The sequence below is a fragment of the Hesperophylax consimilis genome, chromosome 4, assembly GCF_061612785.1.
Source record: "Hesperophylax consimilis isolate HC1 chromosome 4, BYU_Hcon_1.0, whole genome shotgun sequence".
NCBI lineage: Eukaryota > Metazoa > Arthropoda > Insecta > Trichoptera > Limnephilidae > Hesperophylax > Hesperophylax consimilis.
In genome coordinates, this window is record NC_142839.1 from 5,538,426 (window position 1) to 5,594,336 (window position 55,911).

The 55,911-nt window shown below is 35.6% G+C and overlaps 5 protein-coding genes across 7 annotated transcripts; 1 reads left to right on the top strand and 4 right to left on the bottom strand.

Annotated features, from left to right (window-relative positions):
• The first annotated feature begins 12,600 nt into the window (after positions 1–12,600).
• On the top strand, positions 12,601–27,529 carry LOC149424094 (uncharacterized). Of its 2 annotated transcripts, none has more exons than XM_089631161.1 (9): positions 12,601–12,928; positions 13,142–13,610; positions 14,010–14,176; positions 15,232–15,413; positions 16,563–16,713; positions 21,330–21,469; positions 24,933–25,062; positions 25,998–26,184; positions 26,484–27,529. In XM_089631161.1, exons 1-9 carry the CDS (start codon positions 12,847–12,849, stop codon positions 26,785–26,787), a joined length of 1,812 nt encoding a protein of 603 aa, XP_089487287.1. In that variant the 5' UTR covers positions 12,601–12,846; the 3' UTR covers positions 26,788–27,529. The 2 variants fall into 2 exon arrangements, with proteins under 2 accessions (XP_089487287.1, XP_089487288.1); XM_089631162.1 differs by having other exon boundaries at positions 21,345–21,469.
• Positions 27,530–31,994: 4,465 nt separating this feature from the next.
• On the bottom strand, positions 31,995–35,902 carry LOC149424095 (uncharacterized). The gene is made up of 3 exons (XM_089651263.1): positions 35,768–35,902; positions 35,023–35,226; positions 31,995–34,467 (listed from the first exon to the last, which is right to left on the bottom strand). The coding sequence occupies exons 1-3, from the start codon at positions 35,877–35,879 to the stop codon at positions 34,223–34,225; spliced, it is 561 nt and encodes a 186-aa protein (XP_089507389.1). The 5' UTR covers positions 35,880–35,902; the 3' UTR covers positions 31,995–34,222.
• A 249-nt stretch (positions 35,903–36,151) lies between these two features.
• LOC149424096 (uncharacterized) lies at positions 36,152–36,618 on the bottom strand. The gene has a single exon (XM_089651266.1). It carries the CDS (start codon positions 36,470–36,472, stop codon positions 36,164–36,166), a length of 309 nt encoding a protein of 102 aa, XP_089507392.1. The 5' UTR covers positions 36,473–36,618; the 3' UTR covers positions 36,152–36,163.
• LOC149424097 (uncharacterized) lies at positions 36,482–39,742 on the bottom strand. Of its 2 annotated transcripts, XM_089651264.1 has the most exons (4): positions 39,564–39,742; positions 39,389–39,477; positions 38,991–39,094; positions 36,482–36,813 (listed from the first exon to the last, which is right to left on the bottom strand). In XM_089651264.1, exons 2-4 carry the CDS (start codon positions 39,468–39,470, stop codon positions 36,616–36,618), a joined length of 384 nt encoding a protein of 127 aa, XP_089507390.1. In that variant the 5' UTR covers positions 39,471–39,477; positions 39,564–39,742; the 3' UTR covers positions 36,482–36,615. The 2 variants fall into 2 exon arrangements, with proteins under 2 accessions (XP_089507390.1, XP_089507391.1); XM_089651265.1 differs by lacking the exon at positions 38,991–39,094 and having other exon boundaries at positions 39,564–39,577.
• Positions 39,743–47,097: 7,355 nt separating this feature from the next.
• On the bottom strand, positions 47,098–55,474 carry LOC149424098 (uncharacterized). The gene is made up of 6 exons (XM_089631164.1): positions 55,190–55,474; positions 54,333–54,900; positions 53,607–53,920; positions 51,949–52,105; positions 50,323–50,559; positions 47,098–49,613 (listed from the first exon to the last, which is right to left on the bottom strand). The coding sequence occupies exons 1-6, from the start codon at positions 55,349–55,351 to the stop codon at positions 49,393–49,395; spliced, it is 1,659 nt and encodes a 552-aa protein (XP_089487290.1). The 5' UTR covers positions 55,352–55,474; the 3' UTR covers positions 47,098–49,392.
• Between the last annotated feature and the right edge of the window lie 437 nt (positions 55,475–55,911).

The following is a 55,911-nucleotide window of genomic DNA, read 5'->3' on the forward strand; positions in this document are numbered from 1 at the left end:
CTATAAGAAGGTATACGCTCCGAAGGTAGGATAATAGGCATACTTTTATAGAAGTATACCCACTATCATGCTGTCTCTTTAGTATATTTAGACAATTGTTGCCCATTATTCCCTATCACTATACCAGCTCTCCATAAGCATTCTGGCGTCCAGCCTTGTTTGCGTCCAGTCACTTTTCTTTATACAGTATCTCATCATCATTCTCCCTCGTCCTATTCGGGTCGTGGCACATCGCTTTGATAAAGCTTCTCTAGGCTGTCAGGTCCATAGCTTCTAGAGTTGCTCTCCCCAGCTTTGTTTAAAATGTGAATACCGCAAAATAATCCCAACTATTCCCTACTAACCGGCGCATGGCATCTCCAATGAGGTATTGGAGATGCCATAGTCTCACTGGCTCATGTTTTGAGGCTGAAGGTTGTAGTGAGAGAAAGCAGAGGGAGAAGAAGAAGGTGGAAAAGTACCTGGCTATTCAGATCTGGTAGCCAAACACAACTAAAGCCATTTCAAGCAGCATTTCAATTATAAATTATGATTTTTCACCCTGGTGATACTGAGAATGTCTGCCACTCTGGAACATTCCGCTAGTATTCTATATTAATTATTTTACTTAATTAAATGAAATAACACAATTTTTTAAGTTTACTTGCACCCGCCGGGATTCGAACCCATGACCTCCGGATTCGTAGTCGAGGACCTTACCCCTCGACTGAAGCGTTGACAGAGCTGACCAAGTGAACATCTTTCCTCTGTATTCAACACCTGTAATGCGAGTGTTACAGTTTTGTTGATCCTTATCAGTTTTTACCCATACAAAGTCGACAGTTATTTTAATTCTTCATAGCCCATATCATCTGTGGGTGACCTCTGAATCTTAAACTTGATCTGCTGGTAATGCTGCGTGCCCAGCATAGTCCCCCCGACTCTGTGGAGATCATGGAAGGTTCGCGAGCCACCCTTGTCTTCCTGCCAATACTCTCATTAGTGATTATTCCGAATTATCAAGAACTGGAGTAAAAACCAAAACACTATGTTACACACTTCGCAGCCGGTATATTTGGCGATGTTCGATCCTTTATTATTTTTAAACTTTATTTGGGAAACAAACAGTTTTATACACATATTTTATATAATATTACATGTTTACTGGTTTACGTAAACCAGTTGAGTTTCCGCATAAAATACATTTTTTAAACAAAAACAAAACAAAAAATTAAACAAATACAAACATTTCCGGGTTACGAATAACCTGACAATATTTGAAAATCTCCTACTACCACCACAGTAAGCGGAAATTTTTTCTTGTGTTGTGATGGAGGACTTAGCCAGCCGAGGAATTGAACACACTACGCCTAAATAAAAAGATTATTTTGATAAAAAAATATGAAAATGTCAAATTTCATCTGCCTAGTTTCCGCTCGATCGAACATCGGTAAGTGGGTTCATTTCCGCTTCCAAGATTTACATAACACAAATATTATTCTCAAAATGTCTCATCTGTTTTCAATAAATATTTATGCCTCTGAGCGTCTACAATGTTACATTATTATCTGCATTTTTTAAACAATTTTAAATCTATTTGATGAACGTCGATTTGTCAACACTGAAATTAAAAATGATTAAATACTAACAATTAACCTACTCATGAGAAAAAATACAAACATACACAATATTACAGATAATTACGTAAGTTGAGTAATTGATAATTAATTATAATAAAATTGATAATTACAATCGAGTCCCGTTGGCGTCATGTTTTTTATATCAGGAGATTTTTTCAATGTGGATGAGTGTTTCAGGCGAACAATTATTGCTTATAAAAATAATTACGTAAGTAATATGTAATATTATTATAGAGCCAGTAGTTCATTCGGGAGTTTCAAAAGGTTGAAAGTCGTTTATAACTTCTATATATAACAATGGAATTAACTAATTAAGGCGATGCACTACGTCGTGTAATATGTTAAATCGAGCAGCTATCAATAACACCCCTTACGTAGATGGCGATAAGGTTTAAATTCCCGTTTAACACCATCCGCCTGTCTTGATTTATGCAAGAAAAATACATGGCCAAAAAGTGCCTTTTATTTTATTTTGTGGATTTTCGGATAAATATTTAATTTTGTTACGATCATTTTATAAATAACTTAATTTACCACATTATACAATAAAATCATAACCGAAAACGGGTTCTTAAGTAGGAGATTTTGAACTTTAAAGCCGTCTTCATAGGCCTATAATTTTTTTCTGGGCTTATAAAAAGACTCAATTATTTCAAAGGCCAGGATGTATTCTACTCGCAGTATTTAATTAAAGCATCTGAAAATTTTCTAGGCGACCACATTTTCAAACCAAAAACACATGATTTCGCATTACTACGTAGTGCATCGCCATACTTAAGGTCCGTATAAAAGTGGACAGAAAAAAACACATATCATGTCATGAAATGAAAACATGAACGTGATTAAAATGTCAATCAGGTAACAAAATATACGTTTATCATACTTATTCGAAAGAAATGTGGGTTAGCTAAACACAAAATATGACTTGTTGAGAGGATTTCTATATTTATGATTATTTTTCTTTATCCCTACATACCTTTTACTTTGATTGTAGAAACAGTTTGGTCTATTATTTTGGCCTGAAATCCAAATTTATAGGTTTTTAATGAAAATAGTCGCGTAGCAGTTCCTCGTAATGCGGTAATATTTTCGGCAAATAAATCATATCAATGTGGTAAAATCAGCACATCTAATAATTTCCTACAAATTCGGAATGCAGCAGTTAATACGTATTATTTAATTATTGAAGACAATATTAGCGATTCCTAACGAAAATCTGAAACAGAAAAATCAGAAAAAGATTAAATATTACAATTTGAGGTTTTACTCACCAAGTTATTCCAAAATATAAATATTCATCCTAGACTTGCAGAAAAAAAGTCATGAGATGTCGCACATTAAATTAAAAATACGATATGTTTATCTAAAGACACTATCTAGATTGCATTTAGTTCGGGTTGAATCTTGCGATCATATATATAAATATGGTTGCCAATAAAAATGTGCGGTGAGAAAAATGAAGACAATGTTGGTAGTTCTTATTCGAAGTATGATACAATTAAATATGACCGAAGAAGATAGGGTCCCATTAGCTCAGTTGGTAGAGTGGTGCCACGGCAAGACAAGGGTCCTGGGTTCGAGTCCTAGATGTGACCGTATCTTTTTCTGATTTTTCTGTTTCAGATTTTTGTTTAGGAATCGCTAATATTGTCTTCAATAATTAAATATTACAATTTTAGGTTTTACTCACTAAGTTATTCCGAAAAATAAAAAGTTAATATGTACTTCACAATAAAACATTTCCAGTATGTAGATGCAATTTACTTTATTTCAAAGTTTTCCTCGTGTCCTTAGCCTGATTTGTCTATCGTCTTATTTATTAGGTGGCTAATAAAATAGTAGTAGGTATTATGTTAATATGTTAAGTTACGCTTCAATATACCGAAGATAATTATACATAGGTATGCGTACTTTAGCAGATAGTGAAGACCGCGAAAGCCTCAAGAACAATAGATACGTCTACGCGTAGACGTAGCGGTCGGATCCTAGGCAGAGTCAGAACAAGGGTTAGGCATCTTAAATATGATAATGTGAATACTCTTCTCTAACCATGACCTAAAACTAAACTGAACTAGACTAAAAAACCTGAACCTAAACAATTCTGCCGAGGAATGAATGAGGTGGGCACCGCATTTGCGCTAGAGGTGAATAAAATAACGTGTTATAATTTTTTTGTAGTGTATAACGTCATTATTAAACGGTTTCTCGTAACCGTTTATGTTGGGAAAGCGGAACGCTTTCGGTTTTTTGAAAAAGAAACCGAAACGCCCAACTCTATTCACATCACCGATTCTTTAAGCACAGAATAAGGAAAAAGAAGTGCATGTTGTTATGTTTTTCTTTGTTCTGAAAGGTGGTTATGAAGACGCGTACTTCAAATACTCTGGACAGATATAGTAACTAGTTTAGAAGTTCTTTGTCGTTCGTTCCATATTTGTTTTGTTATTACGAGCAGCGCCATTTGCTAGATTACCGAATTGAAAATCCGAGGAGAGATAGATTCAGCACAGACGTCGACGCGACTGGTATGGGGGCAAAGCCGTTGGGTTGTTCCGGAATTGTCTGGTAATAGCCAACCTCCTGTAGGAGGAGAGAGGACCAGAAGAAGAAAACAAATTAACATTTTTGTGTAATCCTTAGAATTCCTAAGAATATATAATATCCCAGATTGTGGTGTGGGGAGGAAAGCCAAAAAAGACGTTTTCTGACGGCAAAGCAATCGAAAGGAGTAAATTATTTTCTGGACAATCATTATATTCTTACAGCTTATAGTTTTCGGCTGAACCAACTGAGCTACTGAGAAAAAAATGTGGTGATTACCAGACGATTCTAAAATCGTAATATTCAATCATTGTATACGGAGAAAAATATAAAATTATTGGTAATCTCGCTATAAACGGGACTGCAGGACGTTTCTTGATAAACTTTTAGTAAAGTCCTAAAAATATATCGAAACACGTGTTCATGCATCTGCATTAGTCTTGATAGTATATAATAACGAAAAGCAAAAATATTAGAATTTTTATGAACACGTGTTGCTAATTTATTAAAAATCTCCTCAAAATATCTTAATATTTAAGCATTTCGTCATTGTACATTATCAAGGCAAATGTAGGCAAATACGTGAACACGTGTTCCTATATGTTAGGAATTTACTAAAAGTTTATCAGGAAACGGCTTGCAATCCCGTCTTTAACCGGATTACCAATAATTTGAAGAAATTCTTAATAAATTAGCATTACTCATTTTCTCCGTGTAGTTAAAGAATATATTATAGGTACTTAAATAATCCATCACAGAATCATATTGAATAGATCAATTGAAGAGAAATTTATTAAAAAATAATAATAATAGGATGATTAATTTGTGTTGCGCTGTTTTCGCAAACAACCACCTCAAGAGCATTACACATTACTACATAACTGGATGCACACGTAAATTCAGAAGATGCTAATTTATTGTGGACCTGTTTTCGAATGTAAGACCTGGGCGCTAAAATACCTTGTCCCGGATCAACGTATAGTCACGCAGAGACACCTACCCACCTCTATGCATGTTGATTATTCACAAGCTAGACCTCATTTCATACGGCCATCAAATAGATACCACAATCTGTACAATGCAATGGCTCACGTCACTTGATCACTAGTACCGGCAGCGTCAGGGGCGGTCATCCCGCAAGGACGAACTGGGACTAGGAACTGGGCGGATAGGCCTCGACAACCATCGTCACAAATGTCAAGGACGAGTAGGTACCTACCTAAATTAAACAAATACCTACCTAACCAACGAATTAAGCTATTAGCAGAATATTATACCTGAATACAGATTGACACACTTATCTATACAGGGTGTATCGGCACGTACCCGACAAACTTTAACCAGCTATTCCTTAGCACATTTGGAGTAAAAAATGTTATGGGCACTTTGCTGTCCGGTAACATTTTTTTTAATAAAAAATTTACTATTCATATTTTCATCACATGTCACCAATGTTTTATCCTTTGTCAAAGTTTGAAAACCCGTCAGTCTGGCAATATTTTGTTCGAGTTTCGTTGAATAATGTACGTACGTACCTACGTTGGCGCGCTTTTACAATCACAACGAAATGGCACAGCACCATTCGTCTCATTTTTAACTATTATTATTTAGTGTGTACGAAAGAGCGAGGACACTTTTTGACGCACTTGCTAATAACAGCTGTTGAACGCGAGAAACAAGGCAAATGACAGTGACGGAGTGTGGATTTTTTATTTATTTTTTGTTTTTAATGGAAAAAAAAATGTAACCGGACATCAAAGCGCCCATAACATGGTTAAAGTTTGTCGGGTACTTGCCGATACATCCTGTATTCAAAAAGAGTCTTATAAATATGATAATATAAATATTTTTTATTAGCTCCACACAGGAGGCACTGAGGAAAATAATTTCTTTCGGGCATGTCATCTATAGGGATGCTGTGTGGAGGGTCTTTTTAAGGAAATGAAGGAGAGGAAGTTCTCGGAAGGAAATAGGGAATCTGACGATGGGTAGAGAGAGTCCGGCTGGAGAGAACAAAAGGTCACCCTCAACCAGTCTCTCTCGATCTGACCCGCCACGCTCTAGACCAAGACCTAGACAAACCTCCCCCCATGAACCCGGGAACCCCTGCTAAGTCACCAAACTTAGTAGACCATTTGGGGTGACCTATGGCAGGTGTGTTAGTTATTAAATAAATGGTTCCCGGGGTGGCGGTACCCATACCCGTCTCCCGAATTGAAATAAATATGTCAATCTGTACATATTTATGTTCAGATTTTAGTTTTCTTTTTTTTTAAACTCAGGCTAATTTGTTCGGTTTTCGGAACAGTTCATACGTTCTCATATAAATCGTTGTCTCCCTTAGAAATACGAACTAAACGGTGTCAGAAAGAGAACACCAAGTTAAACAATTAAAACACAGGATATAACCAAAGAATAATTAAAATGTACACTTCCATGAAGCCAAAGGTTCCGACCGAAAATGTTATGAAATTTTGTGAAATTTTTAAAATTATTTTTATATAAAACAACAAAAAAGTGAGGTGGCAATAGTGTTTATTATTAGGGTGAGCCATTGTTAAAACATTTTAAAGTTGATTGTTAAAAATTACATGTTTATTTATAAAAGCATTTAGGATACGTTAAAAAATATCCAATTTTTTGGATTATATTGACAGGTCGAAATACACACAAATTCTCCAACTTTCTGACTGTTATATTTAAAAAAATATAACAGTCAATATGCCAGAGGCCTGAAGGGTTAGGAGCGCAACAGATTCCACTACCCACAGATATTGGAAGTATAGAAGAATAACAATGAAGGGGGTGGGGTGGGGTTATATTTTCGGTGACCGGATAAATCATCACAATGATAATTCATCACATCTTTAAAAAGTTATATAAAGTCATGAAAAGTGATGAAACAAAAACTTCATCAACTGGATTAAGTAGGTTAGGTTAGGTTAGGTTTAAATTTTTTTTCATCGTTTCTAATGACTATATCACTTTTTAAAAGTGTGTTGAATTGTCACTGTGTTGAGTTATCATGGAACCATATTTTCAACTTATCGTTGATTCTTATTCAGACCATCATTCTTAGTAGAATTCCTAAATTTTAAAATAATGGGTATCATAGTTCCTAGGGAAAGGGCTTTCAAAGCCCCTACAATTGGTGGTTTTCTAAATTATGTTTTTTTTTCGATTATTATATTAATCCTTCTTCGTACCATCATTCTTAGAAGGAATCAACAAAAGTATTCGGTTGGTGCCATAGGGCCTGAGAAGACGGCTTTCAAAGTTCGAACCCAAGTCTTGCATTTGTGCCCATAAATTTGGTGTTGTTTCCACAAATGCGGTTTTTTATGAACTTTATCATTGATTCTTCGTAGGACCGTCATTCTTAGTGGGAATCTGAAATTTTAATCTCGTAGGCGCGCCATAGAGCCTGAGAAAACGGTTTTTCAAAGTTAGAACCCAAATTTCACATTTGTGCGCGCAAGAATGCTGATTTCTCCACAGACACCGCTTGTTACGGATTTTATCAATGATTCTTCCTCGGACCATCATTCTTAGTAGGATTCCGAAAATTTGATCTGGTTGGTGCCATACATCGTGATAAAACGGCTTTCAAAGTTCGAACCCATTTCTCGCATTTGTGCCCGTAACAGTGAAGATTTTTCCACAGATGCCGTTTTTAACAGATTTTATATTTTATTTTTTGATTCTTCTTCAGACTAGCTTTCTTCAAAATTCGAACCCAAGTTTTGCATTTGTGACCGTAGATTTTGCGGTGTTTCCACAAATGCCCATTTCATTTATGCTCGTAAGAATCATGATCATTCAGCAGATGCTGTTATTAACAGATTGTATCATTGATTCTTCTTCAGACCATCATTCTTAGTATGAATCCGATATTTTGAACTCGTAGGTGCCATAGAGCCTGTGATAACGTATTTCAAAGTTCGAGCCCAAGTTTTGCATTTGTGCTCTTAAAAATGATGATTTTTCCACAGATGCATTGTTTACGGATTTTATCATTGATTCTTCTTCAGACGTTCATTCTTAGTAGGAATCCCAAGTTTTAAAATAATGGATAGCATAGATCCTGGGGAAAGGGCTTTCAAAATTCGAACCCAGGTCTTGCATTTGTGGGCGTAATAATGATGATTTTTCAACAGAATATATGCCTTTTTTACGGATTTTATTTTTGATTCTTCTTCAGAATTTCATTCTTAGTTAGAATCCAAAATTTGAATCGAGTGGTGCCATAGAGCTTGATAAACGGGTTTTCAAAGTTCGAACCATGCCTTGCATTGTTTTTGGCTTTCGCCCTTCAAGAGTGTTCTAGACCATAATTTCAAATTATGAAGACAGGGAAGGTGAATTTATATATTATTTTTTTATAAATTGACAAATTTCAAAAGTGTATAGAAGATTAGAGTCGAATTCAGACTTAGAAGAGATAAGATGTTGAATGGAGGAGAGGAAATGTTAGATAAGGCTTGATACAAGGGAGGATAATTGTTTAGAGAGGGACAGCCAAAAAATATGTGATCTAAAGTTCCCACTTAAGGTACTCGTACAACCTGGGGAGTCAACCACGTGAATTTTAAAAATGTGAGAAAGAACGAAACACTGCACAATCCTCATTCGAATAAGTGAGGAAATTTATTTTTTGGAGAAATTGCGGAATTATTGAAACCAAGGTTTTGATGGGATAGTCTTTTGGATTGAGGTGTATCAGGCTCCCTTGTATTGAATACCAATGTGCCAATACTCTGACCAAACACTGCGGGATCTATCTTTGACGATGGAAAAATGTGAGATAGTGGAATGTGAATTACGAGGGTAACAATAGGGTTGGATGCTCCTTGTTTTGCCAAGGAATCCGCAATATCATTAACCACGATGCCAACATGTCCAAGAATCCAAATCAGAGTTAAGGTTTTACCAGAGTTTTGAATGGAGGCTATTAGCACTCGAATAAGGCATACAAAGTGATGGTCGGATGAAGAAGAGGACAGGATTTGGAGAGAACTGAGAGAATCAGAGAAAACTGAGAGAATCAGAGAGAACAAGGGAATGTTAAATTATTTTTGATTATATTTATTTATTAGCGTTATAAACAGTCTTTATACATGCATATATGACAGTTATAAGAGTATTTATGTCATTGACCAATAAAAATAACGACAAAACAAACCATAACAAAAAAGAGATTGAGATGATTGAGAGATTGAGAGATTCAATTATTACAATGCTCTCACTTCCTTATTTTATTTGAAGTTAGAACAACAGATTCACAGTCCGAAACTTCTGAATTTTCACCATCTGGGGTTCAGGGGGGGATCTGGGGGCTTTGCAGAGGGTCCAGGAAGGAATTTATGGTATTTATTGTTATTAAGTTTAATTTGTAGAACTCCATTTTATTTTTTTATTTTTTATATATACAATAATATTATTATTGGGTTTATAAAAACAGTTTATTTTTAAACAAGTTCTGCTGTGTAATTATTATTACTCGTAATTATTCGGTACTCGTAATTATTCGGGATCGCTGGCCACGGCTAATACGAAATATTTTTTAAATAAAACCTTTTGATTTACCTTATTTACTATAAAAGGAAACTGACTGCATTTGGGAATTTTTTTATTTTAGCATTTTAATTTTTAATTATGTAAAATGAAAATTCGCTTTCGTTGTATGGGATGACAGCCAGAATAATTTCTGTTGATGGCATTATCTTATGTTGGTTTTCCTGATACTATATGAGTGGCAAGAATTTTTTACTTTATGCAAATACTAGGTAGGTACTATTTTTGACGAAATAAAAAAATAAAATAAAGGTCTTTAGGCATGTTTTATAAATAAATATTTTTTAGATAGGTAAGGTTATTATAGATTATGTTAGGTTAGATTAGGTTATGTTAGGTTAACTTAGGTTATTACAGGTTAGGTAAGGTTAGATTAGGTTAGGTTAAATACATATTTGAATTTCACCTTTGTTTTGAAAAATAAAAATTTTCCCATTTCCCGACATTAGATCGCGGTGAAAGTCGGCGGATAGACTCAGATAGTTGTCTGTGACAATGTATTCTATCATCTTTTGGTGGCAATCACGCACACACACCAACACATATAATACGTAATTCTATGCGTATGTCGGTCTTATCCAATCGGGATTTGGATTGGTTAAAAAGAAATTAAAAGAACATACTAAAATAACAACAAATTTCTGTTCAAACTGTGTTTTTCTATTGAATTTCGTTTGTTTGGTAAGGAACTTGTATGCTTTATTTTTTTACTGAACCAAATTGCCGTTCTAAGATTCAATTTTCATCATTGTTATTACGATAAGCTTTATTTATTAATTTGGCCACAACAATCATCGAAAGATGAAAAAGAATTTGCCATTTTCAAGTATTCAATTCAAAATAATTATACATACGCGATCTTGAAAAGTATATATAGATTACATAGCATTTCTTTGGTCACATGCTACTGGTAATCTGGATATTCTGGATTGATGGGTTTTCCATTTTCCGGTAAAGAACAACTGCTCTAGTCCCTAATCAGTGCTCTAGCAAAAGTAATGATGGCGTTGGTAATGGTACCCATAAATAAACCAATGTTACCATTACAATTTCACAGTATCTTCCGTTACTATTTCTCGTAACGGGATCACACCCTTATAAATTAAGATTTATGACTCCATTAATGCTACCTCGATCAGTAAGTACATGAAACTTAATACTAAGGCTGGGTATGTATCATAATGATGATATTGTATTCAGAGTTCGAGGAAAATCGTCTATACACAAAGACAAGCACACGTGAGGTAAATATTTAATATCTGTAATTTTGAATTAAACCATTTTCTAATGCTAATAATTCTTTATCGTCGGTACTTACTTACTGCCTACTTAAATTTTAAAAAGGAATATAAAATCAAATATTCATAGAGCAGGCGTGGTTTCCATGGCCAATCCATTTACAAAATAATGTACCTACAAATTGACACACTTATCCATGGAATCGGGGGCGTCACTAGTGTGGATTTTGTAGATACCAAAAAATATAGATTAAAAAATTTAAAAAAAACATCCCGTAAAAACAAATTTTATTAGATATGATTTAACATTTTCACAGCCAATTAATTCTTTTGGGCTTGAAAACGGCTAAAAGTATTATAATCATTTATTTTTGGGTATTATGCAGTGTTACGCTACCTCCTTCTTTATCCAACACACATCTGCCCTGATGATGGACACTATAATGCTGTCCGAAACGTTGGCTACAGAAAGAGTTAGCGCAACACGGCATAATACCTTAAAAATAAATGATTATAAAAGTTTTTTACTAAAGTATTTTATAAAAATAAATCTAGTTTAAGAACTTAAAGTTTTCTTTGGTTTGACTGACGATTGAACCTTAACAACTCTATCAACCGATCGAGTAGGACCGACATTTATTTCGTATATTAACTGCCGTAATTTCATTCGATTTCTGAGAAATGCGTTTATGTCAGCGTGTGTGTACGTGATTGCCACCAAAAGTTGATAGAATGCATTGACATCGACAATGAGTCTATCGGCCGAGTTTCAGCTCTATTGGATCTCGGGAAATGGGTGAATTTTCGCTTCCAAGATTTGCATTCATTCATTACTGAAAACGACAGTGAAATTCAAATAGATCTATTTAAAAAGAGTTTTTTTATTAATTCAAACAAAAATTCAAATTCAAAGCGAAACCGGTCGATGTGAAAAATAATAAAAACTCGTGGTTAAAAACATGGTGTTTGATTTAATTAAAAATATAATGACTAACCACAAATAATTGCTTCCTACGGAAAAAATAAATAAAAATAGTTCGTTAAGAATGTTTCTCAGATCATATTTTGTGTTTATACTTTAAGTCTATCGCGAGACAGATTGATACAATACGAATTACATTATATATCTCGAACCATGGTATCAATAACTTTCCACATTCGTAAATTTCGACCATTCAATAAATAATCTCAGAATTTCAATTCAGAGTGATTTAAATGTAAACTAAACGTGTCTATCAGGCGGTATTGCATTGTTTTTTATCTGAAAGCAAAACTCTAGTGATATCTCAAGGCGGTTTTCTCAACGCGTCCGAGGTTATGCTTGTTGTTGGGTAAATGTTTCCTTTGTTTCTCTTGGCCCTTTATTCTAGTAAATTTACAGTTCATTAAGCAAACATTTCTCTTTTAAAACGTCGTTAAAGTTGTTGTAATATTATTACATTATCTGAAAATAGCACTCAAATTCCTACTTCTTTCTTTTTTCACACATCATAATTTAAAAATAAAATTTGTTCCGCCAAATTTATCGGTGCTGCCATCGGAAAATTTTCTTCACAGTATCGTGTGGGTAGGCGCGGATGTTGTTTACTCGGAGTTGACTGCCCTAAAATCAATGAAGAATATAGCTGTCAAAGCTATGTATTTGTGTTGTATTGTCAAAATTTTATAAAAACAAAGTGGACGGTATTTCGACAATCGATGATCAAGTAGTGTTGTATTATTCAAATGCGTATTAAAAAATATGCATCGTTTAGCAATAATCTAAACATTCATATCCAAGGTTTCTTAAGTTTTTAAGGTGATATTGTTATTGTCCCCCTGATATTTGCACAATGAACTCATTGTGTATTCTGATGTGATATCAAACTTTTCGGATGGATGTGTCTTTAAACGAAAAGTTATATCAGGCAGTTAGCCGCAGAGATATAATTTGTGTCAACAAACTTTTATCCAAGGGTGAGTTCCAAATTCAAAAAACTTTTGACATTTTTATTTCATTGTATATTTACAAACTACCTTGATATTAGCGAAGTGTCAAATTTTTTTGTTAATGATTTTTTATCGACTTTACAAGCAATCCGATGGATTACCCCATTGATTAGATATTATTTATATTATTAGATATTATTTCTTTGTATGTCATGTATTTTGTTATTGTTTTGTTATCAGGGGCTAGTGCAAATGTGACAAGTGCTTCGGGGAAAACGGCTTTGGGCGCTGCCGCTCACCACGGAGATGTAGAAATCCTCAAACTGCTTCTGGATAATGATTACTCTCCGTCCACTGATCAAATGAAATGGAATAATAGTCCGGCGGGGATGCCGTCCGGCCGCCCGACCCCGCATCAGGGATATGTTTACCACCAGGGGGGTCAGGAATACCCTGGTGTGATGACGTCTCCCGTGCAGGATCCTGGGTACATGTATCCATTTGGCATTGACTACTCACAACAGAACCAAGGCTACTACGTGTTCATCCACGAGGATAACTCTCCCGGCCTGTCCCCCGAGGGCGGGTGGGTCCCGGGGGGTGGGGAAGGGCTGGAGTGGGACGAGGAAGTGGGTGGTGGGGAGGGAGGCGGGGATGCAGAGGAGCATGTTCCCTCCACAGAGGATGACACCTGGGCCGCCCTCTACAAGTAAGTACCACACCTTATTTCTAAAGGCATTCATAGTTCTACATTAAATATATTCCAAACACCTGTTATTTCTGATAAATAACCTCGTCAACAGGACTGTGAGGTCCTGCTGCTGAAATCCCCGTTTTGACCTCTTTTTGAGTCATTTATGGGAAATGGGGAGAGGTTATAACGGAGCTCTCAGCGGTACTCCTATACTTTGTGTTCCAGCATCATTTAGCATCTAACAAAGAAAAATCATTCAACAAGTTGAAGATTTCATTTACACTTTCTCATAAAAAGATCTATTGTTACTTATGTTTAATATTTAAAAACATTGTTTAAAATCTGCTGTCATTTTCACAATCCACGCAGCCGAGAATTTGATTGTTCCTATAATGTGTCGTGTGTTTCCGTCAGATGGTATGCCCAGATGCTGGAGCAGACGGAGGGGCTCCTGGTCCCTGATACGAGCCTGCGAGGGGGTCCCTGGGTGAGGGACTCCCCCGACGCCTGCCAGAGGAGCGCCGCGCATTACGCAGCGGAGCAGGGGCACGTTGGGGCCCTCCGACTACTACTGCAAGCTGGTATAAACATAATATTTTATTTTCTTAAAGCTAAATAAGTGTCCTTCTCAAGGAATTTAAATAAATATAGAAATATGACATAAACAAACACAATAATACCATTGTGAGGTCAATGACGCTTCCAGAATGGCGGCGCACTTGTTCACACATAAAATAAATATATTGCAAGTCAAAACAACACAGTATAAAAGTATTAGGATATATTATTTTCTTTTCGAGCGAATAAAATATATTTTAGGAGCATTTTAAGGTAAAAAATCCCAAGAAAAGAAAGCATGTTTTGACATTGCCGATAGGCAAGGCTGGCGTTCAACAGTTAGAAATTTTACCTTGCCTAAAGGTAAAGTTGGCGCACAATCGACAATAAGTCTAGTCGATTGTTTTATTAGTGTAAATCTATTGTATAGTAATGTAATCAAATCTGCTAATGAATCCGTTTCATAATAATGTAGTTTGTAATGTATTTGTACGTTTTCACACTGATTTATGTGGTTTTTAAATGGGTTGCTTATTTTACATTCGACATACATTTAAGTAAGCAATCACCGCTGAATCAAAAATACTAATTTCGGTTGTCTGTACTTCCCGCGTAACTTTGGTTAAATGAACTCAATTTTGCTTTGATTTAAGTGTTATTTTCAAAATTGAAACTGACTGTATGAAGAATTCAGACAAGCGGTAAAGTACCTACCCTTGACATAATATTCTTAACAGAAAATTCTTTTAACTGTCATTTTCATAATTGGAAATGATTTTTCAAGAATTAAGATTATCCCGCGACTGTTCACGGGTCTGTGCTAGTTGATTATAAAAAGTATATTAAATTCAATATTTTGTAATGAAAATTCATATCAATACATTTTATCCACTGCGGGGTTAATCAAACCCAAAATCTAAAAATCAATTGTGCAAACCATCAATCAATGTGGCTGTCAATTGATGGCCGTGTTCGTAGTATTCCATATTGGAGCTTTGTTTGTACTGCCAGTATCAACTTGCTCACTTGAATTGAAATATCACATATAAATATTTGTCGCTATTATTATTATTATCAGGTTGCAAGGTGGACGGTGTGGACAGCACGGGGCTAACTCCTCTGCACCTGGCCGTGTCGCGTGGGCACCTGGGGGCCGCGCGGGCGTTGCTGAGCGGGGGTGCTGACCCTGGGCGGAGAGCCCTGCCGCTGCACCCCTCTACCCCGCTGCATATCGCTGCCGCAGGGGGGCATCTTCAAATTGTGAGTATAAAATAATAAATTAATTTTCATTCATAATGATAGATTTTAAAAACGATCTAAACCACACATTCCGAAACAGTTCCAAATGGCTAAGACATCATTATGATGTAGAAAACGCCACTGACTGGCACCGAAGTTGCCCGGAATAACATATTTGGGATTAGAAACAACATTATGGCGACAAATCAAAAATGGCACAATCATTACGGAAAATTTATTCGTCAATATAAAAATAAAATAAAACACATTCATAATTATAATTTTTTTCGAGAAAAAAATAAACGGGATAATACTAAGGAGGTAAAAAAGTGGAACCAATTTCTTTGCTCCATGTCTCATCTAAATATAATACATCAATGGGGATTTACGGGATCAAATTTGAATTCTCGATAAATTAGTTCCAATTTAGAAAATGGCAACTACAGTAATTTTATTAATAGGTACGTACTTTATCACTTCCTTTACTCTATCACAAATTCCCCAAACAAACGCTTCCAATTCTGAAAATGATGATGCTTAAATTCGAAGCAAATCAAAGAGTTCCCTGAACTGGAGTTACAGACAGATCATAACCGAAATTAGTATTTTCAATATATTAACAATTTGAAAATGCTAAACAAATACTTGTGAGAAACTGAATGGACGAATGGTGGTGATGAAAATGAGAAAACCTTATAAATTATGTTCTGTCCAACGGTGAAAAAATTCTCACAGCTGAAATAACTGAGCTCGGCCACTGGTGACTAAAATAAATGTCATTTCTTTTCTTCTTCTCAGTACTGACTCTTCTACACCTGCCATTTACCCTATTTACCTATAGTGTCTATTGCCTATAAATACATCCCATACTGTGGGATATTAGCAAGGCCAGCCCCGAGTCAAACTGCACCTTACCCTAGTAAAAACCTCAAGGGCGCTATATTAGGTGTTAGATATTATCAGCGCCTTGGCTCTTTGGCTTCTTGGCTTCTTGGCTTCTTGGCTTCTTGGCACCTCGTCAAATCGGCGCCCTGAGCGGACTGCTTAATTGCACCCGCACAGGGCCGGCCTTGGATATTCTGAGGACAGAAGTTCCAATGTGACCAAAATATTTTAACATTATCCTTCTATTATTAAAAATATTAACATCATTGGACTATGTATTTCCAGATAGAGCTTCTGATCTCAGCTGGCGCTCCCCTGGAGTTGCGAGACAGCGCGGAGAGGACGGCACTCCAAACAGCCTCGGAGTACGCACAAACGGACGCTGTCAAACTTCTCGTTCAAGTGGGTGCCAACATAAACGTCGAAGATATCAATGGTAGGTTAATAATCAGCTATCTTTTATCTGTCCCCATGAAGGTTATCGCGCACATATCAGCTCGGAATCAGATCAGCATCACCTTGCCGTCAACCAGCCTTCAATGCAACGCAGGCATCACTGGAGCGGTTTAGTTGGGCGACAGTGTGAAGGCGAGGTGATGCCATTACGGAGCCGATTAGTGTACCTTGCAGTGCGAACTTTCATACAAAGAATACTGAAGGCTTGAGGTGAGGCATGCCGGGGTTATATGTGTCCGATAACTTTACTACGTAAAAATTTATTTTACTTACTGAATTCAGTTAAATAAAATTTGAATCTTATATTCGTATAAAATAAGCTAAAGAATCAATTTTTTGAATAATTCAATATTCTTATTAAAATTTCTTAAAGAACTCTTTAAAAATCCATCTCTGTGAATAAAATGGGAATACTACAATTTGAAGGCACTGGGCACTATAACGTAAAATAAAGTTTTCAGAATAGAAATTTTGAGATTTTTTTTCCAATTATGTATTTAAATAAGTTTTAGTTGTAAAATGTATATTGGACAGCATTAGAATCCATGACATTACAAATTATAGACATGTTGTAGAGATCTCAAAAGTGGCAGGCCAAAGTTATGGTTAATATCATACTCTCGATTATTTCAATATACGTAATATCAAACTGTCTCGCGTTTTTTTTATAATTATTTTTTTTTTTAATAAATAGTTAATACATATCAAAAAACAAGTCCTGCTAAGCCAATTGAATTGGCTTGTCAACAGGTGCTTAAATTTTATTTACATATAGATTTTAGAAGTTATAATTTACATGTTATATCTACAGATTCAACATTTTTTCATACAATTTTTCATACATATTAAAGTAAATATTTTTTCTAATAGCCAATTTTTCACCATATATTTAACCTTATTCATAGACCCACATTGCTTTATAGTGTCAGGTAATAAATTAAATATCTTTGGTATGTTGTATTCAAACGTTCTCTGTCCGTACTTATTATTAAATTTCGGAACTATTAACCCGTCATTGAATAATAACAATAATAATAACGTGAATCTAGTGCTGTATTTATGTTCTAATTTCTCTTTATGCTGCGGGGTAAATATATGCTGAATTATTATTTTTTGCCATAGTATAGCCTTAACAGGTAAAATTTTGGCACTCTGAAACAGCAACGGTGTATTATGTCTCTTTTTGAAAATATTAGGGACGACTAGTAATTTTACAATTGCGTTTTGTACAACTTGGACTTGTTTCAGATTGGTTATAGTAGTATTTCCCCATATCTTATAATAGATTCTGCCATTGACATATAAATTATTTAAAGTGTTTCAACTGATAGGAAAAAATTTAATGTGTACATTCTGCCAGCAATTGATCTGAGTCTTGTACAGGTTTTTTTTTAATGTGTTTGTCCCGTTTGAAAAAGCAATCTACTGTAACACCAAGATAGACATAACCCTTTAAGGACGCTCCAACACGAGCGTGCATATTCAATGAAAAAATTCCCGCGCTTCGCCTAATCAACTTTTCGGAACGAAGACGACGGCAAACGATAGTGCACAAAATTAGCTACCCACTAATTTAGATTGTTCCCGTCATCGGCCGGCCAGTTGATATAAGTGAGGCGACCAGGATGGCAGTGTTTTTCTCCGATGAGAGCAGTAGACGTAAGTGATGTTATTTTGTACATTTTTTAATTGATACATCATGCAATTGTTATTAGTTTGTTGTTTTAATGCCGGTGGTTGTATTTTACAAGTATTTACATTGAAAACTTGAGATTTTTTAAATAGAATCACACTTTTTGGATCAGGAGTCACGATCGTGACGGTTAGGCCTAACGTTACTTTAGGCAGTTTTTGTTATTGACTAATACTTCGTTGATTTGATCACTATTATTCACATTTTTTGCAGAGATGGAGCTGAATAGTGATTTAGTACTGCAACTGATAGGAGATGGTAACAATTCAGAAGTGGATGGCATGGATGACGATGAAGAATTACCTCCCCAAATGCCATATGACCATGTTGATGAAGAAGCTCCACCAATACCGACCCCATCTCAACTTCCACGCAGGATTGTAGGCCAAAGAAGCGCCGGCCCGGTTAGAAGAAGACTTTGGAGACGGGTGCCATTTAACCAAAAAGGACACAGCTACCCGCAGCGTGACGACCCAGGAGTAATTCGAGAACCAAATAAATATTTTGAAGACTACTTTGACGACCAGTTTTTCGAACACTCTGCCATGTGTACCAATAACTATTACATGCGCCACACTGGCCGTATTTTAAATACGAATGTCGTGGAGTTAAAGAAGCTCATAGGAATTCATTTTATCATGGGATACATCCCATACCCGCGGATGTACATGTACTGGCGAGAAGGAATGCGATTGGGCTTAGTTGCGGACGTAATGGCCAGAGACCGATTCAAGACTCTGCGTACAGCGTTACACGTTGTTGACAGTGATACACCTCCACCAGGGAATAACAACACACTTTGGAAGGTACAACCTGTACTAAACCAGGTTAAAAAAGCATGTGATAGACTGGAAAGGCAGCCGGGATTTTATTCTATAGATGAGCAAATGATCCCTTTTAGTGGTGTATGCCCGCGTGGGCTGCGACAAGTTATCAAAACTAAGCCACGACCCCAAGGTCTAAAAGCTTTCGTGGCTACAACTCACGATGGGCTCATGATTGATTTTGAAGTCTATCGAGGTGCTAGCACTCCGATTGGAGACAGATCATTAGGAGTTGGGGCATCGATAATATTGCATCTTTCGAAAAGCATTCCAAGAGGAAGTTGCATTTATTTTGACCGCTACTTCTCGTCCATACCATTACTTGAAAAACTGAACGCTATGGGACTGCACGGCACAGGTACGCTAATGATGAATCGAATACCTGAGCGGAAAAGCATAGATTTTAAACAAGATCGTCATATGCAGCGCGGTGAATCTCAGCAGTTCGTGAGCGACGATGTGGTAGTTGTCAAATGGATAGACAGCAAATCTGTACTAGTTTCTTCAAATTGCACATCTGCAGACGAAACAGTAACTGTGAAACGCTGGAATAAAAATTGTTCAGCTTTCATTGATGTCACCGCTCCTAAAGTAATCGCTAATTACAATCAACACATGGGCGGCGTTGACATTCTCGATCAGTCTATTGAATACTACCGCACATTTATGAAGACAAGGAAATGGACCCTAAAAGTCATACTCCATTTCTTTGACTTGGCCATTTCCAACGCATGGCGCTTGTATAAATTAGATTGTGCGGCAGCTGGGGTTCCAGGCAACAAAGTTATGGACTTGTTGGAGTTTCGCATGCAAGTTGCAGATGGACTTACCAACGCACCTATTCGCCAAAGGAGGATTAGCGAGAGTGATGGTGAGGCTGTTGAAAATTTAGAGCCAAATGTGAAGTATAGGCGATCGAACCAACCCTCTCAAGCTAAAAGGTACGACGGCTATGACCATCTTCCATGTTTTGACGAGATTGAAAATCCTCGTGCCTGCAGAATGGAAAATTGTAAAAGCAGGTCAAAGATTAGGTGTGAAAAGTGCGATGCGTATCTCTGCCTTTCAAGGAAAAAAAATTGCTTTGCAGTTTATCACAAAAAATAAGATTAAATATCGCTATTTTCAAGTCTGATTGAAAAATAGCAGTCTTTTATTATTAATTAAGCGCGATATTTTTTTGTCAGATCTCAATTCTAGCTACACAAACACATTGAAGACTTATTCTTACATCTTGTTACTATGATTATAAAATGTATTATGTGATTACCTAAATAATAAATGTTATTTTTGCTAAACCGAATTTTATTTCTGCTAAACAAGCACAAAAAAGCCGAAATTCTAACAGCGTCACGACCGTGCATTAGTAGAGTTCTAGCCCAAACGTCACGATCGTGCAGGGGTAGTATATGACCTTGGGGATAGCTAGGATTTTTTTATTATTTTTTACATCTGCCTTATAAGGCCGTTTTGTAAGATATGTAACTGCAAAAAAAATGTGATTTTAGAAAAAAAAATTTCAGGCCTGAAAGGGATATTCTGTAACTAATTCTAAGCTTTCACATTTACAATTAATTACAGTTGCGTTAGGTTGTGTGCCAACTCCAACAGTGGAGACTTGTACTCACAAAAATGAGTGGTGCGCTAAAAATATTGCCAGTCTATCCGTCCGTCAGGTCAGGTAAACCTTCAGCGGTGAAGGACACTAAAAAATAGCAATTTTTAAGTCCTGGTATTATTTCACTTTTGTCAAGCATCTAGCCTATAGTGATATAATAACAGAACTTGAATGGGACTTTCACAGAAACCGAAAATGAACGTTGAAATTTGAAGAATTGTTCAAATTCTCCAAAGCAACCTGTCCTAAATCCAGCGAAAAATCTTACCCCCTAACTAATAATCCTGTTTTAAATTTTGCACAAATGATAAACAACCATTTACCCTAAATTAATGGTTGTTTATCAGTTGTGTAAATTTTATAACATGTTTACTATTAAGACCTCTAATGTACAATTCTTTGTTTCATCTGAACATAAAATTATGAACATGTATTTACCCCCATTAAAATAATCTGTTAAGCTTTTCTTGTTGAAGGTTCCACTCCGCTGTGTGAGGCGGTGCGCCAGGGGCAGGTGGAGATAGTGAAGGTGCTCCTGGAGTTTGGGGCCCGAGCGCCCCCGCACCATCACCTCCTGCACTACGCTGTTTTACACAGACAGGTACACTTCAGCTTTTTTATTTTTAATGCAAATGGACCTTCAATTGCCCAAGTTTCGACGTACATTTCGGGATTACTACCTCTAGCATTATTTTCTTCCAATCTAACTAGAGTTGCAGTAGATATTGTAAAAAAAAAAGAAAAAAAAAACATATATATACGAAATGAATGTCGATCCTACACAATCGGTATTTGACTCAGTTGTTAGCGCGGTTGACTCCAGTCCCTGGGGAGGAAGTTTCAATCCTCAGTGAAACCATTTTTTGTTGTTGTTAGTTTAAAAGGACATTTTAAATGTTTACAGCAGTTACGAGCCAGTCCCTGGTAAGTAACTTTCGATCCTAAGTCAAATCAAAGAAAAATAGGATGTTTTAAACATAACTATTAATAAAAATAAATGTATTATAGTAAAAAAACTTAGGTTTTTACGGGATGATTTTTTTTCCATGTAGTCAAATTCTACTCAAAGTCTTTCGTAAATCACCTAAATTCTTGCCCACGCCTCACACCACAGGGAAACTCTGCTGTTTATGCTATCAATAGACCGTCCGAAGCCTTATGTTTATTCTTGATGGTTATAATTGGAGATGTAGCGAATATTCCGCCACTATTCGGTATTCAGCTTATTCGGCAAATTGTGATGAATAAAAACCAGTTTTTCTGCATTTGCTGGTAACAGACAATTGCGATTTTCTTCGTAGACTATTTTTTTTTTTTTTTTAAAGTCGGAGGCGGTTTACTTACGTTCCCCGCGAGCACTTAGGCCATAGGCCCATTGTACTATCTCCCATTTTACCTCATTCCCTTGCCAGTAACCCGGTCCCTTTTATGAAGTTCACTAGGGCTGTCATTGGATATGTGGCGATGTCTTCTGGTTCCACACTGTGTCTTCCCAGGTATCTGAGCCTTATTCCCAGCAGAGCGGGACATTGGCACCATAGGTGAATTGGAGTCTCTTCCTCCTCTTCACATTTCCTACAGATGTTGGTGTTTTCCACTCCCAACAGTTGCATGTGTCTCCTGAGATGGCAGTGTCCCGTTAATAGTCCTACCAGTTCCCTCAGTGAGTTTCTGTCCATATCGAGTAGTTGCCTGGTTCGGTTAGGGTCCGGTCCGTTTATGAGTACTTTAGATTGCCTCATTCCGGGTGCCTTCTTCCATTCCTTCCAGTGTTGGGATTTGACCCACCTCTTGATATGTAGTTTGGTGTGGCAAGCTGCTACTCCTACAGCCGGCTCAGATCCCGCAAGTGGTGCTTTCGCCCCTTTCCTTGCTAGTTCGTCAGCCCGCTCGTTGCCCTCAATACCTTTATGTCCTGGTACCCAGAGCAGGGTTACTTTATTGATGGTCGCCAGTTCTATTAGGATAGTCCTGCATTCCATCACCAGTCTGGAGTCGCATCGGTTACTTTCCAGTGCCATTAAGGCCGCCTGGCTATCCGAACATATGTTTATGTTCTTATTTCTGTACCCGATACTCATATTCTCCTGTGCGCAGGCTAAGATGGCTTTCATCTCAGCTTGAAACACAGTGCAGTGCATTCCTAGAGGTATACTGAGTTCCCTCTTAGATCCCTGTAGACAGACCCCGGCCCCTGTTCCTTCCTCCATCTTGGACCCGTCTGTGAACCAGATTAGTTCCTGTTTGGAGTTTGGACCTGGGACCGAGTCCCATTCCTCCCTTGTGGGGTACGTCACTTTAAACAGCTGTCCGAAGAAGTATTCGGCTTGCTTGCCGTCCTGCTTCATCCCAGCCGTCGGACTAATTGCCCTCAGTCTTATTCCTATCTCCGTGTGACTGTTTCTGGGCAACTCTCCTCTCCATTGGCCATTGCAATGTAACCTGTAGGCTGCCGCCATCGCCGCCCCCTCTATTTCTATGTTTAGTGGGGGTAGGTTCAGCAGCACTCCCATGGCTAGTATTGGAGTGGTTCTCATGGCTCCTGTGATGCTTCTGCATGCAAGTCCCTGTATGTGATTGAGTGTGACCATCACTGTTTTCAGTGTTGTTCTCCTCCACCAGACCAGGGCTGCGTGCATGATCCTTGGTTTTACAACGGCTGTGTAAAGCCATTGCATCATTTTAGGTTTGAGACCCCACGTTCTGCCGCAGATTCGCCTAGTTGCCCACATCAGAGCACAGGCCTTTCTGCCTACAGTTTCCACCTGGTTTTTCCAGCTCAGTTTGGCATCTATGATGACTCCGAGGTACTTAACCGTGTCAGAAGGTTCTAATTCCTTTCCATAGAAGGTTGGATTGCTCCATCCTTCTAGTTTCCTTTTACGCGTAAAGATTACTAGTTCTGTCTTGTCTGGGTTGACTGACAGTCCTGTTTCTTCACACCATTCTTCCACTGTTGCCAGTGTTGACTGTATAAGGCCTCGGGTTGTGTCTGCATCCCAACACCTTATTATGGTTGCAATGTCATCCGCATACCCTTGCGTATATAGGCCCCTGTTGTTGAGTTTCCGGATGAGGTTGTCCACCACCAGGCTCCACAGCAAGGGTGATAAGACCCCTCCCTGTGGACACCCTCGTGTCACCAGCACTTTGATGCTTACCTCACCCCTTGTCACCGTAAGTATCCGGCCTGAGAGCATGTTCCTCAGCCACCTTCTGGTGGTTTTGTCGAGTCCATGTCTTTCTGCCGCTTCATCAATGGATTTAATAGTGGTGCAGTTAAATGCTCCCTCTATATCCAGGAATAGCCCTACCGCCAGTTCCCCAGTCGCTTGTGCCTGCTCCAGTTTGTACACCAACCTGTGCAGTGCCGCGTCGACTGACTTACCTGCTTGGTAAGCAAATTGTAACTCGTGGAGGGGCTTCTCTTTCAGTGCCCCGTCCCTTATGTGCCTGTCCATTAGCCTCTCCATTGTCTTCAAAAGAAATGAGGTGAGGCTAGGTTCGTAGACTATATAACTTCCAAAAATAGTCTCTTTCTATAGACATTACTGCAAGGTGACGAAAGTTACATTTTAACAAACTTCCACCACTTATAAGGGTTTAAGACTTAATGTTAAATAGCAATCACACAGCTAACGTAGGCGCGATTTTTAATTGTTCGTAGTTGTAAAAAAAAGGTATTTAACAAAAGCAAAAACAATCTGCAATCACAAAAATGTAAACAAAACATGCCGTGACACGATCTGTTCGCAAATGAGCCAAATACTCCCGCCCCGTCGCCCCTGCATGCACCATAACCAGACAGGTTACCTGTACGCGTATAGGCCGAGAGCGCTGCCTGAATTGTTTTTTTATGTCTTTCATATTCTCAAACACTAATTACAAATTTTACAGTTTCCGTATATTTTATATTAAATATTTGACTTGTTTGTCACCTTTTTTGATAGTGATGCCTATAGCGCAGGAGCCACAAAACAGCTTATAGGTAAATTTAACAAGATTATTGTCATTGCAAATATTTCCTTACTGAAAGAATCACTTGAATGTTGAATGTTGTTCAGATGGAGGTGGCCCGGATCCTGGTGGAGGCAGGGGCCTGGGTGGACCTGCGGGACGACAATGGGGACACGCCCCTGCTGCTGGCCGCACGCTCGGGGCAGGCAAAGCTGGCGGAGATGTTGCTCTCTAAGGGTTAGTTGCACCTAACGTAACCTCTTCACCGCCTTACTATCTCATCATTTGAGTTCCGATCCAATTAAACCACTTTGTGGAAAAAACTGTATTATGAAGTAATGCAAAATCATGTGCTTTTGGTTTGAAATATTGATAGCGTAAAAATATTTAAGATGCTCTTATTAAATACTGCGAGTAGAACGCATCTTGGTATTTTTACAAACCCAGGAAAAAATAAAGTATCAGACCTATATAAACTGCATTAAAGTTCAAAATCCATTACTTACAAACCCCTTTTCGGTTGTGATTTTATTACATAATGTTGCAAATTAAATTCGTTAACAAATTATTGTAAAACATTTATATCAACGGTCCCGAAGTACAATGTTGGGTGTACAAATTTGTAGTTTTTAGCTGTTTAATTTTTGGTTCTACGTTTTTACTGTTTTTGAGGTCAAAGGTTTTATTTGACATATTGCATTAAACCCTTTTTATTTATTATCAAAAACAGTAAAAATGCAGAAACAAAACTTTAAACAGCTCTACTGCAAACTACAAATTTGCAAATTCGACATTGTTCTTCGGGACCGTTGATATATTTATGCCATAACTTTACAAAATAAAATAAAACACACTTTGTGACAATGTTTTTTCTTGTATAAATCAAAACCAGCGGCTGGTGTTAAGCGGGAATTAAATCTTATCGCCATCTATATAAGGAGTGTTATTGTTAGCGGCCCTATTCCAAATGTTACACGACGTGGTGGTCAGATTCAAACTGACGGTGGTCACACGGATGCCAGCTTGGGCAACCGGACTTTAAAAATATTCATTCAACGTATGCAACGTAAGCATTCATATTTCTAACATTAGGTTGAAAAATAAACAAACCTACCAAACACAATTATTGGTTGTTTATAGAAATGAATAAATAAAATCATGTCTATTTGTAGGTGCCTCGGTGGACTACCCCAACAGCCTTACGGGGTCCACGGCGCTGCACGAGGCCGTGGAGTGTGTGGCGGAGTACTCAGCCTTCGAGGAGCTGTTTACCTGCCTGCAGGACCACGCTGTCAACCTCAACGCCACCTCCCTGGTCAGTGATGACACACCGCTCTTCAGAGCCATCCTGTTGCAGAGGTAATGGACCTCTTAACGCTTATTATGAAATACCGTTTTTCTGCAGAAACGCAATGGAAAGTACTTGTGTATTGAGTGTCACACAAAACAATGGTCGTAACATGCTAGTTAGTGCCTTTGTGTGAAAGGAATACCAACATTACTAAAATTTTACCTAACCCAACCTATAGTTACACCAATACTTTACTCGGATGGTAACATGTGTTTCACAGCTTGGCATATAATGCACCATGATCGTAAATATAAACCTAACCTCTTTTTAAAGCTTAATAATTACAAATTTAATATGAAACCTTCAGGGATAAAGTGGCAGAACTCCTCATTAAGCACGGTGCAGACGTGAACCTGTGCTCGCTGCAGCACTGCGTGGTGGACAACCTGTCCCTGGCGTTGAAGCGGGGCTCCCTGGGGCTGGCGCGCCTGCTGGTGCTGGCAGGCGCCCCACCACCCCCCTCATGGGGCCGCAGCCCCCGTCCTCTCACCCACCTGGCCCGCCTTGCCCTGCGCACCGCCCTGCAGCCCGCACCTCTCTTCAAATCTGTGCAGAGACTGCCGCTGCCCACCCCTCTCAAGGGTTTCCTCATGCTCGAGGACGAAGACTAAGCGCTAGGCCACGTAACGCGATGTGACTCAAATGTTTTCCTGTGATTGTGTGAAAGAATTGGCAGTTGAGGCTTGGTTAATTATACGTATACAATAGACTAGTGTCACATTAACTTCCGTAATGAGATTACTAAATTAATATAATCCAAATGTTTAAAAGGAATTTCAATCATTGAACATATTTTATGCTTCCATATTTTTGTCTCCAAACACTAAGGCGCAGATTTTCATCACCAGCTTAATCCTAGATACGAATTTAAGTAGCTTTCGATTAGTATAACATTTTGTGTCAGAGTCAGATTGGAGATTGATAGTGCTAAAACTTAAACCAACCACTATGTACTTACTTAATCCAGGATGGAATTGACAGCTTTTGAAATTCAAGCATGTTAACAATACAACTATGATGATTTCGTAGTTCATTAAAAATGTTATAACAGTATGTAATTTTATTATGATACATATACCGTAATATTGTCTAAATCAATTACTTACCGTCTTTCTAATTAGATTCTTACACGCTCGTTTAACGTTGATGTGGTAAAACTGGCCTCGAGCCTGGTTTAAGACTGTTTTAACCGAACAAATGCCATGTTAATAAGTCAAGTTTTTCACGGTTCTGCTCTTACGCGCCGCATTAAATTTACACCGCATTTATAAGTAAGGGGGGTAGTGTATAACACTAATATTTCAGAACACTTGTGACAGCCTAAACTTATCGTGTTGTGGATTTGATGATAATATTGTTAAATATGATTTAAGATTTTCACGGCCAAAAGTATTTTTGTTATTTGTTTTTGGGGTATTATGCCGTGTTGCGCTAACTCCTTCTTTAGCCTTAAGGCTAAAGAAGGAGTTAGCGCAACACGGCATAATACCCCAAAAACAAATAACAAAAAAAAAAAAAAAAAAAAAGATAATATTGTTGTTTGTTTTCATCTGGTGAAAATTTTAACATACAGTTTGTCTATAAAAGCTAAAACAAGTGGCACAGATAGGGAGATGATTAATCTGATTTCAAATATGTGTCAAAAAGATAGATAAACCAAGCTCCAAAGCTGATGAAAAACAGGGCATTAGTGTTTGAATGATTTTTGAAAATAAAACTCTGATAATTTGTGTAGGAATTTACATAATAATTATAACATAGATGAAATTTGCCATATTTTAAAATTCATTTGTCTATTTTTACATTTTTAAAACTTTTGCACTTCATTTTGCACATCAGTCCATTACATAATTAGGTATTTATTCCGATACTTATCATTGACTCACATTTTATAGAAATACTTTTCCACTTTTGTCTTAAGTCTTCATTTGTAAAAACAGTCAAATTGAATTTATGAACTAGGCTACTTTAGAATAAAGTGTTATTACAATAAGTGTTTTACACTGGCGTCAGAACAGATACACATGCCGTAACGTTAAATGTGGATATCATTTCGTTGGGCTGGAGGTAAACCACGTTAACAATCTTTTTGGTACAAGGAGGGTTCGAGCATTTCTCGAATAAACTACGAAAACTTTGGACATTGACCGCCAGCGAGCGCTAATTATGAAACATTTGTAAAAGTGTCAAATTGTAACAAAATATTCGATTTTATTCGATCTGGGATTTGTAGTTACAGCTAGAGACAGATAAATAAAGAGGGGAATTCGCGACCATTTTAAAAGAGACTATTAATTCATAATCAGATTTCATTTTCAATCAATAAAATAGCGATAACTACGGTGCAAGTTGCCTGTAGACTGTCGGATTCATTTATTGACAATTCACTGTAAGTTTCACGCCCACGTTACCTCCCAGCTCTGGGCACCTTGTTTTTTTCCTCTCATCCTTATGGTGGGCAGCTCTGTCTCTTCTCATCTCTGTGGTTACTTTGCTGTCTTTTATTTAAATGTGGCTAATTTTATGTAACTGACCAACTACATATGTTTATGTAAAGTTTAATTAAATTACAGAAATTCAAATTGACTACATTTTAATAGCTTTGATTGTAGCAAAAAATATGTGTGTTAATAATGTGCTTTAAATTATGGAAATTTAAAAAAAAAAAAACACTTTTGTTTCCTCAATCAGATTACATCACCACTTCATACTATGTATAATTTGCAAGGGTTATCTTTGACTTTTTTTTTTAATTTTTGCTATTTTCTTGAACAAAAGCTTTTCCAAAAAACAAATTTTATAGAAAAAGAGTATCCCTAATGAAAAAAGTATTATGTACCTATTTCTCAATGCAGATATATACCAAAAAAAAAGTTTCTAGAATGTAGCAAAAATTTGAAAAAAAAATTACAAATATCCATAGTAGTGTATTTTCACAATTTTTTTTTCAATTTTGAAAAAAGAAGAAAATTACGATAGTGAAGGAATTTTTATTTTATTTTTTTGTTGACGTAAAATTTTCTATAACGATTGAATGTGCCATTTTCAATTTGCCGCCAAAACGACATGTTCATTTTTATTTGAAAATTCAGCGGTGTTGACGTCAAGCCGGGCGTCTAACAACAGACCTATCCTACATCATAATGACCTTGTAGCCAGTTGGAACCATTTCAGAATGCGCGGTTTTAGACCGTTTTTTAAATCAATAATTATGAATGAAAATATTTAAATATCCTACACATTTTTAACGATATTCATCATCGTATATCATTATCATAGTTTGTGAAAATACCCTATTATGTCTTTGAGAAAAAAACTAGGTATACATACCGCAATAATATTGTTACATTGAAATTGAATTCACTAGACTGTCTTCTACTAGGAAACATTTAACTAGACATTTTACTCATTCCCACTAATTGGGTTAAAAAAAATGTCATTTGGATACCAAACCAAGGGTGGGAGCAATCTCGCATATTCTATTTCAATATTATCAATAAATTATGAAAATTGAGGGCAATAAATGTGAACATCCATATTAATATTTAGACTAAATGAAAGCGTCAAAATACCTGTGTAACAAAACTCTTAACCTCTGAAAAACCGTTCGTGCACCAGTGACAAGAATTTTTTTCCGCCGACAAACCGTTCATGCGCTGCTTGGCTTTGGAATTTCGCTGTAGTTGGAATTTTTTGATATGCGATTCAAACCTGTATGCCGTGAGTAAGTGCATAAATTTTTTTAACTGAATCGCCTGCACTTGAAACACCTTAGGACGGGTTGTTTCGGAGAATTTGAACAATTCATCAAATTTCAATGTTCATTTACAAGTTCTGTGAAAGATTTTTTCAAGTTCTGTTTTTATTTCAGTTTTGTCAAGCAATTAGCCTACAATGATATAATAACAGAATTTGAATAGGACTTTCACAGAACCCGAAAATGAATGTTGAAATTTGATGAATTGTTCAAATTCTCGGAAACAACCCGTCCTTAGAGTTCATTATTGATTTCCCTCAAAAAGGGTCTGGTATTCCAAAGGTTAAGAAAGTCCAGTAAATGATTATTTTCTTAAAACTGACTATTGAAAAATTTTAAGTATGGTGGGTTACTGCATATTTATTTCTTTATAATTTTTGCTCATTATTTTACATATCCCTCAAAGGCTGCTTGTATTCTGTAACAAACTGAAAACATTGTGTATAATGCTTTAGAATTTCATTTCGCATTGATTTTTTAAAACATTTTTACCAAAGAATTATTACTGTTCTGTGTAAGTCTGGAGGTATATCTGGATAATTGCTGAATTAATTCACAAATTTTCTGCCCCAAAAATATTAAATTTAACAATGGAAAATAATGTTGCTAAAAAATAATAACTGAAAGAAAATGTTTCAGAATATGAATTAGTTGTGCCAATGTTTAGTATGTTATTTTCATTCTCATATCATTAGATAATTAGACAAAGCTTTTCTGGAGATTATAAATGAACCCAAATTATGAATTATATGTAGATCATAAAAATTTTATATTTAACCATGCCTCAATGTCTAATGCAAACTTGTTTATACATAATTATGCTAATGTTTATTTTCCTCCTGTGTTATAGGATAATATTTTTAAAAAGTACCAAAAATATATTTACAATAATGATAATATTAATGAATAAAAAATATACAAAATTTGTAAAAATGCATAAAAACATTAATAATTTAGTTAATTAGGAAACCTAGCTGTAGTTCAAAATGAAGAAAAACCCGTGATAGCGACGTGAATCTCTTTATAACAAACTAAAAAAATACTCTTTATTAAATTAGGTTAATTTTGTTATTTCTTTATTTTAGATATTATGAAGTACCTTTAGTTTTATTTTTTATTGAAACCAAGTATTGTATGTAATAAAGATTTAAACATGCAGAATGGAATTAATTAGTGATGCAATGATTACAAATAAAATGCACGGTAACTGCAGGTTATTACGATCAGTTAACCCCGTTAACCAGTTAACCCCGGTTGCTAGCATTCTCTTTTCTACGAGTTTTATTTACACTGAATTGTTTTAGATTGGTTTAATTTGTAAAATTTCATAGTAATAAATATTATAATGATTACTTTCTCCACTTCATATTTATTTTGAATCGAATCGGTTTCACTGGCAATAGTTTCAGGATGGTAAAATAGATCCGCTGTAAAAAAAGTAACAAAGTTTTTTTAACCAAAATGTTTGAAAATTAATTTAGAATTCATCTCATTGTATCAGATTATCTAATTTATGCAATAATTATAATTGTACAATTTATTATTCATTGAATAATAGTCAAAAGTAAGAATCGTTGCATCACTAAAACTAGATCCCGAATCTTTCATGTGTATCGCAGGAATTTAGCACAAACTTGAGTCATATTGATTATTTGTAAAATGAAGACTTAATCCTGTAACGAGTTATTGATTACGAGATTATGAAGCTCAACAATGTTTAACATTAAGTATGAAAAACTATTTCGCACATTTTGATAATTCCCACACGTTGGACCATCAATTCGATATGATAAAAAAAATTGATAACATTAATCCAATTTTCAAAATACATATAGCACTAGCACCATCGGAGTCATTCAAATTAAATCGCGCACGTCACAATGGCTTGCAGTTGACCCTTTCGACGCATCACCTAACTTAAAAAGCTTAAGTAATAATATTGTAACAAGTATTAACTCTGGCAGTTTGCCACTGCCCGCCCAAATGTGAAGTAATGATACACTTACTTGATTGTGATTAAACTGTGTATAAATACATCGCTTAGTTGTATAATAAAAGACATTTTTATTTCACACTTCCAATTTATTCAGTGCAGAAGGAAGATAGGATGTCTACCAAACATGTATATAATATTATTGATACCACAGGATTTTCCAAAACGTAATACTCGCATCGAGCCATGTTCATTATTGCTACACTTAGCTGAAAGCCCAATCTACAATACATATCGCTAGTTATGCTGCCTTATTGTTCGGAAACGATATGTAGTTGTTCAAGTCTCTTTGAGGAGTATTACGGTTTGTCCCCAAACTACCATCATAATGAATATCACAAATTATCATTTTCCGGCTGAAGAAAATGCATAACAAATGCGTATGTATAGAATATTATCAAATGAGAAATAATAAATCCGTGGCTTGCCCAAATTTTTCTACTGAATCTTGCCATTTTTTGTCAATATGTAAGTATTTTTATATCCAAAAAGATATTTTTTCTCAAATTTCTTTTTTTCTACGAAAAAGGTTTTATCTAACCATAAAAATGTGGACTAACGAGGATAAAAATACTAACGAAAACATTTTTCTCTGGGAGATGGCGAAAATTGGAAAAAATGTCCTGATGGACAAACTGGTGGAAAGTTTTATTTCTTCCCTTCTCTAGCAGTAGATAATCGTTAAGCTCCTATTTATTAAACATTTTCTACACCGGTAACATGGTGTGACAAGTGAGGTAATAATCAGTGGTGTGGAAACCTCCTGGACCGTCACCCGAGGCCCCGGGCTTCCAAAGGCTGCCCTCAAGCATTTTATTAATTATTTTTAAAATACCCAAAACTTCCACCTGTGGCTTAGTCTACTCTTTAGGTGTCGGTGAGTGCTTGTTTGTTTTATTCTGTACTTGACAAAGAAAAGCAAAATATATGTCTGCGGCGCAAACTGCATAAACCACAAATCAAACTTTGATAGATGTTTGTGACTAGGCACAATATACCTTGCTGTCGCCTGCAGTTAAATGTGAGTTTGTGTAGGAGATAAGCAAAATATGATAATAAGATTAAAATACATAAATTGTTACTTTTATTATTTTTAAGGTTGCCCCGGGACCCGTGAGTTTATCGCCACGCCACTGGTTTTAAATATAGTATAATATTATATATGTATATGAAATAATCTTTAACTTGCACTTGAATATATGCAATAAATGTAAATATTATTTAATATATTAAGATTTGAGTAAAAATATTGACTAAACATCTAATAGTTGCAGATTTTTATAAAATAATGACTTGTTTGATACAAGTTTATGACATTATATAAAACTATACCATGCTTTGTCTAAATCTATAAAGCGTACTTGTAACTAAAATATTTGAATAAAAATTCAAATATTTTTTAACTGAAAACACAAAGCACAAATTTTCTAAACTTCAAAATTCAAATGGACTAACAACGTCTCGCCGTGAACACTTACTGGATACCAAAGATGGCTTCCCATACAATTTTTACCAAGAATACATGTTTTTGATTTTAAAATATTTCCTAAGTACTTACAAGAAGTACAAAAGCGAAAATGGAACATTCGATATCCGAGAATAACTCAAAGCATCTTCCAAGTTTGTTGGCAAACAAATCAAAATAACTGATCCAAGATGTATAAATATTTACAGAACTAATTGTAAAGTATTTAATGTATATGATTGCATTAGCACACAATTACACTTCATAACATTTCTCTGAACACATACTTTTCAGTTTAAACATTTAAAAAATATATTATTTCTTGAAAACGAATATCAATAATTTGTTAATTTCAATATCATAAAACTTGTAAAAAACTAATCAATCATCATAGAGCAATGTGTTTTTTAATTTAAAAAAACCACAACATTGAAGATAAAAATATATATTATTTTTCTATATCGAATAGGTGATTAACAGTTCCATAAGAAAAATGCCGATAGTTATTTGCATACATACGAATTTAGAAAACTCTACAGTAAACCACTACTGAAGTTATAAATATTAATGAATGCGTAATATTGGTCTGACGGTGCTCTTGTGTAGAGACCAATACGATTTTTAAAAACCATTTTAAAATGGTAAGTTTTTACAATTACAGAAAAGATATTTGCTTTTTTTTTGCGGTACACATAATTTTCCACAAAGATATGAAATAGAAGCTGTTTTACATTGTGCCTAACATTTATATTTGCTTTAGAAAAGATCAGAGAATGTACCAAACAATCGGTAGTTAAAACTTGTAGAAAAAGTATCGTAACATTGGGCGATTTAAACTTGTAGAAGCTTGATAAGGTCTCGGTTCCCGGCGGAGGCAGACTTCTGTGCCAGGTGGAGAGGCAGCAATCCTCGGTTGTCGGTGACCTTGAGGGGGCCCTGGTTGTACTTGAGTAGGTACTGCAGGATCTGCAGGTGCCCCGATGCGGCAGCGCGGTGCACGGGGGTCTGCCCGTCCGAGTCTTGCATAGACACATCGGCACCCGCGTCCATCAGCAACTTTACTACGCCCGGGTGTCCTAAAACACGACGAATTACATATATGTAATTCTATCTGCCATGATCACACTAAACTCCATATTAATATGAAGAGATATAGAAAAGTGGATCAAATCCGATCATTAAAGGGAAAGGGAGAAAATACTTGGAAGGAGGCAATAGTGCGCATATTAAGTAGATGATTACAGATTTTATTTACTTGTTTCTGCATTTCATTGATTGCTGTAGTGTAGTAGGCACTTACAAGGTTATTGTTAAACTTCATATACAAATAACAATTCTTTTCGAAACGGTCTTCTAGTCTTTTCTTCTTTTAAAATGATGTGACTCCATATTATATTTATAATGTTGAGTAAGGTTAATATGCAAGATACCTATAACCATACTGCTTACTGGAACCTGTCCAAATCAATGATGATAATAATATACTGGCGTTGTTGCACCGAATTAGAATTATTCAAGTGTACAAGGTTGAAATTGCATAATATTCCTAATCTTTCTTGGCCAGGCCTAACAATGTAGCGTTGGTCGTGCTCCTCTTCTTTAGATTGAGACAGAATGTATGTATGTGTTACCAGCCGTGGCAGCTCTATGCAGCGGGGTGGCCCGGCCGGCCCGTGTGGTGACGTTGACCGCGGCGCCCATGAGCATGAGCTGGCGGCAGATGTCCACGTGGCCAGAGCGGGCGGCATAATGCAGCGCCGTGTAACCGCCGCGGTCCACCGCATCCACTCCGCGCCGGGCCAGCTTCATCAGTCGCTCTATGTCGCCGCTCTGAGCTGCAAACCACACAATTTATATAATATTAGTTACTTTCCCAAGTGCCTTCTGGTTTCCAGCTTTTCAAGAAATTACTCCAAATTCGTTAATTATTGGCTATATATTATATCTACAAAGAAATTATAAATGTTCAATGATGAATTACATACTAGTACATATAAATAATTCATCTATCGATAGATAAGCCTTTAATTCAACTGTAATCTTTCCTAAAATAAAAATAATCCACCACTTTACTGTGGTTTTATGATAATGTTTTTTTTCTTTCGTAAAATTCAGATTATTTGTATGGAATATATACATATGTATATATATTGTAAGCTCAAACTTTGTCAAAAAATGTCAATTGACAAATGAAATGATGCAGGACGCCAACTGCCGGTGAAAAAAAGACAACCAATCAGCGAATAGATGATGACAAAACAAGGAAAATGGAAGTAGAATTAGACCACAGGGACAAGATTCAACATGCTGTCATTCTGGATGAGGCAGGCAACATAATAAGAGTTTTAATGGTAGGTAAAATTCCAATATTGTTACCTGCCGACCAAATGCCTCTCTCAAACTCCATGTCATCCAGAGACTGCATGCACGGGGCCGCCTGGACGCAGTTGCAGGTCTTGTGTTTCTGCTCACTCGGTCCATTATTCATCTTGATTCTGTCCAACTTGAGTTGCAACGGTAATTATTGTTAAGTGCTATATTATAAAGGGAGATTCTCTATCTCCGCTTACGATAGTCTGAGGCACCCGTGTAATTTATACTCTCGAAAGAATGATAAAAAATTGCTATATTCTTTTAGAATTTTTGATGTTTCTTTGCGAAACGGAGGGACCTGTTTAATACGATAAGATCCTCTTTTGTAGGTGGATGGATGTGTATAAGTATTGTTTATGTAGACAGTGGTGCCTTCAGCAGAGATCCAGCGCGCGGTGCCTAGATCTCCCTCTTCAGGGTCCAGGTGATCTCAGCCTCCCCGGTGCTGGTGACCACTTGGTAGCCGAGCTCAGACAGGGCATTAATGACTTGCAGGACTTGTCCGCTGACGTGGGTTCCGTTAAGAAGTTGGGTCTTTTCTCCCGGGAAGCGCTTCCTCAAGGCTAATCGCTCCGCCTCGTTCAAACCAAACACAGCGCAGTCGCCCGAATGCAGGGAGCCCTTGACAGCCAGGTACACAAATACACCGTCCGGGATGGGAACCAGACTCGTTGAATCAATATTTGGATTCGATCCTTTGGATGCCATACTGTTGTAAATGAGAGTTACAAAAATAGGTGTTTATGCTAGGCCAAAAGATGGCAATTATAATTCCTTTAATATTATAGCGGCTAAATATCAACGTTAGTTTTACAAGCTACTGAACACAGATTCAATTTATCCTCTCGCTACTAAATATTGTCTTCGTCCTTGATGCTTGGCATGGTGGCAAGAGAGAGAGCTTCCTTGTTGATATTGGTGATGTTATCTCTCTCTACAAGGACGGTGGGTTCGGGCTCATCGAATTCCCTTCTCATAGTCCACATGTACTCATTGTAGTCTTGCTTCACTGCTGTGGAACTGGACGCCACCACTTTATAGCCCAGCACCTGAAAATAGACAAACAAGTTCGCAGCGCTTTAGCATCCAACACTTTCATATTTTATTCTAGGTTATAATACACAAGATGTCTGAGACTGGGTAAATCTGGTCATTAAACAATAGCTTATTTCATACAAAAACTGAAAAAAAGAAAGCACTGTTTTAGTAAATCTGCACAAAATGTCTTCGAAGATTTCATGATTTGTACTAATTAAATTTGAAATGATGGAAATATAATTATAACATAATTATTTTGGTTGCCATGGCTCATAACAGATACTTAAGAATTTTTCAAAAACATCTCACTGTAATTGGTTGTGTTCAGCATGGAATAAAATACAATTGATTTGTGTTAAATGGCACTTAACCCTCTGGTCATAAACAACTTAATTAGTCTTTCAACATGGCAATACTGAAAGCATCTTTAACTCTGGACAGCAGTTATGAAATATAAAATTCAATTAAAATAATAATTATTGCTGCACTCAACGAGGTTGTCTCCTACAATGAAATTTAATGTTTTTGACAAATGTATCAAATTAATTAGAACATGCTGAGAACACAACTTTTTGAATTTTTGGAAAATACCGAATAGCACGGAGGCCATAGACTGAATTAGACTAGACACGGCATATTCATTTAAAAATAACCCCAACACAATTTTGGTTTGGTTCACATGCACATTTATGAAAAAGCCCACGCATTATGTCGCAATGCGAAATGGGCACTGTGCATTGCGTTTTACCTTTTGTTGGTCTATTTTGCTTCTCAGCTATGCTGGGCAAGTTCATTTTTTCAATCACAAACATAACCGAGTTCCAAATATTTAAATTTGAATTATGTCCATATTACAACACCTCTGACAACAAATTCTCCGTGGTTTCGCTTATGAGTTTGAACGCTTGTACAAGGAGTTTAAACAGAGTTGGGTTGTTAATTTCATCTCCATATTTGTGACGTACGCTACGTGGCGTTATTTTTAAAATGAATTTAACTAGAGAGGGCTAATCTAGTATAATACATCAATGACTGAGGCCGTCAAAATATTGATATTTGCGACCAGCCGAAAAGCAATTGAATTATGAATTGTACTGAATCGTGTCTCGTGTGCATTACTCACATTTTAGCCAAGTTCACTTTGAAAGTTCATAACTTTTAGAGACATCATAAAGCAAATGGTAAAAATACAGAAAATAGGGACAAACTATACACTTTTTAGTAGTTAGATAATAATGAGAACTAAGTATTTCAGTTTCTGGGAATGGAAAATAACACACTTTAATAGTTATTTCATTAAAATTGAAATCGATTGTTCATTTTGGAGATTAACCTAAAATAGGTTTATATAAGAAATAAATTTTAAAAGAAAAACTATTTTAATATTATTCTGCCAAAACATTGAGAGGAAAATGGCGTTAAATTATAATTATTTTTTTTACAAAATAGCTACTAAAATGCATTTTTTTAATTTCCGGAAACTAAAATACTTACTTGTCATTATTATCTAAATGATAAAGTTTTTTTTTTTAAATGTGAGTATTAAGCGTGTCTATTTTCTGTATATTTAGCAAACAAATTTTACTGGTGTTAACTCTTAAATTGATACATTCTAGTAAAAATTAGGAGACAACCTCATTAAATCGTCACCTATCTAAGCATCAGCGGTAAAATTTCACTTACGACTACCGTTTTTAATATGCATAATATTGAAGAAGCTAATTGAAGCGAGGTTCAGTAGGTAAGTATTGCCAACCTAAAAATCACTTAACATGTTCACGTTCGAAATTGGGTAAACGAACGCAGCCCCTGTTTAAGTGATTTTTTTAGGTTGGCAGTACCTACCTACTAAACCTCGCTTCGATTAGCTTACACAATGTCCTGGCAAATATGAAGGATTTTACGTTTACATTAATATTTACGTAAATAATATTAAATATCACTATTTTCAATAATCGTAAATGAAAAAAGTCATTCATTATTGTCATCAAGTTGAATCAAAATATTTTTTTTTAAATGCATGTTAAAAACGGTACTTGAAGGTAAAAATTTACCTAGTCAACTTTCACAAAATCTTTGTGATGTTTATATTACAATGAGTTCACACACTTATCACATGGGCGGGGTCAGACCAAAACAAGAAGCTCTTTTCCCAATTGAACATTGAAATAATAGTGATAATCTGTACCTCAAGAGCTGTGAGAATAACGCAAGGGTGTTGCAGATAAACAATGGTTGAAGTATCACAGAAACCACCGCAAGCAAACCTTTTCAGTTGTTCTATGTCACCAGCTAAAAAAAAAATCAAATATAATGACATCTTTTATCTTTAAGCAAAGAAAATCGTGATTTTTCCGCAGTGCATAACAGACATTCCGAATTGAAATAAAAACTTTACAAATACCTGAGTAAGAAGGGTGCTTTGATGTAGAGAAACCATTAACATGGTCCACAAAAAGTCAATATAATATTGTAACAACTTATAGTGCGTTGCTAACATAAACTATCGTGATTAGTGATTAGTCAATGCCAGAATTGGTGCAGATTGAAGCTGTTAGTAAATGACTTGGTAGTGGACTGCTTTACCTTGTAATCCGGACACGAGCACCCGCCAAGGATTTTTATGACCATAAGACGCCAAATTACCCCTTATCAAAATGTATGGCATTGATTACCTGCAAAGCAAGGTAAACAAGAGATTGAAAAAAATATTTTGTTTTTTTAATTCTTTATCTATTTTTAAGAAAATAATCGTCATTACCGTTTAAAAGCACGACATCACAAGAAACGGGATAGTTATATCCTGAATATACTGTTTTGAGACTTTTCAGAACGCGCTTAGTCAAAAGTATTTGAACGAAAACTAATATTTTAAAGAAATGCTAAATAAGCAAAATACGTATACGCCTTCCAAAAAGAATGTCAATGTCAATTGTCAAACCAAACGTAAAAATAGAGATGGTCGATATTCCTGTCCCGAATACAAGGAACCTGTTCCTCTGCTGTCACTGGACTGGTCCAGATTATTTCTCTGAGGAATCGGTTATTTTTATATTAACACTATGCATGTAAAAGAAAAGAAAGAACGAGTAAAAAAAAAGAAGTTACGTAGTTACAAAATTTATAAACATTTATTAAAAAAAATGTATAAGGTTTAGTGTTAGTTTAAATCTAGGCTTAATACTTTTCTTAATTCTAATTCTTGTGCTGGAACTATCGTGGTTCCGCTTTACACCACTTCGGTGCATTTTTTGGGTCCATGGCGCTAGCGTCGCCACCCTTACCGCTAGATTTGTAATTATTGTTAAATATTTTAAAATTACATTTTTACAATACGACCTTCAAATAATTGCAATATAGCCTAGCCTTTGGCGAAAGTTTTTATTGCCCTTGGGTCGCTGGCTTAACATTTTCCCATTTTAGATATGACTTTATGAGGGTCTAGAGCTAAATCTGCGGACTAATAGGTGTATTTCCAGTCAATCTATACAACTAAATATTTAAGTCTAATAATACGAACTGACGCCCCCGTCTGCGTGTAAAATTACGGAGAACATATGCGGGCGCACGTCTTCAATTTGGTCGTTCTGTGAATTCAACTAACGTAGATACCTAGGGACATATCATGGTTACTTTTGAAATATTTTTGTAACTCAACTTTTTTTTTAAATTTTCAAAAAATAATAATAATTTTGAATTTTAGATGAAAAAAAAAGGCTGGTAAAATTTTTCATCTTTTATTCTCTAGCAACTCCCTCCATTTACCCCAGATTTTCCTTTTGAGTAACCGGTTCCAAAAGTACACGCAGTGATAACACATTTCAAGTATCAACATCTCTTTCTTTTATCTAAGCAAATGTAGTCCAACGAAAAACGGCAAAAACCAAAACCGATAACCCAGATAAATGTCAAATGTCAACTTTTTTCCATAGATATGGCCAGAATTTCAATGTGGCACTAACGGAGGATATTGCTCTTGCCGTTAAATTTATTTTGTAATTATAATACATATTATTTTATAATTTTTTCTAATTGTATATGTTTTTTAACAGAAATCTTTGCAGCTGTCATCCCATACAACGAAAGTGAATTTTCGATTTACGTAATTAAAAATTAAAAATTTCCCCAATGCATTCAGATTCCTTTTATAGATATTGAGGTAAATCAGGAGGTTTTATTTAAAAATATTTCGTATAAGAGTATTTCTCAAAAAAAGTGTACATTTTGGAAAAATAAAGTGTGCCTACAAACAGTTCAAAAATTTCACATGTTTTTAATTAATCATACAAAAAAAATATGCACCATTTTGTAGAATAAATATTAGGCTTTAAAATATCGAAAAATTAACATTACAATCGTATTAATTCGCAAATATTTTAATTTTTTAAAAAATATCGATTTTTACCTTCCATACAAAATAAAATTGCCACCCTACCCACCTCATTTGTTTATACTTCATAAAATGCGATAGTAACGTTATAATATGTGATTTTTTGTAAGTTTTAGGGTCTTAATTAAATGTAGTTTCTGTAAAAAGGTAATTTTCTATGGGGTTTCATAATAAATTAATAATTTATGCACAAAAAACAAAGTGAGACATCATCATTTACTTTTTAGTAACTACTCTTTAGTTACGTTTTATAAGTACTTCCACCGTAATTTTTTAACCCATTCGTAAAATTTAACATGGGCAACACTAGCCTCTTTCTGATTGGTTGTTGGTCTGACTTCTCCGCCATAACATTAATTGTTAAAATCAGTAATAACGTGTTTCTTTAGTGGGACCACTATTTCGTAACAGGAAATATTTTAGCCTTTTTTCACAAAACGGTAAGTCTTTTTCTACTCATCTTTTTGTAACATGTGCGGTACGAACATTGCTAAGCTTACATATTAACACTTTTAAATTTTATCAAACCATTGACTTTTTATAACATAAATTCTTATTACAATTTCGTAACGTTTGTTATGAATTTCGTAACGTAACGAAAAAGTTCAATGTAAAGCTGAGTGTACACAGTTACAACGTGATTAAGAAAAGTAAGTATATTGTAAGTGTGTCTAGCATTTTTATGAAAGTCTTATGTAAGTTTAGTAATAATGTAATATATTATGCACAATGCACAAATATACATATGTATTTAGATATAATAGGAAAAAAATAAAATTTATTATACCATAGAGCAGATCTGTTGATGGCGCTGGAAAGTAGGTAGGTTGTAATACATAGGACGCGCTGGAAATTCCTGATGGTCAATGGCAGAGCAGGTGTCGTCGGACTTGTATGTTTTATCATCGCGATTATATGGCATTATACATAATGACAAGTACTTGAAGATCAAGCTGAGCCGTCCAATACTGGTTTTATTCTAAATAAGCTTGAGGCACTCATACACACTATCCGTTCTACAGGCGCTCTATACAATATTTATAAGTGCCTTAAGTTTTTTATAAAAGATTATTTAAATATAAATTTATTTTTATTTACTCTGATAAAACCATAACTACAGCATAACTTTTTTTTAGGAATGCCCCCAAAAACCAATGCCGAAAGGCAAAAAGCTTACAGGGAAAGACTGAAAAAGGAAAAGCCAAATAAATATGACGAAATCCGAATTAAGCATTTAACAAAAGTTATAGAAAATATCAAAAATAAAAAAGAAATTCTTACAGAAGAAGAAAAAGAAGAGCTACGAGCAAAGTGGAGACAAGCCAATGATAAAAGAGCTGAAAGAAAGAAAGAGGCTAATCCTACGACACAAGACAATAATACATTTGAACGTAGAAAAAATAATAAAAAAATCCTAAAGGAAAGACTACAAAAGCTGACTGAAGAAAATACTCGATTAAAAAGTCGAAATAAGAATTTAAGACAGTGCTGTAATCGGATGAAAAGGCAAGTGAACATTCTGAAAATATTATTGCATAAACAAACTAAGACTAATAATGATGCTATTCCCATTGAAACTGGATTATATAATAAATCGGAGATGTTATAACAGGAAATAATAATGCCATAGAAAGTAACACTGATATTGAAAATATGAATAGTGAAAATGAAGATTCTAACAAAATCAAAGATAAACCATGTGGAGTGACTATCGAAACGAAAAACTGGAAAATATACAAACAAAAAAGAAAGAGGTTTGTAAAGGCCTTATCTATAAATCTCTTTCACTAAATGACTATATTCATGCGCCAAAGCGGAGTGATAAACCAAAGACTGAAAAACTGACCAAATGTGTCTCGGAAAGATTTCAATTATTATAAAGATGAGGAAGAAATTTATAAAACGCTAATGGATAGTGATTCAAACTAAATAATTGTATGTTATTAAATTTTTAATAGTTTAAACAGTGCCTGTTCTTTAATTTCTTAAGATTTGTTGAATATTGTGTTAGGTACTTCAATTTGGGAGCTGATAATTTGATTAAAAAACATTTATTTATACTCCCTTGTTTTTTTTAAACCCCTTTGGTATAACAAAATACAAATATTTGGGTCGTGAGTTTATGTATGTTTGTAGTATGTACAATAAATAAAAAAAGTAAAGGATAATTACTTACATTTAAAAAAGACGACAACTAATTAAATTTAATAAATAATAAAAAAAGTAAAATAAAATTTGCCATTGTGTAAACAAGCCTTATGTTTACTATTTAGTTACGTCTTATGACTATTTCGTAACACTATTTCGTAACTACATTTTCGTTACGTACATTTATTTTGAGAAATACTCATAATCCGTGTCTAGCGATTCCGAATAATTACCAGAGATGTGCTTTATTTCAAATAAATCCATTTCAAATGGAAATGCAAAATGGGTATTTTCCATTTTGCATTTTAAATGCTTTTCTCAATGCATTTTCCATTTTAAATGCTTTTTTGCAACATTCTTCCTACTTTCTCCACTCATCTTTTTTTCATAAGCCCCAAATATCAGTCGGTCCTCAACCTCGCTATGAGAGATAATTTTCATTTGTCAAGTTGCTCCCTGGTAGGAGCCCTGGCAATTGAGTGATACCATTACAAAAAATACTGATTCAAATACTGAACATGGCCATGACGCTGTAATATTAAATGTTAGATAGCAGTTTCTATGTTTTTACGTTGGAAACATTAGTCCCGCGCAATTTTTTTGTGATTTCATAATCTGTAGTCGTCGTGTTTTTGGATTTACCATCATGTAATATGTTTGTTCTACATTGATGTCCATTATTAAATGACAAAATTGTTTAAAAATTCTATAATTATTTTAATTGTTTGACCTGAAAAACCATTTTGCATTTTCAATGCATTTTGAAAATAGGTATTTTGCATTTTGCATTTGAAATGCTTTTCTAAAAACCATTTTGCATTTTGCATTTTCAAATGGAAAAGTTTTGACCCATTTCCATTTTGCATTTCAAATGGTATTGGGTACCCATTTTGCACATCTCTGATAATTACCATATTTTTTTATAACTTTTTAGCCTCACACATGATCTCGGCCATGTTCAAGCTGTTTGTTTTAAGAGCAAAGATTACAGATTGTTCTTACTAACATATTTTAAAGATGATTTCTAATCGCGACGTACTACTGGGATGTGAAGTGTTCGGAATTTTGATTATAATTTATGTAAGTCATAAAATAATTTGGTAATTATTCAGGATCTATAAAAGATAAGTATAAAAGGAAACATTCGGGAAATGTTTAATTTTAGCATTTTAATTACGTGAAATGAAAATTCGCTTTCGTTGTGTGGGATGACAGTAAAAATAATTTCCGTTGAAGACATTTTCTTATGTTGGTATTCCTGAAATCATACCAGTGGCTAGAAGAGACTTTATAGATAGTTGATTTATGGACTTTATTACCATTTACTATATGCAAATGAGGTGGGTATTATTTTGTCCGAACTCTGAAAATCAAAAGGTAATATAAATAAATAAATATTTTTTAAAAATGTTAGGTTATTATAGGTTAGGTCAGTATTGGTATAAAGTATAGGAAAGGTTAGGTTAGGTTAGGACAGGTTAGGTTAGGATGGGTTATAGGATAGGCTAGGTTAGGTAACCTTAGGTAAGTATAGGTTAGTTTAGTATATATTAGTTTAGGTTAGGTTGGTATAGGTTTGGTTAGGTTAGGTTAGATTAGTAAAGTAAAGTAATGTTGGGTTAGTATATGTTAAATCAGGAAAGGATAAGTTACGTTAGGTTAGGTTTTTTACATACAAAAATATTTTTTTAAATGTTCGAAAAAACTTGCCTCAATACCCTAATTTTATTTTCGGTGTTCCGCCAAAATAGTACCTACCTAATATATACTACTAACATTTTTCTAGCCCCACATATTGTGAATACTAACATACGAAAATATTGTAAACAGAAATGATTGGAAATAGATGTCATCCCATACAATTTTTATTTAACGTAATATACAACAATAACATTCAATGACAGCTGTCGTGTTTTTATTTCACTCTTGAAATATCTCAAAATAAAATAAAAAATTCTAGCTAAAATCTAAATATCTATATTTTAATAGCTTTAATAGTGAAGTGAAGTTATACTAATTAATATTTCGTGCCAAAATGACTACACGAGCAAATGCAAAAACACTAAATACTACGGACACCCAACTCCTCCAACTTCTTGACAAAAAGTTTGAAGAATTTAAGGTACAATTTCTGGAAATCATCAGAAACGAGTATAAAGAAGAAATCGAGGAATTAAAAAATAAAATATTAACTCTAGAAAAAAAAATTGATACGAAAAAAAACAACAACCTTGAAAAAACTCTGGAACAAAACGCCGTAAAACAAAGTGAATTTAAAGAATTACAAAAACAATTGGATGCTAACGAACAACACGCACGCATTAATAACATAGAGATCATTGGGATACCAGAAAAAAAACAAGAGAACCTGACGGAGATTATCAAAAGGATCTATTCAGAATTAAATATAGTAAGCGACGACATTGAATACGCCACCCGAGTCACCCCCAAGGAGAAGATTGAAGGAAGACCGCGGAATATTATAGTAAAACTAAAGGGCAGGAATCAGAAAGACGAAATCATAGCAGCAATCCGGACAAGAAGGGGCCTAACAGCAGAGGATATTAACTTTAATGGAAAACAACGGATCTATATAAATGAACATTTAACTCATAAAAACAAAGTACTCTACAAAAAGGTCAGAGAGTTTACCAAAATTAATAAATTCAAATTCTGTTGGATAAATCACCATTGCATAAATAATTATAATGATCTAGAAAAACTAAAAACATACAATATTTCCATCAACTAACTTTCAATATCGACATCTTCAATTGCGAATTTACTAAATATAAAATGACCTTAAAAGAGTATTTCACTGATGTTTCTTGAATTGATGTTTCTAGTATTTATATATTTATAATCCTGTTATGGTATAATTTATATGCACAACATTGTCTTCTTATGGTTATGGTTATGATATGATTTATATGCACAATATTGTTTGTATTCTTATGGTTACCAATGTATCGATAATCCTTTATTTTATATAAATTTTAGTTTTTTTTTTTTTTTTCCCCTTTATTTTTGTTGTATTATTTTGTTCTATTATTTTATACAATCTTTTATTTTATATAATTATAACTTCACATTTCTCATAAATTTAATTATTTCTTCTAATGCTGTCTTACGTAAAGTCACAAGGAGGAAATCCGTAATTGGTTTTATTTTGGCTATTTCACTTATGTACAATCTGTAAAAATATAAACTGTTGATTTCCCAAAAAATGAATAAATAAATAAAATGAATAAATAAATAAGTAATTGAAAATTAGAATGTTAAAATTAAAAATTTCCCAAATGCAGATTGGTGCCTTTTATAGTAACTGAGGTGAATAAAGAGGTTTTAAATTTAAAAAAAATCGTATTAAGCGTGGCCAGCGATCCCGAAAATTTACCTATACTTTTAACAATGATTCTCTGTGATAGTTCACTCTCCTCCATGTAAACTTTTTAGTTGTCTTCTGTTGTAGTATTATCTGTTTTCTTTAAATACCATCAAGAAGTGGTCAATATCCCATTTGGTAGAATGTATTATTGGTAGAAACCGAAGGTAAACCCCCTTTATTAATATTGATGCTTTACTCTGCTTGTGAACCGGCCAGAATTAAATTTTTGAATAGAAAATTTGTAAGCGAATGGAAACTATGTAGTGGGTTTCATTTGTATCTCTGCACAGCAAATAAAAAATTAAAATATCACAAATCTTTATTTTAATAAAAAATAAATATTACAAAACAAAAGTAAAATCAGTACATGGAAGCAAATAAATTCTTTACTTAGATCTCACGGGTTAGAAATAATACCATATTGAACAAAAGCAGAATTTCAAACGAATAATAATTTCAGAAACGTAGTACGCTTCGACATCTGACAATATACTGAATGTTGGTTTCTTCTTTACAATGTCCAATTTAAACAGGCCAAACCAATTATAATAATAATACAAACAATCTCTCTCTCTCCTGTACTTAGTTTTATGTATTTAAAAAATATATTAAATGCAGTTTTGCAAGCAAGATTCTACGCAGGTTATGATCCCTTTAAGTTGGGCATGAGACTAGTTGATAAAAATAATCAGTCATATAAATGCAAACAACATACAAATAATTGATTACCATAATATTTATATTAAATAAATCCAGCTTGATAAACATATTTAAAATGTTAGTTACATCAGAGTAAACATGAAAGGCAAAACACAGGTATGTAATCTATCTTTCTTCTTTATAAATAAAAATATTAATGTTTGGTTTGTTAAAAATCTGAAATCTCCGAAAGTTCTTCAACAATTGGTTTGAGATTTTGACACAATGTTGCATTCAAGTACATGTGTATTTTTATAAACCTATATTATATAGATGTCACCTGTGACAGGTAAAAAATATGCTTTTTTTTAAAAGAGCGTTATCTATTTGATGTAAAAGCAAAATGTGCTATTGTTTCTGTATCTGCACAGACAGACTGAGCCACAGCAATGCCTGGCAGAGTACAGCTAGTTTCAAATATAAAACTGACAGAATTATGCATGTTTTCAGTGAAGATTGCAGCAATTTATTAATTTTACAGTTTTTTAAAACTCGTATTTTGAAAAATTGGGGACAATAGGAGTGAAATTTTTTACACTAAGAGCGTGAGCACACAGAGAGCGGTCAGGAGTTCCGCGTTCGGCGTTCATTAGAATGTACTGATACTATAACAACAACGCACACAGCGGGCACTCAGACCGCGGCGGTCAAAACGGAACGCCGCGTTCTAAGAGTTCTTTTGCCGCCGAGGCAGAGAACACCAGAACGCCGCGATGTTTGAGGTTACAAACACAGAAAAGTTAATTGAATTGGTTAGGGAAAGGAGTTTGTTATACGATTTAAGTGATGTAAATTATAAAAAACGCGAAAAAAAAGTCGAAGCTTGGTTTGAAATTGCTACTAGTAAATTTAAATTTTAAGTAAATTTTATTATTAGTAAATTCGCCTTGTTCTTCTCGCGTTGTGTTGATTGGGTGTACACAATACTTTCTTTTCTTTTTAGAAGCTGTTAAGCTCCACAAGAGCAATATATTTTCACGGATGATGAACTTTCTAGTGATATGTTGCATATGCAAAGACCCAAACGAAACTAGAACGCGAGAATTTGAACGCCGCTTGTGTGCGTTTGAACTCTTGAGCGGTCAACGGTCACTAGAACGCAGAACTCTGACCGCTCTCTGTGTGCTCACGCCCTAACTACTATTGCAATAAATTGTTGACTAGTGCATAGGTGCTCGAGACATAATAGTACAAAGTGTAACTCATGTAATAAAAAAACATGCTCCTGCTATTGCCGCTGCCAGGTTCTTCATTGGCAGTTTTTTGTGCGCAAGTCAAAGGACCGGCAGAGCGAGCAGAAATGAGTATTAAAATTCTGCTCTCTCGCTATATAAATTCAGGAGGCAGAGAGCTGAAGCTGCTACTAATTCTATGTCCTCGATTGCTTAGTGAGTACAAAGCTGAATGTAAACATCACTGCCTTCGAAGCTGCCACAGAAGTGATAAATGCGAGGAGCAGTGACGAGGAGGAGACTGAATGTAGGCATATAATTATTACATAGTGGATGTCAATTCATTACAATAATTTAGCTATAGTGAAATTGAAGAAACAATGATTTTATTTCATTCAAATGCAGATGTATCTAATTTTTTGTTAAGTAGCACATTTGCACTTAAAATGAAATAAGTAATACATAGTTATACCCATTTATTTTAATGATTAATATACTGTCATGTAACATGAGTTTAAAGATAAGACATGAGATACAAGTCTGCCTTCTGAAGAACCATTTGAGGTACTTTCCAGCACTACCAGTACAACCACAACATAAATATGGCAGAGTTCTTCTAACTTTCATTAGAAGCAAATATTTTTTATTGCATAATACGAAATTTGATACCATTTTGTTCTTGAGTAATTCCATTTGCATGTAAGTAATACCTAGAATTAAGAGTTGAACCGTCAATTCACTATAACCAAACACTTGAATTCATTGTAACCAAGTTGTTTGTTGTAGTTTTCCATCACCGGCGATCGTGAACCCGCGAGTGTCGCACCAAGTCGTTGGTGCGCGAGAAGCGTCGGTGACAATGGGGGCATGGCAGGTTGGCGAGGCCGTGCGCTGACTGGTGGCGCCGCCGCTCTGAGATGGTGGGGAAGGCGCGCGGGCAGCGGGCACACTGGTAGCCGCTGAGCGCCGAGTGCGAGCGAGCATGTGCAGCCAGCCCGGATGACTGAGTGAAGCCTGCCACAAAGTGTCTTTATTAGTAGAGTTCGGATTCGAGGCAGCAAAAGTAGTATCGTGGAATGCCATAAATAATTGAGTAAGAATTTTAAATAGTAATGCATGTTATAATGGTTTAATCTTTCAATTATTGTAACTGCGATTTTGTATGTTTTGTTCTGCATATATTCAATTTGGGAGGTGGGTATGAGTTCTGGCGACCCGAAAACAATTTATTGGACACTTCTGCCATAGGTCACCCCAAGTGGCAAGCTACTTTTGGTTACTTTACAGAGGTGCCTGGGTTCATGGGGTGAGTCAAGTTCAAGAGTTTAAGTCTTGGGAGGCATATGTGCCTGCCCACCAACTGCGTGGTGAGACGGATCGGGAGAAGCTGGTTGATGGAGAACCTTTGACCTCTCCAGCCGGATTGATCAGCCGGTGATCTCGACCCATCACCTTGTCCCGCAGTGGGAGGAATGCATTTGTACTGACCTCCCCCTCCAGATTCCCAACCCTCATACCTTTTTCTGAACATCCTCTCATTACTTTCCTTAAAAACCCTCCACACAGCATCCAAAAGATGACGTAGGCCTTGAGGGAATATGTTTTCGTTAAGGCCTCCAGTGTGGACTTAGATGTAATTGTTGTTTTTTTTTTTAATATTGAATGTTTTCTATTGCTACTGTACTATTTTTAAAGCTGGTAGAGGTTTGGATTGAAATATTACCTTTCCTGCAGATGGTGCAAACATAAGGGCGCTCCCCTGTGTGCGAGCGCAGATGCACGATGAGCGTGGAGGAGCCGTTAAAGCCCTTCTCGCACTCGGGACACGTGTGGCTCTTCTCGCCCGTGTGCGTGCGCATGTGCTTCGTCAGCTCGTTGGACTGGCAGAAGCCCTTGCTGCACACGGAACACACATATGGCTTCACACCTGTGTGCGTACGTTCATGAACCACCAGATTACCTGCAAAAATGAAGCAAGCAGATTTTGGATTAAAAAGTTTCTGGAATTATTGCGAACGGCAAATGTTTTGTAAACCTTTTCAGCACGTCCCTGATAGTTCCATTGAACAGAACATTGAAGAAAAGTGAATCAAAAGAATAAACAAACATCAAACCTAACCTATTCTTCTGTCGTGTCCTGTTTAATCCGGTTACCATATTTTGTGTAGTCTTAGATTAATATAATAATAAGATAAGTGCAATATTTTATGATACTTATTAGTCTGTCAAAACTGTGAAACTTGGCTCTTCAGGCTTATTTGTTCAGTTTTGCGAACAAACAGCTATTACCCGTTGAGTCAATTTGTTCGCTTTTCGGAACAGCTCACATAATCTCATAAAAATCGTTGTTTCTCCCTTATTGTCATGGTTAGAAATATGATCTAAACGGTGTTCGTAGGAGAAAACACCAAGCTTTATAATCAAATCTATAATTTAACCACAGAAGAATTAAAATGTACACCTCTATGACACCATAGGTTCCGACCGCAATTTTAGAAAAATTACTAAGACTATTCATTTTTTATTGATTATTTATATATGAAACTCACTTTGACAAACAAAGTGAGGTGGCAATAATGTTTATAATATATCTGTCTAATAAAATATGTTGTTTTTTTTCATTATCAGTAATTTTAGTTAACGTAAGGTGAGTTATTTTAAAAACTTTTTTTTATGTTTGATTTCATTATTTTAAGATTTCAAAGTTTTATGTTAATTCGAAGCGTATTTCAAAACAGTTTTTAGTTTTCGTATACATTCAGAAATATCTCATTTATTTGGATTTTATTGAAAAGTGGAAATACACACAAATTCTCTACTTTCTGACAGACAATTTTCGCCGTCAAAACCAGAACAAACCTGACCCGATAAACCCGGGTACAGCTTGCCACTTGGGGTGACCTATGGCAGAGGTTTGGTTCTCCAATAAATGGTTCCAAGGGTGGCGGTACCCGTACCCACCTCCCAAATTTAAATGTATTGTTTAACTGTATGGTGGGCATCATTAACTATCCCAATAAGGAACTCCATTGAAAAATAATGTGGCTTAAAAAAAAATTCATGTAGATCAATAAACGCTGATTCTGAATGTACAAGTTTTATTAAATATTAATATAGGTAGAATTTATAAATAGACATTTAAAAATTAATAAAACACCACCGATTTTGGGATATCTGATAATTTCAAACTTTAAAAATTATTTTAACTATTAAAACTATCAATATGCAAATAAAAAATATATACTGGTATATAAGTCAGAAAGTTATATAAGTTAGAAGGTCGTTATTGATTAAAAATAAATAAAAAAGGGACTGGAGTTCCTTATTGGGTCCATGTCTCACAACTCACTGGAGGTGGCGAAAGCCTTATCGCACATGGAGCACACGTGGGGCCGCTCCCCCGTGTGCGTGCGCATATGCTTGTCTAGGTCCTGCTGCTGGCGGCACGCCATGTTACACATGGAGCAGGAGAAGGGCCGCTCGTCATTGTGGACGCGCATATGAACCTGTAAATTTTTAACATTGGTATAATAATTACAACTTTAACTTGTAATAATGTAAATTCACAGAAGTCTTCCTTTTAAACGGGGCGCAGCGCAAGGTCCGGCCTTAGCGGCCCCTCCAGCTCAGCTCAAGTCAGTATAAATCAGGGGTGGGGAACCTGCAGCACGCGAGGCTTTTTGTGTTTCAGATACATTTTAAGACACTATTACAAAACCCAGAGAAAGGTATAACATAGCTGAGAGGTACTTTAACTTTGCACATATGTTATTAGAAAGCAGACACAAATAAATAGGCAAACCAACATCTCTTTTGATTTTATTTAAATTTCGTATTATTTTACTAATAAGAAATTAAATGCGTAATAAGAAATTATAAGTGTAATGCTAATAAAACTGGTAAAATTACAGTGGTGGATTAATTTGCAGAAGCATTTAAGAAAGAAACCATTCTCGTGTTTGAAGTGCAAATTTAAAATTCTAGTTGCAGAGTATGTACTGCAAAAATCGGAGGAAACCATTTTCATGTTTATGGGTGTAGTTTTAATTAAAGTTGGGAACTCGCACACGGATTAACTCTGTAGCGATGCGTACTAGAATATTCTGGAATGTTCGCCCATGCAAAACGCATCGTATTAGAACCCTCTAGCGAAGCATCGTAGGTACGGCGCATCTACCTACTGACCGGAAGATTCTCGATATACGTGCGCCTATAAAAATGGGCAGCACCGAGAGGTACTTAGTCAGTCAATAATCAGCAGTTACAAGTGAGCAACCTGTGAGCCCTGAGATAATGACCAGGTCAATCATACCTTCGGCTACACTGTTTGACACTGGAGTACCCGGAAGACTTCGAAAACGTCTTCCCCAGTGCTGAATACATCCACAAGTCCGGTCTCCACCTGCGCAGTGTTCAGCCACCGACTTTATCGCCTCGACCACTCCACCAATGTCATCGATCCGGAGCCATCTCACAACTGCGCTACTGACTCAAATAAACGCTGTGACATCACAACCCACGTCTTTCATTGTCTCCTTACCACATCCTCAAAACTCTTAAGTTAAAACCAGTTTTGTGTTGAATGTAACTAAAATTCCAGCTGTGGATTTATCTACTTACACAATGAAAACGTAATTGTATTCGAAGTGCAGTTATAAAAATCCAAAATGCAGACTGTGTGCTGAAAAATTGGAGGAAACATTTTCACATGCTGGGTGTAGTTTTTACATATATAAAAACAGTAACATGGTTGTTCTGTATATGGCTCCTTTATAATATTAAAATAGTTTTTATTAGGCTACATTTCATTTTTTTTTTTGTTTTTATTACCTATTTTCAGTTTATAGTTTAGGTTAAATAAGAGGAGAAAAGCTAACCTTAAAACTTTCAAATTGATAACAATGGCCGCCAAGTGAAACATCGATTTTAATTTTAAAGACTATTAAAATGCATTATTTTTTTGGATAGTGAAATAGTTGTTTCTCGTATGTAAGAAAGTAATTTTACCTTGAAATTTCCGTGGTGAGCAAAAGTCTTCTTGCAGACCTTGCACTTGAAGGGTTTATCCCCGTGCGTCTTCATGTGTCTGGTCAGCTTCCCGTTGGAAGCAAAGGCCTTGTTGCAGATGGGGCAGCGGTTGTCCTCAATGTCCTTCTTAGAGCGCACCTTCAGGCAGCCCATTTTGTGGAACACGTAGGCCGGCCGGGGGTCTTTCTTCTCCTCGGAGGCCACTTCAGTGTTTATCTGCTCTTCCTCGTGCTCCTCCGGCTCGTTGTACGGCAGGAGATCATCTGTTATGATGGCCGTGTCTACATCTGGAACTAAAGCGCAAAAACAATGTGATTAACCTGATCCTTGTAGCTAGCGCATGCGTAATCCATCAGCGGCACACGTGATTCATGAAGTTTCACTAAAACTCATACATTGTGTTAAAAAGAGCCACGTGATGGGATAGATTGTTTTGAAAAGGCCAGTGTTGTAAAGATTAAACATTTGTTATACTAGCCAGGGCCAGCCCCAGCCTAACAGCACCTGGCGCCAGTAAAAACCTCAAGGGCATTGTGTTGGGTGTAAGGTTATTATTGACATCTTGGTTCCTTGGTGCGTTGGCAAGTCGGCGCCCAGAGCGGACTACTCCAATTGCATAGGACCAGCTCTGATACTAGCATGTTAATAGTTCAATTTTATTTCACAATGAAAGCGGTATAGTAGAATAAAAAGATAATTAAGTACCTGGTGGATCATCAAGGGTAAGCACCTGGGTAGGGATCCCAGTAGCTGGCCCGAGAGCGTGAATGGTGAAGGAATTTTGAAAGGATGGGTTGGATTGGATGGTATTGATGCTTTGAATATTATAGTTTGCTGGCATGTGCACGTTTCCCTGGAGGGGTATGTTCACATTGGTCATGTTGGCCAGGATACTGTTTCCATTGAAAATAAACTGGGGCTCAGTGGGCAAATCGTACGGCCCCAGATTGAGGTTATGTAGCGTATCATAATGTCTGTTATCTGATAAAGGCAAAGGATCGTTGTAGGAATAGTCCGGCGGTAATGGTGGCAGCTCCTGAGGGAGGGATTCTCCTAGTTCTTCTATTTGTTGTAGTGGTTCTTCTTGTTGAAGTTCTTCGGCATCTTCTTGTTGGCCATTTTTATCTCTTTTCTCAGCAAACTTCTCACTCAATTTGTACTGACGCAATCGAAAGTCACTATTCTCGCACTGCTTCTTGAATTGAAACGCGATGTGCAGCTTAGACATGCACTTCTTGCAAATCTGATGGGGCATTCCGTCATTTTGCCATACCTGAGACAAGAATATAATTTAAAAAATGAGCACAAAGTAAATGTACGTATTGTAAATGTATTACATTGAAAACAAAATATATTACATAGAAGTATTACTAACTGACATTGGGAGATAAGTAAAAAGATACAAATAATCGGAATCCATGAGGCCTGAAGAGAATCATTAAATGATTGTTTACTTGACATGAATTTGAGCAGTGTTTAGGCACTGCTAGAACCTGTGCAAAACATTTATTATTGTTTAAAAACAAAAAATAGTCTAATTAGTCTAAGTCATTTCCACCTACCTGAATTCCAGTGCAAGCGGTGATTTTTTTATGAATGTGAACTTTAAAAACAGATAACATTGATGCCTCTGCACAACACAGTCTGCAAATTTTATCAAAGTCTAATATTTGGTTATTGCCAACAAAAATACCTCTATGATTGCCAATCATATTTAACACCATATTAGGCTTTAATATATATCCTCATTTTTATAGGATTTCCGAAAGACTTTCTTAACGCCAAAATACAGCTTTCAAGTGATATTGACAGTTTTTCGTGCTTTTCCTAATTTCTATCATTCTGTATTTTTCAAAATGAAAATTGTCATTTGACAGTTGTCTATGCAATTTCTGGTCTCTGTTCCTCTACTTTTGACTGTAAAATTTATTTTAGCTCCAACAGTTCCTACCCTTTATTTCAAGAGAGAAATATTTGTATTTTTAAAAATAAATATTATAAATAATCGTGTTACTACAAACTAATAGCTGTTAAATCCAAAGAAGAGATCAAACTCGTAGCTTGAACTAACGAACACTCAAAGTATTGAAATGTTATTTTCCATTTTTTTTTTATGTAAATTCCGTTAATTTTTTGTATAATTAAAACAAAAGACATGTATGTGTAAATTGAAATATCACTTAAATTTTTTCTGCTACCAAAATGATAACATGTTTTTTTTACATGGTTTCACTCGATTTCAAATTCTTTTATTTTATTTTAATAATTGATCATTTTCTTGTCC

Excerpts from the sequence above, each read along its gene's own strand:
- LOC149424094 (XM_089631161.1), top strand. The coding sequence starts at position 12,847 with ATGGATGTGTCTTTAAACGAAAAGTTATATCAGGCAGTTAGCCGCAGA. Across the intron at positions 13,611-14,009 it reads ACCTGGGCCGCCCTCTACAA|ATGGTATGCCCAGATGCTGG; the intron begins GTAAGTACCACA and ends TGTTTCCGTCAG. Across the intron at positions 21,470-24,932 it reads ACGCTGTTTTACACAGACAG|ATGGAGGTGGCCCGGATCCT; the intron begins GTACACTTCAGC and ends AATGTTGTTCAG.
- LOC149424095 (XM_089651263.1), bottom strand. The coding sequence starts at position 35,879 with ATGAATAATGGACCGAGTGAGCAGAAACACAAGACCTGCAACTGCGTC. Across the intron at positions 35,227-35,767 it reads GAGAGGCATTTGGTCGGCAG|CTCAGAGCGGCGACATAGAG; the intron begins GTAACAATATTG and ends TGTGGTTTGCAG. Across the intron at positions 34,468-35,022 it reads GCATAGAGCTGCCACGGCTG|GACACCCGGGCGTAGTAAAG; the intron begins GTAACACATACA and ends GTCGTGTTTTAG.
- LOC149424096 (XM_089651266.1), bottom strand. The coding sequence starts at position 36,472 with ATGGCATCCAAAGGATCGAATCCAAATATTGATTCAACGAGTCTGGTT.
- LOC149424097 (XM_089651264.1), bottom strand. The coding sequence starts at position 39,470 with ATGCCATACATTTTGATAAGGGGTAATTTGGCGTCTTATGGTCATAAA. Across the intron at positions 39,095-39,388 it reads GCTCGTGTCCGGATTACAAG|CTGGTGACATAGAACAACTG; the intron begins GTAAAGCAGTCC and ends TTTTTTTTTTAG. Across the intron at positions 36,814-38,990 it reads TTATTCTCACAGCTCTTGAG|GTGCTGGGCTATAAAGTGGT; the intron begins GTACAGATTATC and ends GTCTATTTTCAG.
- LOC149424098 (XM_089631164.1), bottom strand. The coding sequence starts at position 55,351 with ATGGTGTTAAATATGATTGGCAATCATAGAGGTATTTTTGTTGGCAAT. Across the intron at positions 53,921-54,332 it reads TACCCTTGATGATCCACCAG|TTCCAGATGTAGACACGGCC; the intron begins GTACTTAATTAT and ends TTTGCGCTTTAG. Across the intron at positions 50,560-51,948 it reads TAAGGCTTTCGCCACCTCCA|GTAATCTGGTGGTTCATGAA; the intron begins GTGAGTTGTGAG and ends TCATTTTTGCAG.